Below are 72,089 nucleotides of genomic sequence, written 5' to 3' on the forward strand. Positions count from 1 at the left end.
TGTAAAAGGTGGTTGCATTAAGTCCGGACCAGATACAGACTCAGTACTATCTTGTGACCCTTCTCGTTGCAATACTCTGAGACCACTTGGCTGCACAAGAAAGACGAATAATTAGTAAAGGTCACTGAGGTATACCTGGTAAACTAAAAGTTTATTTTATCATACCTCTTTAATGGGAGCTGTTATAGTCTTCGAAGGGCTACCAATGCTGTCAGAGATTTCAACCACAGGAGTTTTAGTATCTTCCAAGCTGCTTGGACGTGCTTTCACTCTCTTAAAGTTACGATCTCCATTGCTACTCTCGCTCCTTTCTTGGGATAGTCTTTTGGAAGAATAGACGACTTGAGCAGGGCACTCTTCTCCTAAAACATTTGAAGGCAATTGAGCCTCCTTTCCTTGGTGCTGCCCAGACAACTTAGCATTTGAAGCACAAGGGATGTTAGTATTGGGGACTTCATTTGTACATACTTCATCGGATTCTTCCAAGAGTGCGGTAGCAATTGGCCCAACAATATTCATTAAAGTCTGCAGGTGTTTGTCAAGGAAATCCCCGTGCGTCTTCTTCCACCAGGTCTGGTAGTCAGCTGAAGAGAGTTTCTTTACATTGGAAGTGATTGAAGGAAAAACTGCTCGTGACATAGATCGATCCATCGTGCAAATCCTCCAAAACATGAGCCCTTCGTCTAAAGATACATCGCGGACATCATTCCCCAAAATACCAGGCTTGTTTTGATAAAACCCAAATTGACGACTAAAGCGATGTGGACTATATGGCTCAATGATGAATGAATTATCGCACCTCAGAGGGAGATAGTTAAAACGGATATTCATAAAATAACTTGACTCCAGCTCTGGCGCTCTACTACCATCTACATAATAGTAAGGGTGAGAATTATTTAGCATGGTTGATGTCCAAATCGCGCTTTCCCCAATATGAATGCGTCTTCTCACATCACTTTTGTCAAAATACTTTGCACCACCTTCCCCTGAGTAGGCCACCATCTTGGGAATAGATGGTCCATGGGTAAGTGGATAATGAGTTTTAAAATAATGGGCAAGCCAGCCATAAACATAATGAATAGGAAAGCAAACTTTAATTTGATCAAGTTGCGAGGAAGATGAAATCTTATTCAAGCCATTGTAGATACTTGCCAAAACTGGAATAACAAGGCCGACCTTCCGTCCACTCGCCATCCTGCTTGCCATCTTGAAAGTCCCTGGACGAATGAAATCACTTTTCTTATTTGGGAAGACGAAAGCGCACAACCAACAGGACAAGAAAGCTGCCAAATATGTATCGTCTCTTTTGTCATAAGTCACCCCAAGCTTGGAAAATACCGCGTCTTCCGTGTTTGACCATGTTGTCGTATCGGGTAAAGTCCCCGTAGGATTATGCGTCGATTTGAGACGAGCAGATTTCTTTTCCTTCCTTGGTGGAGCAGGTTCATACCTTAAAGGTTTCTGGCACCAAAATTTTATCCACTTGCTCAATGAGACTTCTTGGTCGACACCCCGGAGATGATGGAAGGCTGCGAATAAATATTCACAAGATCGAGAAACATATCTTGTTCTTCTTTGGTCTAATCCTGTAAGTTCCTTGACCTCAGGAACCACTTCTTCATAAAGAGAACCCCAAATAGGTAAGCCTCCAAGAACATGTAAGTCCCAAAGGGAAATGGATAATTCGCCAACAGATGTAAGGGGTGTATTCGTCTTGGGGCACCAAGCTTCACAAAATGCTTGCAGAATATCTGAATTGCGATCGTAAGTGAAAAGTGAAGCGTAAACCGCGTCATAAATCTGAGCCGTACCCAAGATTTCTTGACTCCTCCCAAGTATATCTTCAGCCCATTCCCAATACCCTGGAATGTGACGATACTCTCCCTCAATCATTACGGTATCTCCCCAACGTATCTCTCTTTGAATTATACGACGAGCTAAGCACGGTAGCGCAGACGCAATGTTGGCATGATGATGGTTTGGTGCCTGGAGTGACCACATCTTGGATGATCGATTAGAATTTTGGGTTTTCTCCGACGTCCAATTTGCCATATGAAGCGGATTCCTCAAAGAAGGCCACGGACTCGCATATCGCCCAGCTAGTATGGTATGAATCAAGAATCTAGTTTGGTCCGCGCCATCTTCAGTCTCAACTACGAGATACCTTAGTTTAGTGGATGGGGAAGTGTAGTGTCTAAAATAAACCATCTCTTCAAGCTGCAAAGGACAAAGAGAAGTTATTAGTAGCAGACTTGGACGTATATCCATAGGTACAAAGACCTTGACAAATGAACTCCTTAAATTCTTAAGGCGGGGACGAGTATCCATCCCTTTGCGCCGTAATATTACCTTACCGTTCTTAGGGCGGGGATGAGTGTCCATCCCTTTGCGCCGTAAGATTACCTTACCGTTCTTAGGGCGGGGACGAGTAACCATCCCTTTGCGCCGTAAGATTATCTTACCATTCTTAGGGCGGGGACGAGTAACCATCCCTTTGCGCCGTAAGATTACCTTACCGTTCTTAGGGCCGGGACGAGTAACCATCCTTATGCGCCGTAAGATTACCTTACCGTTCTTAAGGCGGGGACGAGAATCCATCCCTTTGCGCCTCAATATTACCTTCTTCATGCATGGGTCATTCCCTTGAACAAGAACTCATCATCGTCGTTTGGACAAAAAAAAAAGGGGGGGGGGGGGGGGGAAAGAATGACAAAAGAAAAAAAAAACGCAAGACGAACAAAATTACCTGGAACGTTGAAGCATGCAAATTCGGGTTCCAAACTTCTTGCAGGAGTGCTCACGGATTTTTTTTTATATGCTAAAATAATGAGGAGCACACAAGTATTTATAGAGCTCACAGAGGCGGGTACATGTTCCCCAATCTCAGTTAAATTCGGAGGATATCCAGATGAGTTTTAATAGAACAAGGAAGGGCCAACGTTCACGTTGAACGAAGAAGTCGGCTACTTCTCCAACTCGAGGTATAATTTCAATTTACCTGGGTCATCATTGTGTCGGTCTACGTGGAAGCAATTTGATTAGTACGGATGGAATTAAATCAAATAAAAGAGGGGACAAGCTCACTTGATGTACCGGTTCTGCCCTAAGCATCAAGATTCAAGAAGCAACAATTAATTAATTGTTCTCTTTCATATTGCTATCTAAGACAATCAAAGTCCTTTGTTAGCAAATATATTTGGTCCTACCTAAGTTGTAGTAACTAAATTTCAAATTTCGAAAAAGGCATTACATTTACTTCAAGCCTTGCCTCTAATAGGACACGACAAGTCTTGTAGTAGGGGGCATTTGTGGACAATGATATTTTATTAAATTTAAATCCGCAAGAAATTTGAATTATATTAAATTCAAAATATATTAGTCCAAATAAATATTATGGGCTAATATGATTGACTTAATTACTTAAGTCCATTAAATATGAATTTGACTAATGATCCAATTTCGTTGGGCTAATCCATTAATTTGGGCTATAAATAATGAGCCCACATTGCTGAGCCCAAGATGTCATCTTCCTAGAGGCCCACTTTGGTGCCACGTGTCAAATGACGTGGCACGCCAAGTCAAACGAAGGAGCCAATAGGATCATGCCATGTGTCAAAATGATGCAGCATGCCTAGTCAAATCAAAGGCCATTGAAGATACGCCACGTGTACAAATGACATGTTCCGGCCAATCAAATATCGACATGTCAGCTTAAATCTGATTGGTCGAAAGAAGTCTGTCCTTATCACAACTCCTCCATCCTACAACTATAAATAGGGGTCTCATAATTCAGAAAAAGGACAGAAATTCTAACAAGAAGCAAGAAAGAGCTCGTGGATCAAACGCTGCGGATTTCTCTACAAGCTTAAAGCATTCAAGTATTTCTCTAGAAGTTCTAGAGATCTAGACGAAGATTCAAGATCAAGCTTCAAGCCCTTGAATCCAAGTACAAGTTCAAGATCAAGACCACCAGATTCAAGGTCAAGCTCAAAAGCCCTTGAATTCAAGTATAAGTCAAGATCAAATCCATCAAGTTCAAGATCAAGCTCAAAAGCCCTTGAAATTATTGTTGAAAAGACGAATCAGAGGAATAATAGAGATTGTAACACTCATATTCTGAAATCAAATACAAAGATTGTTGCGACATCTTCCTGTCTTGATTATTATTTTCTCGACGCGAATTTTATTGTCTACAAGGGAGTTTGGTTAATGGAGAAAATGTCTGAGGTTTTACGGCTTATTTGAGGTTAATGTCTATAAATAAAGGAGATGACGTATTTTATGTGGTTAATTTAACTATCTAATAGACTAAGGAAAACATATGCAATTTTTATTTTCTAAAATTGAACCGAAAGTATCCAATTGGAATGCTTTATTAGGAGCTGAAGTGTTCAATTGGAATATGACTTAGTTCAAATGTATTGAAATATTCTGACAAATTTAAGGGGCTACCTATGTATTAAGCCAAAGTTGTATTATCCGATGCTAGGCATGAGATCTGCTGCATGGTGTCCGAAAATAACTACCAGAGCATTTTAGTAGTTATTTGACAAAATAGAAAATTGAATTAGGAAATTTCTGTTGTAGTGATGAATAGTGCCCTACATTCTACCTCATTATATACAATCAAAATGGGATCAAATGTAACAAACTATGCCAAGTAGCTATTTTCTATTTGATAAATTATCACTATCTCTATTTACAATTATTGCCTATACACAACTGATTTTGTCACTTATCATAATAGGCCAATTATCATTTTGGGCATTTCATTTGACACAATCAGCTGAAGCCCAAATGTAATTTTCAGCCCATGTCTTCTATCTTAGCCCAATGCTAATAAGAGCTTCTAGAATGCCAACACTTCCAAAGCTTTGAGTCAAACACTTCCATTTCAAACTCTCTTGTGTTCTTGACCGGATAAAATGGTGGAAACTTCTCCAACACCCCTCCTCAAGGTGGAGGGGACGAAAGTACACCCAACTTGCCCAAAACATTATGATGAATAGGTCCGCGGAGTGATTTGGTGAAGAGATCAGCAAGATGTGATGAAGAAGGAACAAACGAGAGAGAGATCAATCCTTCAAGAAATTGCTGTCGCACAAAGTGACAGTCAATTTCAACATGCTTCATGCATTTGTGGAAGACCGGGTTCTTCACTATATGAATAGCCGCTTGGCTATTAGAGTGAAGATGCACCGGTAAAGAGATCGGAATCGACAAATCATGGAATAAACGCACAAGCCATGTTAGTTCCGCCACAACACTCCTCATGGAAAGATACTCAGCCTTCGCTGAGCTAAGGGAAATTAAAGTCTGCTTCTTTGACTTCCACGAAATATGAGACCCTTCAAGAGGTGCCTATTGCCATCCTAGATAGGCAAGTGTGAAAGCTTCGAAACAAAGAGGTAGCTTCAGTTAAGGTCCTGTGGCGGAACAACAATCGGGAAGAAATGACTAGGGAAGCGGAAGAGAGTATGAAGTCTAAGTATCCGCACTTATTCCAACCCCCAGGAGAAATCCAAGACAAAACGCCAATGAGGTAAGGTACGTATACTTTAATTTTTATGTTTTTGGTCGTGTGTGGCCATAGATATGTTGCTATTGTTATGTAGCCCTGTGAGGCGATGATATTATGGGTTGTTGTGACAGGTTAGTAGTGCCATATTACAGGAAAAACTCTGGTGAAATTTTCGTAGAATCCCGAGTAGTTTAACATTCGAGGACGAATGTTTCCAAGGGGGGAAGAATGTTACACCTCGGAAAATTTTTCGTTCATGCACAGTGAATTGACTGACGAAGGGAAAGAATTACGAGTATCAAATTAATGATGTCTTAATGACATTTTGGAGAAGCATTATAATGTCCCTTATATTGGTAATGAAGTGTCAAGTAATTTTCAAGAAGGACCCATAAGCTAAATATGGGCATAAGCTATCCAAAAGGCCGAGTTAAGGAAAACATTTTCGGATGATCTGGTTTGGAGGGGCCAAAACGCTATTATAAAGTTGGAATTTGGGAAAACACCAAGAACGAACGTTGTAGATGATTGAAAGATATTTCCAACTATAGGTCGTGGGCCCTCACATCATATCGGGATCAAAAGTTATGGCCATTCTACGAGAGAGAGTTCGGGGGCAGAATACCACATTCTGGCGCACTTTGCGGCCGGCAAACACGACATGCGGCCACGCAATTCCACCGCAAAGTGTGCCAATGAGAGTTGGTCAGCTGGCAATCTTTGAGACACAACATGCGGCTCGCAGAGTATGCTTTGCATCTCGCAAAGCGTGCCGCATGTTGTGTCGGTCCAGAATGTTCTGGACCACTTTAAATATATACCCAACTCGACTAAAATCACATTTTTCATCATTTTTGGCCAAGAAAACCTCTAGAACTTTCTCTAAAATTCATCCACAAAAGAACTCAAGGGAAATCCATGATCAATAACACCAAATCCATGAACGCAAGTGTATGAAACCTAGCCAAATTAATCTAATTCAAGAAAACCCAAAAGAGAGGAGATAGGGTTTTGGTGCTAGAAAGGAAACTCCACTCAAGGCTTGTTCAACCATCATACAAGGTAAGTTTCATGACCATTACATGTTGTTTAAGGTATTGGAAGGTTAAGGTACCCGACTTGTAGAGAAGCATAGCAAATGGGTCATTCAAGAATGAATAGTTTCATGTTTGAATGGTAGTTGAATTGAATCATGAATGTTAGGGTGTTGTGAGTATGAATACGTTATAAATGATATGTAGACCATGAGATAAGTGTGATACATGGGAAAATACGATAGCGAACCTATAACCATAAATGTGAAGAAATTGGAGAGAAATGGTGGATTTTGCCTAAAGTATATAAATGATGATTGTTGCTTGCGATATTGTGAGTTATGTTGTAGATGTTTGGGAGTTGATATGAAATACGGGAAAATTAGTATAAATAAAGGAATTGCTGCCCGATTTTCTCTAGAATTAGTAGTGCGTTCTTATGGTTGAAGAAGAATAAGCGAATGCTAGATTGCTTAAACGAGAAAGGTATGTGAGGCTTAACTCTTCTTTCAAAAGGCATGAATCTTTCAAGTTTTCCATAATTCTTCTATAAGATGAAGCTCATGAGTCCTTCCATATATAGAATCACCTATGAGCATTATAATGATGATAACGAGCTAGAGGATAGAGGTTCGAGAAATTGTGACACGATGTGTCACGCCCCGAACCATGGTCTGGGCGAAACACGGCACTCGGTGCCATACTGCATGTGACCGAGCGAACCACATGGCTTGCTTGTCAACATGGGCATCAAAACAATATACTCTATATATGATGCAATTTAAATGAGTCATGAAAATGTAATTTGCGGAATAAAGTCTTGAAATTATCTCATAGCATGAAATATCATGAAAACATAATAGTCTGCAAACATGAATGCACAACTGACTCTGAGAACTAACATCTGTCTATGAAACCTCTAAAAACATGTCTGAATACTAACTATCAGGACATGGCCCTGGACTACCATAAACTGAATATTAATGCAGACTCCATGTTGAACCCCGAGAGAAGTGGGGCTCACCAATAAGCTGATAACTGAAGTGATCCTACTACGCAGGTGTATGCTCCTGAAAATCGGTATCTGCACCGTGAAGTGCAGGCCCCGGGCAAAAGGGACGTTAGTACATCGTGAATAGTACTAGTATGTAAAACCTGCTGAAATGAAGAACAAGGCACAACATAGGTATAGGACATGAACTGAAACTGAATGTAACTTGAATATGAGCATGAAACGTGAGTAAAGTCTGAAAACAGTAAATCAATGGGAATACATGTATGTAAGAACTGCTTGTAACGTGGGGAATGCTATAGTATAACCGATAACATGGTCTGGTACTTGCGTCCTACCAGCAGAACACTCACAACCTTGACAGGGATATGAGATTTAAGTAATAATAAGCACGTAAGGATCCAAACTGCATAATGAAGGTGTTGCCTCCTTGCTGACAACCTTTATCCTACGGTGGCTACGTAGTTTCAGGCTATCTGAGCCTTCTCGGTTAACTAAGCAATTCCCAAAACATGAACATGATATAGTTGGCTAAGAAGCCCATGATTTTCGTGAAATAACTTGTAAATAACTTGTAATCATGATTTCATGAAATAACTTGTAAACATGATTTCATGAAATATCTTGTAATATGGTTTCATGAGATAACTTGTCATAGTTTTGCAAACATGTTCTTGATTCATGAGTAATAACAATAGTTCATAATTATATATATATATAATTGACTTGAAAACATGCTTGTAACTTGCTACATAAAATCATAAAGTTTCATATACACATAATGTGAATACATGAGGAAGAATTCATGATTCATGGATTAAGCTAGGGTTCCCAATAACCGTAATGGAAGATTAGGAATACAATAACGAATATAGATACAAAATTCATGTACATAAATACATAAATACGGGCTACCAATATGTTGGGTTTAATGCCCTAGGGTTTGAACTTCATGGATATCAAGAAACGGAGCATGGGGAAGAACGTAGAGATTCCCACATGTGGATGGAAGTTCTACATACCTTAATTGCTCCAAAACTTGAATTAAAGACGTGAGCTTTGAAGAAGATTTCCAAAGTCTTGAATTCTTGAACCTTGAGATAGGTTTTCTTGAAAACCCTAGTCTTGGAATGATGATTTCTTGTTTAGATTACAAGGATAGGTATTAGAATTGATTTGGAATAATTAGAGTAGGCTTACCTTGGTGTTCTTGATGATGGAAGAGGGTAGGAAGTCGTTCTAGGGCTTGAAGGAATGAAAAATAATGATTTGAACTGATATGGATGAATATATACTGTTCTGGAAAAATTAGATTTTCGGCCCAGTTAAATACTGGCCGTATTTTGAAATACGGGCCGTATTTTGAAATACGGTCCGTATTTTGACATATGGACTGCACTGCGTCTCTTTAGTAAAATGGCCATAACTCTTTGGAAAGATGTCCGTTTGACGCCCATAATATACCGTTGGAAAGGTATTTCAAAGATATACAACTTTCATGAAGGAAGTTTTCCCAAATTCCAAATACATTTTGAAATACGGGCCGTATTTTTAAATATGGTCCGTATTTAACCATTTGACATCAAATTGCCAAATTCCAGAATGCTCAGAAATCCTTGGTTTCAGTTTACGATTTGAAATACGGGCCGTATTGTGAAATACGGTCCGTATTGTGAAATACGGTCCGTATTTAACCATATGACATTCAACTACCAGTTTACGATTTGATTTACGGCCCGTAAACTGAAATACGGTCACTGTTCATGGCCGTAAACCACCATCTTACAACTGAAGAGGAAATTTCCAATTCCCACATTCTTTATATGGTTTTCTAAGTCTAGGATCATGGTCAAAGCTTAGGTTAAAGGTACGGGGTGTTACACGATGTTCCTACAATGCTAATGATGTCATTATTGTTAATACTCGCCTTATGTTTTACTTCCTTCAAGGCGAGGCATGATACTCATAAAGGTCCATAATACACTCGGGGGTTCACGACCTTACGTCACCCCGCCATAGTGTGGTTTCCCTTAAGGCTTAATGTATGTTCTTAATGATAATGTATGAGATGTCTAAAGGATGATTAACAATGCTAGTTGTAATATGATGACGATGTGAAATAGTGATATGTTATGATTGATTCTGTGATGATACGATTCCACCGCGCCTATTTGGCCGGGCATGTCACCGCGATTGCGGGCTGCGTATGATTCCACCGCGCCTATATGGCCGGGCATGTCACCGCTAATGCGGGCTGCGATGTTACACCGATCCTAAAGGGCCGGGCATGATCACCACTAGTGGGCGGCATATATGGGTTACCCGGACGCGGGTGACAATACAGATTATGATGTGATGATGTATATGGTGATGTACGCGATGATGTATGGGATGAGATAACATGTATACTATGATTGTATAAAATGTGATATAAGTAATTAATACATTTGCATATGACACTTGTGCAGGTTATGTCCTTGTCTCATGACGTATGATCTTTCCATTATGTTTGTTTATTTCATTCTTGCCTTACATACTCAGTACAATATTCGTACTGACGTCCTTTTTCTTTGGACGCTGTGTTCATGCCCACAGGTAGACAGGGAGGAGACCTTGCTCGGGATTCTTAGAGGCCGTTAGCTGACTGAAGGCACTCCATTGTCCCGGAGGTGCCTATGATGATTATTTTGTGTACAATTGTAGATATCATCTCTTAGAGGCTCGTTGATACTCAATGTGGGTCATGTGGTTTCACGACGTGGATTTTGTGTAAATATATCGATATATGTTGTTGTATAAAAGCACTATGTTTTGAAACGGAAAGCAGTTTCTTTTGTAAAATAAGCGTGAAATCAATAAATGATTGTTAAATGAGTCTAAGAGGTTACGAGCGGTGCTCGGTGGTTAGTCCCGGGTACCCGTCGCGGCCCCTAGCTTGGTCATGACAGCAGCCTAAATGAGATGGGCTTTCACAGGCATAACTCAGTGAAGACTTCCCATCCCTACAATTGGATACCACTATATGGCAAATATCATAGTAACTGAACAAAACATTTTCAAGCAGTACTAAATCGTTCAAAGAAGGAAAGAATATTGCGTCATTGAAGAAGGAATCCCATTGAGTGTAACAATCTTGTTGATTGATAATGCGGCCTCATCGCACAAGGAAAGAAGCAACAACTCCAGCCTTATTCTTGGAAATAGGATCTCTAATTCCTTTTTCCAAGGATCAAATCTCTTGGGTTGATTTCTCTGCGTGAAGAGCCTAAACAACTATAAAAGGGATGCTTCACAAAACAAGAAGACTATACTTAGTATCATCTCTCAGTGCTCTGCTTTACTTTTCATAAACATTGTATGTCTGAGTGATTTATAGTGTAAGGAAAAAAGAAAGGAGAGTTATAATATAGCTTGTGAGGCTTTGTATCAAAAAGATTAAGAGTGATTTGAGTGTAGATGTAGGAGCTCCATTCAAACCTCCATTGTACCAAACCTTATAACAAAGAGCTGCAGAGAACACTCTTGCAACCCAAGGGGACTGGACTAGGATTCACATTGAATCTGAACCAGTATAAGAATTTTGGTGTTATTTATTTTCTGCACTTTACTTTAGCATTCTCTGAGCAAACAATCAACTACTGATTCAACCTACTCGACTAACAGATCGAAAAATTTATAATTCACTCCCCCTCTTGCACTTTCAATTGGTATCAGAGCCAGGTCTCACCTTCAGTTGATTAACCGCACATGAGAAAAGATCAAATGGCTGGATATCAAATTCCTGGAGCAATATTACAAGATGAGCACTCCACAACAAGACCACCATACTTCAATGGTGAACACTATCGCCATTGGAAGGAAAGTTTTAAAATCTTTGTGAAGTCAACAGATTGTCAAGCTTGGATTGTGATCAAGAAAGGGCCTAAACCTATTCCAAAAGCCAGCACTGAAAACACGAAAGACGCAGATACCTCAACAATTGATCTGGAATCACATGATATTACCAAAGAATAACAAGAGACACTGCAAATAATGCCAGGGCAATAGCTTTGCTCTACTGTGCAGTAAGTAGAGAAGAGTATGCAAAAATATCAAATTATGACACTGCCAAAGAAATGTGGGATAAACTTGAGGTCTCCTATGAAGGAACATCAAAAGTAAGGGAAAAAAATTTGATGCTCTAAGACACGATGATGAAGTCGTTATAATGAAAGATGATGAGAACATTGAATCAATGTTCACAAGATTCAGCAAAATCATTGGAGAACTCAAATCCCGTGGAGTAACTTACACCAACTCTCAACAAGTTAGAAAGCTTGTTAGAAGTCTACCAAAGACTTGGGAAACCAAAGCAATTGTCCTGGAAGATGGAAATCTGGATAAGTTCACTTATGATGAATTAAAAGGAAATCTGATAACATTTGAGAAGAATCATATTCAAAGATATCAGAAGGATGAAAAAGAAGAAAATGGTTGATTTCAAGGCTCAAGTTGATGAATCTGATGATGACTTTAATGAAGAAGAAGTTGCCATGATTTCTAGGCATATGATAGAAGACATACGAAGATTAAGAAATAATAGAAAAGGAAGCTCAAACTTTAGAAAAAGTAAGACTTCCACTGGGCAGCCAAAGAATGATGGAAAGTGTTATGAATGTGAAAAATATGGCCAAATCGCATCTGAATGTCCCGAGACAACAAAAAACCAACTAGAAGTTATCAAAAACAAAGGGCCTTCAGCAGTTGGAGTGAAGATGAAATTTCAGATGAAGAATCGGAAGAGATTGAAAATGTGTGTTTCATGGCTCTCGAAGGAAGCAGTAAGGTAAGTTCCCATCCCTGCTCTAAATGTAAAGAAACTCGAGAATTATTAGATCAAACTCTTATAGACTTGAATACTGTCTTTGATGAATATAGGAAATTGAAGAGAGAGAAAAAAGAATGGGAAACAAAATTAGAAATTTGCGAAAAAGAAAAGAATTCCTTTCAAAATGAAGTTTAGAATTTACAATCTAAAATAGATACTTTACTGCAACCCTCTAGTCATAGTTATGCCAAGTCAAACCAGTCAACTTACACAAATAAGTCTACTGGGAAAAAGGTCATACCAATTACTAAAATTTTTGAAGGGAAGACAACTATTTTTGTTAAGACAGATCAGTCAACTAGAACCTCTACGTCGACTGAAAGGAAGTCTGCTATAAATAGGTCAACAAATCCTTGTAAAGTTGAAGGAAAACTCCTTCAAACATGTTTTTGTTGTGGAAAACTTGGCCATGACTATCATAAGATAGATTTTATTTTTCAACTGCACCTGGTTGGGTATGGAAACCTAAGAAAAGTAAGTGTTTCGAAACTAACCATCAAGGACCCAGGAACTCTTGGGTACCTAAACAAAAGTAAAAAATCTGTTTGCAGGAACACTACAAGATAAGGAAAAAAGGAAAATGGTATCTAGATAGTGCGTGTTCAAGACATATGATAAGCGACAAAAGTCTATTCAAATTACTCGCTGACTTTGATGGAGGATTAGTAAACTTTGGAGACAACTCAACTGGAACGGTAATTGGTATTGGTACTATTACTTTTGATAATTCTTGTGACATTGCTAATAGTTGGTTGGTAAAAGGACTTAAGTACAACCTTTTAAGTGTAGGTCAGCTGTGGGACTCTGATCTTGAGGTAAGCTTTAGTAAAACAGGTTGTATCATAGAAGACTCTTCTGGGATAAAAATTCTTCCTGGAAGCAGAAACAAAAATGTGTATACGTTGGACTCTATAAAAAATCCTACAGGTCATATATGCCTGGCCTCAATGGGAGAAGACCTGTGGATGTGGCACAAGAAGATTGGCCATGCTAGTATGCGCTTAATTGAAAAACTGGCAAGACATGATCTATTAATAGGATTGCCAAAACTCAATTACACCAAAGATCATATATGCGATTCATGTCAAAAAGGTAAACAAACTAGAAACTCTTTTAATTCAAAATATATCGTGTCTACATCTAAGCCCTTGCAGCTACTTCATATGGATCTTGTTGGTCCTACTAGAACTTCTAGCATTGGAGGAAGGTATGCATTTGTTATAATAGATGACTTCTATCGCTTTACCTGGGTAATATTTCTTGCTCATAAAGATGATACTCTAAAGAATTTTAAGTTTTTTTTGTGAGGAAGTTTAGCGTGAGAAAGGATATTACATCACTTCCATTAGAAGTGATCATGGAGGAGAATTTGAAAACAAAGCTTTTGAAGAATTCTGCAGTGACCAAGGATACACACATAATTTCTCCTCACCTCGATCTGCGCAAAAAAATGGTGTGGTTGAATGAAAGAACTGTTATACCCTATTTTAACCGGAGTCAAAATAGTTTACAACATCCCGGTAATTCCGAGGTTATTTAAAGTAAGGGAGTTGCCACCTAATTATTTATGGTGAATTAGGGCATCTAAGGTTAATTAAAGTCATTATCTAAAGTCGATTTTATTTTAAAGTCTACGAAATAAAAAAGATTCTAGATACGAGTTCAACTAATATAGAGGGAAGGTATTAGGCATCCTTCTGAATTCCATTAATAATGGTTAACCGACCGGACTTACAATTAATTAGGCTAAGCGTAAAATGTGAACATTTTATGAAAGAAAGTATGTTGAAGAGTGATTAAAATATAAATGTCTACTGACTATATTCCAATTGTCTCTTTTAAAATGGGACGTTGACAGCACTACGTAAAGCTTGCAATGTTGCGTTTACTTCTGAAAAATATTACTAACTGACAAAGGATATAAATATAGTGGACAGTCTGCAATTAAAACAAAAAGGATTAAGTACTTTGAAAATCTCTGAGTGAAAAAGATATGAGACATGTCATGTATGTAAATAAGGTAGAATTTTGTTTAAGAAATGGTACCGTATAAACAAATTCACCAACATATGTAAAATTCTAAATTTTAGAGTATAGTAAAATGAGAGCCGTCAAAGAGTTTGTCAGAGCATGTACAAGTCATTCCGCCCTTGTTTTCAAAAGTAAAGTAATGCAACGTTGAGCACTAAACATTTTGATGATTTGAAGTCGAAGGTTACTAAAAATAAAAGCCATTTGTTTTACTAAAGTATTTGCTCAATTAACGATTGATATTACGACTAAGACATCCTGGCTATTATCTCCTAAAGTTAATCTCTCGGGGTTAACTCTTACGGAGTCAAGCTTCTGGTAAAACATCCTTACCACAAGATCTAAAATTATAGTCAAACAATCATCCAAACAGAACAAAAAAAAAAACACATGAATAGAGTATGATAATTAGAGGAATAAAAACAAAATGTTAACGTGATGTTCACTGTTCGTCTCGTCCTTCTTTAGTTTTCTGTTTCGAGGGAGAGAGTGAGAGACGTCGGGGATAGAAGATGGTAGAGACAAGCTCTTGGTTTGGCAAAGATACGAAATCCTGTACTAAGATTTCTTGTGACGTTGGCGTCGTTGAGTCTCAAGAGAAACTCTCTTTCGAACTCAGTGAACTAGCGCGCGGGGCCTCGAATCTAATTCTTCCGTTACGAACAGATTCGAACCTCACACAAATGAGTTCGAAGATCTCCGTCGTGGCTAAAGTCCACCAAGACAGAGTGAATTTCTAAACCGTCTTAAAGTTTAGAATGGTAATCCAAAAATGGGAAATTGTAAAAACATGCTAAAGATTTCGGATTAAAATGTTCAAGAGCAGATTTAAAAAAAAAAAAGAAAAAAAAACTCATGAATTTTTGGGAGAGAAAGTGTTCGTGTATCCCTCAATCAGTGTGTTCATCCCCCTTTCGGCTATGGACTTAACGATGTATTTATAGGTGAAGTGACTAGGGTTTCAAGGTTTTTTGAATTCACGATTTTTGGCTTCAAACAAAACTAAAGAGCCGTTTGAATCACCCCGTGAAGGAATCTCATGCTCAGATCACTGAAAAGTTGCTCTTTTTTTTTTTAGAATTTCAGGAGTGTTTTTTGGCCATTTATGTTGACCAAATAGTTGCAGATGAGAGAGGAAATATTTGCATACGAATGGCAAGACCAAATCTTCCATGGTTGAAAGCTAATTCATTTGTTGCTTGGAAGAGGAAAGAAGAGGAAGAAGACAAGAGAGGGGGAAAGGAAAGAGAAGGGCTACGGCGTGAAAAAGGAGAAAGAAATGAAATGGGTTTAGGTTTTCAACTGATGAAATAAACGGGCCGGTGGGGTCAAAATAAGTGGGCTGGTCTGTTGGGCCAATCTGTTTAAGTGGATAATGGATGGCCTATTGGGTAAGAAACGGGTATGGGAATTGGGCTATTAGGTAAGTGATAGATTTAAAGTGGGCTAGTTAGTGAATTACCGAGTGGGCCGTTTATTTGGCTAAAAAATATTGATCCTTCCTCCTCTATTTTAATTATTCTTGGGCTTTTAACTTAATAACTAGTACAATATATATTATGTGAAGACAAATAGTAATTAGTATGTATAAAGTAAAATTAATTTAACGAGTACAAATCCTAAAATGCAACGATGACAAACTATTTAAAATTTGTGATAAAGTAATACTAATAATGTTGATAGTAGAATAGTGAAAATGAAAGTAATGATATTAATAGTAGTAGAAATAGAAAATAGTAGCGAAAACAAAGTATCTAGCTCGTTAATAAATTTAGAAACCCAAGGAAATAAATTTGGAATAAAGGAGGGACGAAATTGGGTGTCAACAAGAACAGAGCCCGTCAAGATATGGCAAGAACAATGATCGTAGAAATAAACTTACCACATCACCTTTGGGCTGAAGCAATAAGTACAGCTTGTCATATTTTGAATAGATGCTTGATCAGACCAATTCTCAAGAAAAATCCTTATGAGCTATGGACTGGTAAGAAATAAAATATTAGCTACTTTCATTCTTTTGGATGTAAGTGTTTCATTCACAATAATGGAAAGGAAAATCTTGGTAAGTTTGATCCTCGCAGTGATGAAGATATATTTCTTGGTTATTCTCCGACTAGTAGATCCTATAGAATCTTTAACAAACATACTTTATCTATTGAAGAGTCTATTCATGTTGTATTTGATGATACTAATCACATGGCCGAGAAAAGAAAAATTGCAGATGAAGAAGAAAGTCAAATACCTACTGCTGTGGTTACAAGACCCATTGAAGAAAACGTATCCTGTGAGTCGACTTCTGATACACCTCAGTCGACTAATGTTACTATTGGGACAGTTCCAAATGAATGGAGAAGGGAACCTGACTATCCAAAGAAATTTACTATTGGAGACATCAATGAAGGGATGAAAACCAGAGCATCTAGTAAAAATAATGTAAACCTAGCTCTTATTTCTCAATATGAACCAAAGAAAGTTGGTGTTATAGCCCGTATTTTGTACGTTCGGATAATTCAAGACAATTGTGAGGAGTTAAGGCGAGACTATATTTTGATCTTGTTTAATACACAAGTTATTTATGAATATTATGGGCATGGAAATATTGAGGAGGCCAAGGGCAAATTTGGAATTGGGAAAAATAATTTTTTTCATGAATTCCAAAAAAAAAAAAAAAAGAGAGAGAAAGCCCATGTGGCTGTGCACTATGGGTGGGCCTTGGCCCAAATAAGTAAATTATATATGTGTATAATTAGAGGACCAATTAGTCACATTTTCATTTTCATCTTTTAGAAGCTTGTAGAAGAAAAAAAAAAGAAAGAAGAAGAAGAAGAAAGAGAGAGAAGAGTAGTCGGCCATGGCTTCCAAAAATTGAAGCCATGGAAATTGATCAAGAAAAATATTTTTCTTCTAGCATTCCAAGCAATTGGAAGGTCCTCTTTAACATGGAAGGGTTGTTGGAGCAATAAAATCATTTAATTGTGCAAGTTCACAACCTTAGTCAAGCCAAGAAGTTGAGTGAAAAAGGTATGTGTTCAATCTTCCCTTTCATATATTATGGATGAATTGTGCATGTTGTGGTATGTGGAAATGAATGAAATTCATGAAACTATGGTGTGGAAGTTGTAGCCGTGCCTATGTTGTGTTGTGTAGGAGTGGAGAACTAATTTTATTTAGTATGTTTGGATTGTTGTGTTGTGGATTCCATAATGAAAATGAAGGTTTGATAACTTGAAATGAAGTTGTGATGATTGTGGGATTATGGAAGAAATGAATGTGACATTAGTATGGTTTCTCATATTTGTATGAATAAATTTGCTAATGTGCGGGTTGTTGGAGTAGTTTGTGAATTTGAAAGAAAAGAATGTGTCAATGTTGTTCCTATGGAGTTGGAAGATTTCGGATGGTGTTGCATATTGTTTGGGCCGTTTTGAATATTGCGCGGATTGTTAAAGTGTTTTTGAGTCTTGTTTGGAAGCTCTCGGACTAGTATGTGTAAGTATTAATGTTGGCTTGATTGTATGTGATTGAATTGAATATAAATGAAATGTCGTCGAACTATGTAAAAGGAATTATTAATGTTAGAATGCATTTGGAATTAATTGTTGAAGTTGGAGATACAATTGTTGATATTTTTGTTGATACTTTGGCCGAGTTGAATTCTCGGATTGTTGTTGATAATTAGCCGAGTTGTATTCTCGGGGATGGTTGTATTTACAGGGGAAATGCTGCTTAAATTTCAGCAGATTATAAATGGATTTGTTTGAAAGACTAAGATAAGTATGTGATGATGAATCTAATGATTATGTAAATCTTCTTGAATGTAGACTAGCAAGTTTGGACGAATAAGCGTAACTAATAGGATGTGGGTCAGGTATGTAAGGCTTACCCTTTCTTTCTTTGGCATGTCCTAGAGCCAAACAAGGTATGATAAGCATCTTGGGGTTACTCTATTCTGTGATTCCGAGTTTGTCTATGATTCGTATCCACCTTTTTGATATGTATCTATGATTCTGAAGCTCTATTTGATATGTTTCCGAGTTTGTCTATGATTCTGATTCACTTCTGATATAAGTATGTCTGATATGATCGAGCTCATTATATGATTGAATAATGAGATGAGTATAAAGAGTTTTGTTTCTGAAAGAGTTCCGTAAGTTTTAATGTCCCTAACTTTCGAGAAAGATCTCGGATTTGCTTTGAAACGTTTGTAAAAGTTCTGTATGTTTCCGAATGACAATCGAACGAAAATTGATATGACTGAAGTTTTGATCTTCAAATGCTAGCACGTCTGACTATTCCGTTAAGCCTTTGATACATTTTGATATGTACATATGATTATTGCTTCAATTTTCAAGAAAAGGCTTCTGAAATGTTCGTAGAAGGTTCTGTACTTCAAACTCTCATAACTTTCTTATACTAAATCGGATTGACCCGAAATTTATTTCTGAGCGTTCAGATGTCGGTAAGTGTATGGATCTATCGAGTCTGGATTTGTGTGCATATGGTTTCACAATACTCTGCTCGTGCAAGCCTCAGTATGTATTTCACTGCGCCCCGGGCCAGGTTCTGTTATCGTGCGCCTTCCTCTGCATTGTTCACCGCGTACCTCTCCCTTGCGGGCCGGGTTCTGTTATATGTATATCTGTATACGATGATATGGGGATGGGGGCCAGGATAGCATATGATGATTCTGTTCACCGCGTTCCGCAATAGAGGGTCGGGATCTGTTATCTGCATATATGGTATATGATTCTGTTCACCGCGTCCCTTACTAGAGGGTCGGGATCTGTTATATGATTCTGTTCACCGCGTCCCTCACGAGAGGGCCGGGATCTATTATATGCATATATACGATATATGATTCTGACATGCATGATTTGTGTTTGGAAAGTAAGCATTTTGGCATTCTGCACCTTCTGTACTTCTTCTGACATATGATTTTACTTCGGCATATATGATCTGTGTTTGGGAAACAATCATTCTAATATTCTGGATCTGCACTTTTCTGACACATGACATCTGCATATACGATTTGTGACTGGAAAATAAGCGCTTTGGTAATCTGGATAATGTACTCACTCTTATACTGTTTATGTCGATTATGGTTCTGTTTTCTATATTCCATGCTTTACATACTCAGTACACATTCCGTACTAACCCCCTTTCTTCGGGGGCTGCGTTTCATGCCGCGCAGGTACGCCCAGATGAGTAGAAGTCATTTTAGAAGATGTTCCAGCGGCGTTGGCAAGCTCCCTTTGCTCCTGGAGTGCTGCCGAGTCAGAGTACACGTGTTATGATTTATGATTGGAGTTAGAGACTTTGCAGACAGAGTCGTGGGTATAAAATGTCAGTCTTGTAAGCGGCTCCATCAGCCGATGAGTCATTTTGTGTTATGTGATAAATTCCATATGATTACAGATTTTGTTGATTTGGGAACAACGAAAAAGAATATTTCTGAAAGTTGTACTAAGTATTTTATCTTTATTTGATTTAAAAGTTTAAAAAGATTATGTGTGCACTAAGGGTCAGAGGGTTCGCTCGGCCCTAAGTAAGGGTCGGGTGCCCATCACACCCTAGGGAGATTAGGGTGTGACAGTTGGTGATGCCTTAAAAGATGAATTCTAGGTAAAAGCTATGGAAGAGGAACTTGATCAGTTTGAAAAGAACAAGGTGTGGAATGTAGTTCCCAAACTTGAAAAAGTTTCAATCTTTGGCACAAAATGGGTATACAAAAACAAGATAAATGAGGCTGGAGAAGTAGTCAGAAACAAAGTCCGGTTGGTTGCTCAAAGATACTCACAACAGGAAGGAGTTGACTGTGATGAAACTTTTGAGCCTGTTGCCAGGTTGGAATCCATTAGAATTTTGCTTGCATATGCCTCTTTTAAAAAATTCAAACTGTTTCAAATGGATGTCAAAAGTGCTTTTCTAAATGGGTTCATTGAAGAAGAAGTGTATGTCAAACAGCCGCCAGGTTTTGAAAATCCAAAATTTCCCTATCATGTTTTTAAATTAACTAAAGCTCTATATGGCCTTAAACAAGTACCTAGGACATGGTATGATCGTTTAAGCTCATTCTTGGTAAGTCACAGTTTCTCCCGAGGAAAGATTGATACAACTCTTTTTATTACGATCCTCCATAGGAAATCTCATTATACAGATATATGTTGACGATATTATTTTTAGAAGTTCTAACCCCTCTATGTGCAAGGAATTCTCTGATCTTATGCAAAGCGAGTTCGAAATGAGTATGATGGGAGAATTAAAATTCTTCTTGGGACTACAAATTCATCAAACTGACAGTGGAATATTTATATGTCTAGCAAAGTATGCCAAGGCACTCGTTCAAAAATTTGGGATGTCTGACTCAAAAGCTATGGGAAATCCAGTGAGTCCTACTTGTACTCTTGATAAGGATGAGGCAGGAAAACCTGTTGATGAAACTAAGTATAGCAGCATGATTGGATCATTGCTTTACCTAGCTGCTAGTCAACCAGATATCATGTTTAGTGTGTGCAGGTGTGCTAGATTCCAAGCTGCTCTAAAGGAATCTTATCTTACTGTTTTCAAGCGTATTATTAGATACCTTAATGGAACAACTAATTACGGTTTATGGTATCCTAACACTAACGATTTTACACTTGAAGGTTTTTCAGATGCAGAATTTGTAGCTGATAAAGATGATATAAAAAGTACCAGTGGTACTTGTCAGCTTCTAGGAAAATCTCTTTTTTCCTGGAATAACAAAAAATAGGGATCAGTCTCTCTCTCTACTAATGAGGCTAAATATATTGTTGTTGGTCAATTCTGCACACAGCTAATTTGGATGTCTTATCAGCTAAGCGATTATGACTTGTTTTTTAAACCTATAAAATTTTTTTGTGACAATTCGAGTGCTATCTGCCTGTCCAAAAATCTTGTGCATCATTCTAGGGCCAAGCATATAGATATTAAACATCATTTTATCAGAAATTATGTTACTGAGGGAGATTTTAAAATAGTCTTTATTAACACTAAAAATCAGCTTGCTGATATTTTTACTAAACCTCTTCTCGAAGAACGTTTCTGCATGCTGAGAAGATCTTTGGGAATTATTGATAAATCTGTCTATTTTTTTAACGTGTAGAAATCTGTGCCATAATTTTCGATTATTCAAAATTTTGCCATAAATTGCTTTGCCATCCCATTTATGACCGTCCCATCTTCCTATGTTTTACTCCCTCTTTTTACTTTTCCCATAAAAGCTTTTCCCTTTTTCATCCATATCCCTATAAAACCTTTCCCCTTTTCTTCTCCTCTTCATCTTTACCCTTCCCCGCCAAACCCTCCTGTTTGCATCTCGTCTCTTCAATGGCGAAAAATCAAAAAACCCAACTTCACTCCACATGCCAAAGCTCTAGGCTAAAGGGAACTGGTAAAAGCCTCTGTTCTTCTCCTCATGACTCTATAGACTCCGGCAACTCCTCTTCCTCTGACGCCACCGACTCTGTTCCTATTTGCAATCTTGGCAAGAGATCTTTTGTTGATGTTGCATGTTCAAATTTCTCAAAGAAACTCAAAACCTCCACTGATAAACCTCTTGATCTGCGCAAAAAAATTTGGGATGACCATCATCAAGAACTCTTCTCGTCTCTTGAAGACAAAACCATTGTCTGGTAGGATTGTTGATCTTGACCATACGTTTTCTCTGTGTTGCAAGGTAAAACATTTATTTGTCTATCAAGGTTGGGAATATTTTTTCAAAACCCCTGCTCATATGTATGAAACCCCTGTTCGTATGTTTTATGCCAATCTCCGGTCCTCTAAGGTTAATGAACTCGAAACCATGGTCCTTGGTACTCACATTGTATTAAATTGCTCTGTCCTTGACTCTATTCTTAGTTGCACCTGTTCTGGCTTTTCCAAACTTCCCAAAAATTCCTGGCCTGAATCTCTTGAAGTCTCTCTTGATGATGTTAAGAAAACTCTTTCCAATTCCACCTCTGTCCCTGCTCAATTTGGTCCGTCTAACATCTCTTTTGAGGCTCGTTTATTGGCTCATATGGTTGTGACTACTATTGTTCCTCGTGCTGGGTCTTACTTTACTACTTCACAACGTGATGCCATCTTTGCCTTTTGCCTTCTCTCCAAAAAGATAATCAATTTGTCCTCCATATTTATCAACTACATGATTGAGTGTGCTTCAAATCCTTCTAGCCTACCATATTTGAAGTCCACAAAATTGACTTAGTCGACTATCCCATCACTCTTGTTAAGCAGTGTTACAACTCTAGAGCGTTTGGTAGCATGGGTTATGTCTTGAGCAATGAATCTTGGGTGCTAAAGGAAGTCTATGATGAATCTCAACCTGGTCCTTCCACTAAAGTGAAAAAATCCGATCCTTCTATTGTTTCTGCTGAATGTTATGCTGAACTTCTCTCCAAACTTTCCTCTATGGATGCAAAGATTGAGTCCATGAAAGACTTAATGGCATCCACATTGTTTCAAGTAGAGAAGATTCATGATACGACTAAGGAAACGGGTGCTGATGTCTCTAGGTTGCGAGTTAAACTGGATGTTGTGATAAAGGAAGCAGTCAGATTGTCCACCAAGCTTCAAGCTAGTGTTGGCGCCATGCCTAATCGTCTCACTACTCTATTGACTGAAATGAAGGATGCTATTGTGAATACCTTGGCTTATTTCCTTCATCGTCTAGTGTTCCAGCGCCAGGAGTATTTCTTTTATATCTGGTTGTTTTTGGTTTGTTTAAATAATGTTGTTGTGGGACCTCAGCCCACTTGTTTTTGTGTTGCACTTTGGTTTGATCTTTTTGTGCTGACTGGTTCAGCATCCTACTAATGTTATAAGTCTATATCTCTATTTGCTGTTTTTTTTTGGTCTGTTTTTTTGAGTGATGCTAAAGGGGGAGAAATAGGCAGTCAACTGTTCAGACAGAGCCTACAAGGACAAGTCAACTTATCAAGAGGAGCCTCCACCCAGTCAGGGGGAGCATCCGCCACAGGGAAGTTGACTACATCTCATTTAAAATTGTCATCCTCAAAAAGGGGGAGATTGTTAGTGTCAAGTTTTTATGATGACAATTTTATTTATGCAGGTACAATAATTGAATCGCACAAGGAATAAAAGAGCCCACAAGGCAGCCCAAGCGAGATGGGCTTTTACAAGCATAACTCAGTGAAGACTTCCCAGCCCTACAATTGGATACCACTATATGGCAAATATCGTAGTAGATGAACAAGAGATTTTCAAGCAGTACTAAATCGTTCAAAGAAGGAAAGAATATCTGCGCCATTGAAGAAGGAATCTGTCACACCACGACGAGGAGTATGACAGGCTCCGACCCGTAAGCCGAAGTCACATGGCTTATCTGTTACTTGGACATCACATACTAACATTCAAGAACGTCTGCTCGCGGGAAAGGAGCTAACATGAAGGTATTCAGTAAATCAACACATATATACACATGCGGACCGACAAGGTCGCTACAACATCAAGTATATCTCAAAGCCGACAAGGAAATCAAAACATATCAAGAAACCAAAACAAGGCCGACAAGGCCATACATAATATTTACATATCCCACAATGTCCATGAGCCTCTAAGAGTATACATATGAACATATGTTACACCAAAAGAAAATACCAAAAGATAGCAAGCCCGGAGTAGAGGTACTTGCTAGCACCGCTGAAGCAGGGAAGTCCTACTGCGGTTGCTCTTCAACAAATCTGTCAGGACCTACAGCACGAAATACAGCGTCCCAAGCAAAGGGACGTCAGTACCGATAAAAGTACTGAGTATGTAAGGCAGGAGGGCAACAACACAATTGAGATAAAATGGGACATTAGTATAGGCAAAAGAAAAATCGAACATCTAGAAGTAGCACAAATATGTAATGCATCATAAAGTCATTTGTATAATCACATGTACATATATATATATAATAAATAGTATCCATGCCTGGCCATAAGGCTCGGTGTCATATATGTAAAATCATGCCCGACCATTAAGGCTCGGTGTTATCTTCATTAGCCCGCGTCCAGGCCTCCCGCGTCCGGGGAAATATCATAAAATGCCCAATGCAGTGGTGTGCGCATCTACGCGCCATACCCGGCCGACTATAGTGTGACACGGTGTAGTAAAATAGTGCAATAGATGTATATATATATGTATATAACATTATTGGCTGGACTGGAAAAAAAAACTGAGCAGAGTTCCGCTTTCCTTCCACATCGCGGAAGGAAAGCACAGAGTCCTGAGGGCTTCCGATTTTCTTCCGCGGATCTGAAGAAAAGTGCAAATGCTTGAAGCTTTCTGCGCAGAACTCTGTTTTCCTTCCGTTGCACCGTTCTGAGGCTGGTTTTGAATGCGAAATCAAGGGTTTGATTCTTGGCCTTTCGGGATGACATAAGGTCGTTAACCCCCGAATATTTTATGGAATTCATCTCGAGCCCAAAGGAATAATCGATGACGATGTGTGAAATAATGTCTTAAAACCAACCAAACAACAAGACCTTAAGATTGGAAATACAAGCATAGGAATGAAGTGACATTTGTTATGAAACGCTCGTGTTTATGTACTAATTGGATTCGTGCCAAAGAAAGAGGGAACGAACACCTTACATACCTTATCCGTATAGCCACCACTTAAGAATTCCTTATATCGACGCTTGCCCTTCACCCGAGCCTATATATATATCGAGAAAGATATCATTAATCATACCTTCATCATAAATCCATCAACTTATAAGTATTAATTGTGGAAGACTAATTTTCCTATTTCCCTCAACTCATGAGCACCCATTTATGGAAGTCCAATTTGGGGTTACAAAAATTTGGGCAGCATTTCCCCTATATCATCGGCTTCCTCCAAATATCAAAACAACTCCAAACAATACCAACAACATCAACAACAACATCCTAAACATTCTACGAGACAATTATATGTATTTTCATCCAAAATCCTCTTCCAACCTCAATCCATAAGCCAACAACATCAATATAACAAATTACCACTTTTATTCTTAAACTACTCCTTAATCAATGTTAATAAGGAAAAGATTCAATGATTCATACCTTATTTTTCACTGAAGTGGCAAGATCTTCAATACCCACTTGTTTCCAATCTAGCTTCAACACAAAATGATATGATAATCGCGACTACAAGTTGTCTGGTCTTCGATTAATACTCCGGAGCTTGAATTTTACTCAAGATTCTTACTTTTAGATGATATTTGAGAGCCGTTTTGGAGTGGAATTCTCTGGAAATTTTTGGAGAGTGTTGGATGAAAAAAAATGAGGGTTTGACCCTTTTTATATGGGCTGGTCGCAGTACTGTAGCTACAGTACTGTTTCTGCGCGTCGGCTCAGTTTGTAACGTCTATAATTCTCTACTCCGATATTCAATCGTTGGGAGGTTTGTTGCATTATAAACTAGACTCGACGTACTTCATCTTAGAATTTTGAAACACCTTAAAACTCCTAATATTCATGGAGATATACCCCTCCAAATTTGACTAAAAGTCCTGTTTCAAATTTTTTGACACATTTAATTTCCTTGATTTGCTTGGTCCCCGAGTCTTCCATAGATTATTATATGAACTCAAACCCTCATAACCATGAGATGAATGCGCCACGTCTAGACTTAACCAACTAATTCCTAATAGATTCCACGTACGCGACTACGAGGTGTAACAGAATCCCATCGAGTGTAACAATCTTGTTGATTGATAATGCGGCCTCATCGCATAAGGAAAGAAGCAACAACTCCAGCCTTATTCTTGGAAATAGGATCTCTAATTCCTTTTTCCAAGGATCAAATACCTTGGGTTGATTTCTCTGCGTGAAGAGCCTAAACAACTATAAAAGGGCTGCTTCACAAAATAAGAAGACTATACTTAGTCTCATTCTCTCAGTGCTCTACTTTACTTTTCATAAACATTGTATGTCTGAGTGATTTATAGTGTAAGGAAAAAAGAAAGGAGAGTTATAATATAGCTTGTGAGGCTTTGTATCAAAAAGATTAAGAGTGATTTGAGTGTAGACGTAGGAGCTCCATTCAAACCTCCATTGTACCAAACCTTATAACAAAGAGCTGCAGAGAACACCCTTACAACCCAAGGGGACTGGACTAGGATTCACATTGAATCTGAACCAGTATAAAATATTTGGTGTAATTTATTTTCTGCACTTTACTTTAGCATTCTCTGAGCAAACAATCAACTATTGATTCAACCTAGTCGACTAACAGATCGAAAAATTTACAATTCACCCCCCTCTTGCACTTTCACTCCTGACTTAGAGACTGTGTTGTGTTCATTCCTCCTTCCTCAATCCCATTGTTTGCTTGAGCTGATGCCTGAAACTTCCTGGGCTTTGTAAATTTAAAATTTAAGGGAAATTCATGCAGTCTGTAACATTTGTCAATGTTATGTCCAGGTTTCTTGCAATAACCACAAATTAGAGTGTTTCTTTTAGAATCAAAGGTGGATTTCTGTACTCTATTGTCCTTAAATCTCCTACCATTATGTTGATTAGTGGCTGTGAATGAAGATTCACCATGCTAAATAGGAGTAGCATGTATTTCTTTTTGCTTTTCATGCTGCACCACTAGTGAGTGAGATTGTCCAATAGATGGTAAGGGTGAACTTAACAGAATGTTGCTTCTTACACCAATAAAAACATCATTTAAACCCATTAGAAATTCCAGAATCCTTTCATCTTGATGTGCTTTGTGCCCTTTTTCTTTGGCATCACAAACACAAGTATTAACACAAGCTGAAAAGGTATTCAATGCATCTAACTCGTCCCATAAACCCTTCATTTTTGTGAAATAAGTAGAAACACTTGTATTTCCTTGAGTTGTGGCATTTAATTCTTTTTGCAATTGAAAGAGTTTTGCACCATTTGCCTGACCAAATCTATCTTCCAGGGTTTTCCATAAATCCTTGGCACTGACTGAGTACAATACACTCTCGACTATCTCCTTGGAAAGAGAAGTGAGCAACCAAGAAAGTACCATGTCATTACACCGGATCCATGCCTTTATTAACACTGGATTTGAGGTGGGTACTGCTATAGATCCATTAGTAAGCCCAAGTTTGTTTTTAGCCGAGAGAGCAATAATCACTCCTCACTTCCATCCACCATAACTTATTTCATCAAACACGGTAGAGACAAGGCTCATACCTGGATAATCAGAAGGGTGTAGGTTGGAATGGATGACTAGCATCAACTACATTACTTGTAGTGACACCAGCAGATAGAGAAGCATCACCAATATTCGTGGTTTCTGCGGTTCCATCAGAGAGCTGTGAAGCAGTAGTAGACATGAAAAATTAAACAAAGAGAGATGACTATTGTAAATAAGATGATTTGAAACTGAAAATAGAACAGAAAAAAAAATTAGGATCGTAATGAGCGTCACTGCTCTGATACCATGACAAAATAGAAAATGAATTAGGAAATTTTTGTTGTATTGATGTAAAAACTGATGAATAGTGCCCTACATTCTACCTCATTATATACAAGAAAAATGGAATCAAATGTAACAAACTATGCCATGTGGCTATTTTCTATTTGCTAAACTATCACTATCTCTATTTACAATTATTGCCTATACACAACTGATTTTGTCACTTATCATAATGGGCCAATCATCATTCTGGGCCTTTCATTTGACACAATCAGCTGAAACGCAAATGCAATTTTCAACCCATTTCTTCTATCTTAGCTCAATGCTAATGGAAGCTTCTAGAATGCCAGCACTTCCAAAGCTTTGAGTCAAACACTTCCATTTCAAACTCTCTTGTGTTCTTGATCGGATAAATGGTGGAAACTTCTCCAACAATTCACACAGTCAATTTAGCATATGAAGATGCTACAAATTTCATTATAACAAGAGAATCGAAATTCATGTATAGACAACAAACCAGCTAAAGAACATTGAGGAAGGTTTCTGATACACAGGCTAAGATGAAAAAGAACACCAAAAGCATTATTTGTGAGTCCTGCTTTCTCTGATAGGTCACAGTCTCAACTTATAGTAATTATTACAGAAAGTCACCTTTCTTTGTGATTCCAATTTTCTTTAACAAAGAAAATCACTTTCTGAGATAATACTAGTTATTAGTTGAGTGACCATATAAGAAATCAACTCTGCGAGGTACCTAAGGCACCAATATCAGCACAACCTGCTTGAACTACACACAATTGCAAAAACATATTTCAAAAATCAAACTGGAAGTCTTTCCTTCTCCAACACAAGTAAAACATTAGCCTATACTAAATTAAATCACGACACTAGAAAATCCTATTCATACTTAAAAGGCTATCTTTATAAGGTATAAAAGATACTACGTTCTTCATGTTAATGCTTGCTTTCTTCATCACCCTAGTCCTTGTATCATACACGTATATATTCGAGTTTGTATGCTTCAGAATCAATACTCTACCATTTCTAACTCCAGCAAAAGGAATAAGTTTCCCAAGATTTGGCATTGATGAATTCAGATTCTTCGGACAGATATAATCTATCGATTCTGCCACAATAGTATGTTTCTTGGACCAAACCTGCCCTTCAAAATCTTCCAAAATAAAAACATCCATTTGCATATCAGAATCACAGTAGACAACAGAAAGAAATCCACCCAACTCTACCAATGAATATTTGCGACTTTTAATTGGAAGATACGTTCTACTGAATATTCCCTCTTTTACTTCCATTGAAATTAAATATTCACTTGAATCAACATACCAATGTAGAATCCTTCCATTTATTGACACTGCATTCTTCCAGGTAAAATCAAGTTGATTAAACGGCCGATCATCTAGATCTTCTGCCCACGGACCAGAAACTCGTTCCCAATGTTCATCAACACCGCTCAGATTAGATATCTCGAAACCATAAGAATCTGTAACAACATGCACTACTTTATACTGTTTGGTCGAAGAGTCATATCCAAGTGCTGCGCTACAAGCTTCATGTTTGCAACCTGTCTTATAGAATCGAAGAAATTAGGAGAAAATCAGAGATAATGAATGAAAACTATTTGTATTGATTCTTGCATTGTTTTTCTTACATTAAAAATAAAATGACATCACTATTTATAGAGAACTAAAGGGAATAAAATAAAAGAAAACTAAATATTCTGTAAGTTATGTAGATTCTAGACTTAGAAAAAAAAAATTCTAGAATGTTCATAGACTAAAATATTTAAATATTCTACACGTTAATATAAATCATAAAGCAAAAGGAAAGTATAGTTTAACAACCTGAAGGGCATTTAGGGATAGTGAAGTAGAACTTTGTTGTTAGATTTATCACTTGTAGCTCACCATTGTCCTTCGGTTTGTTAATCAATAGAAATCCATCGCAACTGGATCGAACTTGACCTAATCGATTTATTCCAAGATCACACGATTCACATTCAAGTTGATTTCCAATCTCTATCAGCTTTGTTTTCATATGCCTTCCTGATGCTGCTTGTATCAGTAGCAATTCTGTTTTCGATTCTATGAAATTTAGCTCGGCAAAAGATCTTTTGGAGAACATTTCTTTCCAGGATTTACAGACAGGCATGAAATTCTTGTAAATGTATCTTGGTGGAACCCTTACTAGGAAGTTAAATATAATACTTTCTGGAAACTTAGAAAGAGTAATTATATTCCGACTCTTTTCTACTTGTTTCATTCCTCTGCTTTTATTTTCTCCATCCTTGTTGTTTTCTTTTAAGCTAAGCATCTCTTGTGCGAATTCAATGTTATAAATATCAGCATTCTCATCCCACATTTTTGTAGTGCGTACACCTGAAAAAGAGCTCTATATAGGTTTCTGAAGGAAATCAAATGTAGAAAAATCAGAGAAATAACAACAGTAACAGGGTCTGAGGGTAGGATGTACGCAGACCTTATTTCTATCTTTGTGGGAGTAGAGAGACTGTTTCCGATATACACTCGGCTCAAAAGCAACGTAGTCGATGCAGGATTGCAAGGAAAATAAGACAGCAAAATAACAAATTATCTGTCGTGGTTTCTAAAAATAGTTGTCTCAAATTATTTGTCGTTTTTACAGTTCAAGACAAAATTAATCATTTTTTTTCCAATTTTACCCTTAGTAAAAATTGTTGTTGAAGACTACAAACACCTAAATTATAGGGTAATATTATGATTGTTCGAATACCAATGAAGGGTAAAATAGTTAAAAACTCTCTCCTAATTAATGTTTCTTAAGAGCTGTGTTAAAGATTATTTCCTATGTCCTTGCGAAGAAGTTAGTGGCCAAGGGGTGTTTGGCTTATTTAGCCCATGTTCGCAAATCACGACATATCAGTGATATCCCAATATGTTATTGTATCTCTTCCTCCTTCCAGAATGGGATGATTATACGTAATTACAAGGTTAGTTATGCATCCAGGCCATTGATAGCTAAACAGAAGAAAAAACGATACTCCCTCCGTCTTAATTTATGTGACACCATTTGACTTGGTACGGAGTTTAAGAAAGAAAGGACGATTTTTGAAATGTGTGGTCCAAAAGAAGCCTTATATAAATGTGTAAATGTAAATCATCTCGTAAAGTTAAATTGTTTCTAAATATAAAAATGTGACATTCTTTTTGGGACAGACCAAAAAGGAAATGGTGCCACATAAATTCAGAGAAAGGGAGGACTTTTTTTTACATACAAGACATAACATGATTTACAAAATCTTCAATTCTAAATTATTAATGCTATTTTTATTTAGTTGAATTCTCTGAATAATTGGGTTTTACTTATATCATAGAGAAACTAGCAACCAAGATTAGAAATTCCAACCGATTTGTTAGGACCGGGAGTCTTGGATAGTGCGGGATTAGACAGAGCAGTCAATTAAAGACAATAACAAAGATAACAGGGAGATAGAGATTTAACGTGGTTTGGTCAACTTGACCTATATCCACAATCAAAAGAAGAGCAAATTTACTAACACCAACGGATACAAAAGAGAGTACAAAATTAGAGTAATTAAATAATCTAATATCCCAAAATAACCCAAGAGAATAACCTTACAAGATCACTCCAAGAAAGAATTTACACAAGTGTTTCCCAACACAACTCTCTTACAAATACTCAACTAAGTTCTCAAATTGGTGTATTCTTGAAATGAAGAAATAGCGCTCCTTTTATAGGAGCAAAACTTGAAGCCCAAGTTCTATAATAAAGAAAATAATAAATGATCAAATTTTCTCTACCACATAACCATGCTTTGGCTCCAAGAAATATTTGTGACCAACTAACTTGGCACATGCTAAAGAAGGCCGCATCTTACACGATTGAACATTGATTTTCATGAAACATGTGTTGGGCTAAAACGGCCCAAAGATACTCTTAACATGATGTGATATTGTCCACTTTGGGCCAAGCCCGCACGGTTTTCTCCAAAAGGCCTCACATCATTAAGAGTATCCAACTCCTTATAAGTAGCTCCTTTTTCTTTTCAGCTACCAATGTGGTACTTTGTTTGCACACCCAACAATCTCCCCCTCAAACTAAGTTCCACATGACCCATTACGGGTCAAAGATTCAACGTGTCAATGTGCCACCCACATCGTCAGAGTATTTACGGTCACCGAAGCCCAAAGGCTGTGAATGCGTCTTCAAAGCTATGGGTAAAGGTCGTAAACCGGCCCATAGACGGCCAAAGGCACTAAGCCGGGCCCCACGCCACACTCCGCCATCTTCATACTCGTCCCGCCAAACCATTGACTCTGATACCAGTTGTTGGGCTATAACGGCCCAAAGATACTCTTAACATGATGTGATATTGTCCGCTTTGGGACAAACCCGCACGGTTTTCTCCAAAAGGCCTCACATCATTAAGAGTATCCAACTCCTTATAAGTAGCTCCTTTTTCTTTTCAGCTACCAATGCGGTACTTTGTTTGCACACCCAACAACATGAACTATCACATCAACTCCATAAAGTGACGCAAAGAAGTACTCCCTCTGTCCCAATTTATGTGGCATTGTTCGGATTTCACACTACTAGAAAAAGATGTTTTTCCCACCGACATTCAGTGAAAAATTTGTGCTATAATACATGATTTTTCCACCTCATTCCCACTGAATCAGCTCAATGAGAAAACGCATTGTGGGAATGAAGTGACACAAAGAAGTACTCCCACTGAAACGCTGAGAAACCTCCTACTTTTTCTGTGTGAAAACTCTACTATTAAGTTTTTTCCACCGACATTTAGTAGGAAATAACCACTGAGATTAGTGTAAAATAGAGATTTTTTAGTAGTGTCAAGAATCAAACCTGTTAAATTTGACCGTGAATTTTAACATATAATCTTTATTGAAAATAAAATTTACATATTTGAAAACTACGTAAAAAATACAAGTCAAAACAAAAAACTTTACTTGAATCTTGATTTTCGCAAGGCGCTACATAAATTGGGACAGAGGGAGTACTTGGTCTATATTTCACTTAACCTTACCTTAGCAACAAGTAAACAAAATAAGAATTGGATCATAAGCTAGTAATTACTTTATTAAAAAAATTTGAAAAAAGGTTAATGCCATTGAAGCCTAAGAAATTGAACGATCATAACAAACATAACGCTAAGGAATCACAAACTTCTAGCTACTCATAATTGAATTAGCAAATAAGAACATGCATAAAATTGTAAAACAACATTCATATTGGAATTGATAACGTATTGGCTTGGTGAAGGGAAGAAAACCTCAGAAATTTGACTTTCCGACAGAGAAAGAGAAAAGAGTTTGACGGTGAATTATAATTTGATAAAAAAACTATTTGATTTCGGTTTGGCTTTGACTTGCTAGTTTTATTTATAGAAGTTCTCTCTCGGAAAAAAAGAAAAAGAAAAAAGAGACCTTCCTTGAGTGATTAGGAATACAACTGAAAAACAAATAGTACTACTTACTCCCTATATGCCCCAAGAGTTAGTTTAACTAGACACAAATATAACAAAGATTTTTTTTTTTTGAATCTTGTCGTCTTAAATTAAAGATGTATATAGCGTACTAAAATGTCTTTTGAATCTTGTGGTTATAAATTTATCATATATGATATTGCATTGTCAACTTACTAAATAGAAAGAGGCATGTGACAAAAAAAAAAGTAAGAAACTTAAATGTGACGAAGGGGTATTACATATTTTAAAGGTAAACCCGTGTTCTCCTAGAATTCTTTTGAATATTGTGAGTGCTCTTTAGGTTTTCACTCTTATTGTTTCGTTTTTAGTCATGTTTCATCATAGGAACATTTCAATAGCTACTAAAATCAACAAACTTTCCTTTGGTTCAGTATGTACGCGAAGACCAAGGGTAAATTTTACCGATGGTCATTAAATACTTTACCAACCAAGTGGGTTAATCCGTCTTTCATCAAAGAGTTCAAATTTGGTGCACTGTGTCACTGTATCAAACTTTTTACTTGAATCCTACTTGTACTTTTTACTTGAATCCTACTTGTACTCTATTCAAAACTATTCCCTAATTTTACTGATAATTAACCAAATTATTTCCTTCTCCAACATTGTTTACCGTTTTGGTTTTTTATCATCATTGCTTTTCTGAAGTACATAGTTAAACTCTTCAGACATTATGAACTGTGTAACAAGTAAATCTTCAACACATCAAAGAATTTAAGTTTGGTGTACCGTCAGTGTATCAAACTTTTTACACCATCGGATATTATTAACCTGATATAGTAGGTTACTAATTTTTCCCTAATTCTTTGGTTGAACCAGAATTCACTAAGTTCACTTGGAGATGTTGTCCTAATTCTTGGGCGTCCAGGAAACATAAAAGGGGAGGGTGACTGTATATCCCACATCATTCGTAGTCTTATCTCGCTGTCTTCATATGTTGCCACCACCGAAAGGCGCTCAGTTGGATACAACTAAGGTGGCTTTGCGAGTTAGTCAGAATGCTTCTATTGTCACAACTACAAATCATCGTGCTGGAAAGTTTGAGGCCGAATTCTATGACAAGATGATTTTGGAAGGTACGCTTCTATTGTCACAACTACGGATCATCGTGCTGGAAAGTTTGAGGACAAATTCTATGACAAGATTCTTGAAGAAGAAATAGGAGGTGTTAGAGGGCATTTTGGAACAACAAAGGCTTTGGTTTCCAATCTTGATGAGAAAAGTTTCACAAGTGGCGGTGAAATTGCTTCCTTTTGACCATGATGATTACTTCATCCTCAAGATTTAAATTTTGATAAGATCGTGTTAGGGCAGTTGGGGCTTCTATTTGGTGTCCAGTAGAACAGAATGGTGTTTATCTGGAAACGTCCTTCCCATCATGTTCAATGAATTTACTGTATGCTTTTATTGTTGTAAGCTAACAATGTTTTGTTTATGGATAGGTTAAGCAAACATATTTATTACAGTCAATTTTACGGCTAAATTTTGATGCTAAATTGAATTAGATCAACTCAATATTTTAATATTAAAATTTATATATTGAAAAATTATATGAAAAGTACTATAAGTTGCAACTTTTATCATATCAATTTGATGAAAATATACATCCTAAAATGTTGGCTAAATGTACTGCAGTTTGAATCTCGGGAAGCGAAAAATATCGCATAAATTGGGAGAGAAGGAGTAGGTTATGTTAAGCTGCTAGTTTCCAAAAAGAGAAAAACAACTAAGGCAAATGCACCATACACCATACAACAACTCTAAATCATATAATGCTACCAAGTATGAAGGCATATACCATCCAATAACTCACTAAGGCAAAATTGAAAAGCTCTGGCAGAGCGAGTAAAGTTAAAAATCAAAAGATGGAATATAAGCATCCAATTAAAGAGATATATTTAGTTAAACATAAAAGTGTATAGGCTGCAAATTTAAAAGTGCTCACGTGCATGATATATGATTAAATCAATCTCAAACATTCAATCCATAGAAAGGTTCAAGCAGAAGTGTAGAACTATGATGTAAGCTATGCGCGTCCACTAAACAGTATATGAGGGACCGTGAAAAACTCCTTGCTCAAGGGATTAAAAACCATGACCTACCACGTAGGATTTCAACTCCGTTACACCAAGCAACTTCAGATTACAACCTCTTGCAATATAGGAATTAAACCCTTAATCCCTCACCCTTACAACAATCCTATTGTAAGCAACACTTGACTAACTCTAGTCAAAGACACTCCAATAAAAGTAGACTAACTCTAGCCAAAGACACTCCAATACAAGTAGACTAACTCTAGCCTATTGTACCACTCAAAAGCTTGTGAAGATAACTTCCTACAAGCATCTTTGAGAATTCAAAATACCTACAAATAGCTTCTTATCATAGAAGAGTAGGTTTACAATTTAAAGATCAAACAAACAAAGACTCAGTACAACCAAAAGAACATAGACATAATCTGGTGTCTGGATCAGGTCCTTCGGTTTGTGAGCGACTTTGTTCTAGAGCACTTGAGAACTCGTGGCGGCAAGGTTTGCACAAGATAATTTATGTTTTCAACTGATACACAATATGTGAGAACATATTGTATATATATTGGGGAGCATGTGGGTGTGATAGACACCACTCATCCCATATTTGACTTAAAGCATGGGCCACAACACAGCTGTACAGTTGTGCAGTGCAGCTTTACAACTATTACAAAGAGAGCAGATCGCGAACTAGGTCTCTCTTTATTTCTCCAGCAGTTTGATAATCATCAAAACGTAGAATACACTTTGTCTTATCAAATTAATACATCATCAAGACACAAAAAAGGTAGCATCATCAGTCACAAAGAATTCAGCAGTTCTGAACACTTAAAGCAACACAAATATGTCCTAAAATCCAGGTCCAAATAGAAAACATTAGCAGTCACAAACTAAGTCTTAAATCCATAATCAAACACTACACTAGTCATCACAAATTAAGTCTAAAATTCACCAAATTCATAACATAAACTTAAAACGCGATGCCTCTCTTTCTTTAGATGAAGCTCACGACATCTCTCAATATGCCTCCTTAAATTAAATGCCTTTTTTCCAATATACGCAACGATCCTACCACATGTCATGCACTTTGCTCTAGATGGAAAAGGCAACATCTTAGCCCCAAGAGCAAGGATTTCTTCCTCTACGTCTCCTGCTATGGATGTGTCTAATCCCATTGACTCTTTTTGAGTAAGATGCACTTCTTCATCTTCATTGTCTTTAACTACCTTAAAATGTTCCCAAACATATGAGCGAGTTTTAGGAGCACGAGGCATGGCTAAACTTGAACCTAATGAAAAGTAAGATAAAACCCAAAGTTAGAATATAATTTTCAAGATAAAAGAACAAAATTACAAAAGAATATCACCAATCAAATAGAGTATTAAACTCACCACTAGAGCAAAATTTCAGAGACAAAGGCCAGGATTACATGACACATCACATTTGGAATGCTCAAAAGTTATACACTACTCTTCCAGGTCAAGTTGCTTTACACATTATGTCCATAAGTATTGGTTGTGAAGATATAAAAGACTATGCTATATGGAATGAGACTGACGATGGGAAATTTTCAAATGGTTCTGCTTGGGATTTGATCAGAAAACACAGGAACAACAATGATTTCATGGGCAAATTATGTCACAATGCCATTCCATTCAAGATGTCCTTCATCTGTTGGAGAATGTTTCTCAATAAACTGCCATTTCCTAGAGCTTGATGCATAACAATACTCAAGAAGTAGTGAATTGTGTATGCTGTTATGTGTCTCAACATGATGATGTACAGCATGTTTTCATAAAAGGGCAGGCTGCTGATTGTATATGGAAGGCTATGGGAGCACCTCTTAGGATTAATCATCAGCATGGGCCAATAAGAACTATTTTTGGTAACTGGTGGAACACTAGAACTTATAACAGAGTCCATAAGTTGGTGATCCAAGCTCTTCCAATCTTGATCTATTGGGAAATATGGAAGTCTTGGTCAGCTTGTAGATATGGAGACAAGAATAGGTTCTACCACTACAGAATGGCTACTCAATCCACAAGGAACATCAAAGCAGTGATTATATTCAAAATGCCTTTCCATCCATTTCAACTGAAGAAAACTGGAACAATTTATGCAGCAAGCTGGAAAGGATCAGACCAAGGGTGAAATATACTGTTCTGTCCTAGAAGAAACCTAGCATTGGAATGATCAAGTTAAACACAGATGATAGTTTCTTCAAAGAATCTAACAAAGCTGGTATAGGTGGTGTGGTGAGGAAGGATGAGGCGAATATGATTATGGCTTTTTCCATCCATGTTGACTGCAATAGCAATAATCAGGCAGAAGCTATAGCAGTTCAATATGAGGTAAATTGGTGCATACAACAAGGATTAGACAGTCTGCACATTGAACTTGATTCTCTTGTAATTCGTGAGATGCTCAACAAAAAGGATACCAACAATTTGAAGCTCAAGCACATTATCAAGAAGACTATCAAATCACTCAATCAGACTCCTCATGAGATTACTCATTGTTTTAGGAAAACAAATCAAGTGGCTAATTTTTTAGCTAAATAGGCTAGAACCAGTGGAAATAGGACCTTATATCACTCTCTTCATGAACTTCCAAGAGAGGTAAAGGGATTAATTCAACTGGAAAGATGGCAAATCCCAACCTTTAGGAGGAGATATGAAAAATGTAACTTCTTTGTTAGTTAATTATGCTTGTAGTATAGGGAAAGGAATTTATGTAGGCTATCCTTTTCCCAGATTGTTTCACAATCTCTTTTGTAGGATTGAGGCTAGGTTTCCATGTCCCTCTCTTTCCATTGTAAGTTATTTTAACTTAAATATAATATGGTAGGGGTCAAACCAAACCTCCTATACCATAGGCCCACAACCTAATGGTGACGGCTTAATATAAAACAAGAAGAAGAAAAAACTCACCACTAATTGCAAGTTGCTATACATCAAAAATGCAAAGTCCTCAAATTCTAAATTACTGATAGCTAATCAGGAAAAAAATAAAATACTATTTTACATATAAGTTAACATGATCTACGAAGTCCTCAATTCTAAATTATTGCTCGTATTTTGAACATCGACCCAAAGAACACTTGCATCAAGTGACACAAAGAAGTACTTGGTCTATAATCTGTATTTCACTTACCTTAGCACACTACCAACAGAAATTGCAATAAGCTACGAACTTTATCGCTAATCCGTTGCTAAATTGCTCGTATCTAAATGAATTTTCTAATAATAATCCGTACGAATTTTGTTGTTTAACTATAAAATTTGTCTGTCGCTAATTCCTAATTTTTACTAGTGGCAACAAGTAAACAAAATAAAAATTAGATCACAAGTTTTAATCGCACAGAAAACTAACTCTTACTAAAACATAAACAAGCAAATAATTAGAAGGTGCATAAAATTGTAAATCAACAGTGATATTGGAATTGAGAACGTACAACTTGGTTTTGGCGTCGGAGAAAGAGAAAAGAGTGCCACAGCGAATAATTTGATAAACCTGATTTTCTTTGGATTTGGTTTTGATTTACTAGTTTTGTTTATGGAAGTTCTCTTCTCTCAGAAAAGTAAAAAAACATCCTTGAGTGATTAGGAGTACACTGAATAACAAATAAGTACTAGTAGTGTTAAGACGTAGTAATTATTTTTCTACATATTTTAAAGGTAGAAACCCGTGTTCTCCAAGCATTCTTCAGAATTAAAAAGGAAATAAATTTTGGTTAATAACACAACTGGGAATTAACTGTAATTAGAGCACAGAGAGGACTCAACTTGCCTTTACTGTTATTTGCTGTAATCATAATTATAATAAGGTATAGTGTTTAATTACTTAAGAAAATTACCATGTTTATATTTAAGATTAATGGTGTAAAAAATCTTATACATCGCGGTGCACAAAACTTAAACTCCATCAGAAACCCTAGGAGAAGAAGAGAAACTCTAGTACTACAGAAAGATGTCACAAAAGAAAAAGAAGAAGTTAATATCCTCCTATAGCCATGGAAATACAGAGATACAAAAGAAGAATAAGAAGAAATCCATTGTAAATAGAAAAAAAGCTAATCTTATCAATCAAATTATTATTAGCAATGGAGAAGAATGTAAGATTAACTTAATTCACACAGGATCTTTAACACAATAATCTTACATAGAGATAATACGGAAAACATACCTGATGCGGAAGACATTATCACGAAAGCGGAAGCGTTAATTGTAGAAACTAGTTTCTACCTCCTTACCCTAGCCTTACGTTACCACAGCCGTCAATGATGGAAAAAGTATATAGAATAAGTGGTAACCCTAGTGGGTGGAGGGAGGACCAATTTATAGCAGTTGAGACTTAATCCGGTACGTCCATCAAGTAACCGATCTAACAGATGAGATTTATTCTTCATTAAATATTAGTTATGAGCTTTACATTAATTGGGCCACACAAAAGAATGATAAAAATTCTTACATTCTCCCACTTGGCCCAATGACCACATAACACTAATATTAAATGACATAAAACATTAGTAGTGCATAAAATAAATCTCTTCTATAATGTCCATCATACATACCTTAATATGACAAACCACTAATGCGAGTTATGACGGTTATACATAATTTTGTGCTACATACTCCCTTCCATATACTACAACATTAGCAACTAATCATACTAGGTTCATAAGTTATAAAACATTTAACATTATGGTCCACAATAATGTCTCATGGAGACTTATTGTTGACACCCAATTTTGTCCCACCTTTCCTCCGAAAATACCTATTTTTTTCGCTTCCAATATTTTGGCAACTTTAAAAAATAATTATTTGCATTTTTTCACTATAATTATTAGCTTTTATTAATACCGGCATTTCACTATCCTGTCATTATCTTTTACTACCGTCACTACTACCATTATTATTATTATTATTATTATTATTATTATTATTATTATTATTATTATTATTATTATTATTTGTTATTATTATTATTACCAGTATTATCATAATCTGCGTTTCATCATTTTTACCACCTTATGCATACGCATCGCATTTATTTCGCACAATTAAATGATAGCGTTTATTTGTTTTCAAAATATTATTGCACGGCTATTACAACGTCATATGATTTTATTACCTGAGCACTAATAATTACATATTTTATATTTTAGCACACTTAGTATATAATTAATTAAAATGGGTCTTTTATTTAAATTTAGAATCCAAGTTATTTCTTTCATTCAGCCCATATTTTTAATTCATCTAACCCAAATCCAAGCCCATAAACATTTTCGGACCAATCTAGTCCACCATTCATTTAAATAAAATCACCCAGCCCACAACAACCAGCCCATACCCACCTAAACCTACCCGAACCCATAACCCGACCCGGTTGTTTCAAAATATGAAACAACTAGGGTTCATTTTACCCTTTGACCTGCGGCGCCTCCCTCTCCATTTTTTCCTCATCGCCGCCTCCCTTCCCCGTTCTCTCTCTTCCCTTCCTCTCTCCCACGCTCACTCTGTCCCCCCCCCCCCCCACTTCGCCCTGCTCCCCACGCTTCTGCCACCTCCACTTCCCTTTGTCCCCCGCTCTTCTCTCTCTCCCGCTCCTCCCTCTTTCTTCAACGCCAAAAAGAGAAAAAACCCTATAAATAGTGGTTAGTTGAATCGTAAATGGGGGTTTTTGGGGGAAAGCCCGAGAATCGCAAAAACCCCTTGCAAAATCAGAGCTTGAATCGCAAAATCCCCCCTGAAAATTAAGTTCTGAAACAAGTTTTTTTTTTTTGAAATCCCGAAAATCTCTAAAATATAAGTTTTCCATTGGCGAAATCCCCTGAAAATAGCAAATTTTCCGGTGGTGGAAATCCCCTGAAAATATTGAGTTTGCCAACCGCCTTTGTTTTCCCCTAAAATATTAGCCCACTGTTTTCTTAATATTCAAAGTGTCGAGCCATTTTTTTTCCCGCATTTTTGCCTTGTTATTGTTTCGCATCCGAGTCTACGCAAACTCGGAGATTTGAAGTGTTCGAGCGTAGATCGAAGGCCTCGTACCCATTTCGCTGCACCCGAAGAAGGTAATCCCTCTCACGTTTATTTTAATATTTGTATGATCTATCAATTGCTTTTCTTTTGTGTTAAGTGTTTATGTCAAGTGTTACATACTTATTTTGATTTAAGTAAAGTTTGGCAAATTCCGTTCCTTCAACATTCTTTTTTCAGTAGTTTGTTTGGTATGCTGAAATGGTTAATATAGTTGTGTTGTTTGTTAGTTTAAACCAGGATTGTATGCGTTAAATTTAGTTAGGTTTAGTTGTGTTTTTATCATTTGCAAAGTTTAATCATGTTTAAGAGCATTTAACTCCTGCCTGTTTATTAGCTGGGGTCCTGTTTAGCCAGTTCGATCTATGTTACGCCTACTTCAGCTTCTGACAACATGTTTAATTAGTTTAAGATCATGTATCTTTGTGTATTAGTTGGAAATGATGCTCCTTTGTATGTGAATAAATTTGAGAAACTGTTAAACCTCCAATCCACTTGTCGAAACTGGTCTTCACTTAACTTAAGTACAGAACTGTAGAAAGTTATTGATACTGAGTAAATGTGTTTCCATTCTTCAATAAATACTCTCATGCCGTTTCTCTGTGTTATTGGAATGGTTCATGGTCTACAATACACTAGAGGTACTTTAAGGGGCTTAGCTCATTTCCATGTACTGATTGAGGTTACTTCTATACATGTCTGGATGATTCATGGTACATTTGAAATAAAACATGCCTTCATATGTGAAGAATGGTCATTTATGCCCTTGTGTGCCTCTCTTTCTGCACAATACCAGTTGGTGTGCCAACATGTATAAGTATGCGATTTAGATTGCTTTACTTTAAAGTAAATGGCACTGTTGGTTTGCGTACTTGTTTGAAAGTCCAGAATGGCTTGAATCCCCTTTCTGTGAAGTAGGCATAGCATGCTTTAGCCTTGTTTTTTACCATTGTGTGAATCGAACATGTATGGAGCTTAGAGATTACTTTAGATTGCAACATTATCATGAGTATATCAAGAATGTATGCATGTTTGATTAAATGTTCAATCCTATACTTAGCATAATTTGATGAATGCACTGCTGAATGGTTTGATCTGTTTAAACTACCTATATGGTCCTGTGTTTGAATTTGAACATAGATAAGGCTCTTTCACGTCCAGTCTTGTCCTGTCCCTATGCCTATACATGTCTTTCTTTTCTCTGAAACACCTATATGATTGTCCTAAATGCATTGTATGATACTGAAAAGATGTTGTCTTCACTGAAGGTTATTTAAGGCTTATAAAACATGATACTTAGTCTTGTCTTGTTTAGTTTCCCTGCTTATACATATCCAATTGATTATACTAAATGCTCATGATCTCATTATTAAGCATTTGTTATAATGTCACTTCTCTGTTTTAACTTGCCCGCTGCTCTAGTGGTTATCTTTCCTTTTCCGAGCTTGTATGTGTTTGGTCTATCTTTGTTGGCTACCTAAGTGTCGATATGTTTGGGTTATATGCCCTTATGTCTCTTTCTGTGAATCTGAATCTATTCAACATTTTGGCATATAGTTGTTACCCTTAAAGTGCTACATGAACATGCTAAATACATTTTTTTTTCAATTTGTTTTTCAGCTGTTTTTGTTCAAAATCTAAAATTTTGGTATTTGTTAGTCCATTATTTAAAATCCTCTCTCTTTGCTTTGTATGATCTCTGGAATATGCTATGTGCTCTAAGTGAGATGATGCTGTCCAAAACTGCCCCCCTAAGATTAGGGTAATTATCATAGTATGACTGGTCCATCTTCATGCTTCGCCATCCCCTTTCCCATTAGTCTAATCCGCATAACCAAAGGCTGATTTGTTAGACTGAATTTTGGCACACCCTGTTGTAATTTTCCAAATGTCCACACCCTTTAGCAGTGAATAATTTGAGTCAATTGGCTCTAACAGAACCCAGTTTGATGTTTGCTTTCTGCCCATGTTGTGCGTACGTGTATCTCCTTTTGAAGTTTGAAAAAAAAAAGAGGGTTCAACACAATGTTTGCTTTATTGTCATGAATTGGGTTAAACTATGCTGAGGATAAAATTTGAGAAAATATAGGGGGATTGCTATTCAGTTCGTATTTTCTTTGTGTGGTGCCAGCGTCTTAAGATGCAGGCAGTGGGGGTAGTTGCTGTAGTTTCGAAGTATCTTGAAGTCGTTCGGAATGAATGTTGTGACTATGCTCTGTCCAGTATGCTCCCCTCGTTGTGTTTTTTTTTATTTGGCCCAGTTTGGCTTTTGGAATTCGATACTCCCTCTGTTCTTGTCTCCTTGGAGTCTTTTCGAATGAATGAGTGAAATATGTGTTAGTTAAGTCTTGCGTATATTCTAGTACCAGCACGCATCTCTGTTAGAATTCTGCATATTTTGCAAAGTATATCTCGTTGAAGTATGTATATGAATGTGTATACGCGAAATATACTCGGATATACATAATACATATATAAGTTATTCATTCTGGGAAACTGGAGCTGCCCTATTGTTTTGGGCCTACTTCACTGTTTTCTTTTGTATTTCCGACGTGTTTTTGGGCCTGTCTCATTCTCGTGACTGTTATCATTTTAATTGGCCTGCCCCCCCTATTTTTAATTATTATTTTATTTTATTTGACTGTTTTGCTTGGTATCTAGGTTATTCAGTAATATGAAACAAACCACATGAGCTTCAGTTGTTTCTTTATCATTGTCTCATTAGGGCTTGAACATTTTTCTCTAATTATCCTATTGTTGTGTTATGTGCTAATTCAAATTGTGTACTTAGTTTCTTTATTTGTGTCTTAGTCCTTTATCGTATGCTAATCCTTTTCCTTTCGTTTTTTATGCATGACTACCGCATATGAGTCTGAGAGACTCGTTCTTCTCCCGCATTAGGAGTTGGGCCAAAGCCCAACGTATTATTATTGAGTCATTCCCGTGCCAACCCATATAGCAGCAATAACCCACAGCAATACAATGAAATTATTGGGCTAAAAGCCCAACAGCAGCAGCAGTCCCTCAAAAGTGGGCTGGCCCATTTGATATCATTTTCCCTTTCATTTTATTTTTGTGCACATTAATTTGTATTATGCAACTAACTATTTTTTTTTTTTAGTTTAGATAAATCCTGATGAATTAGTAGGTTTAGTTTAGGAATGGGTAGTTAGTTTAAGGAAAAGAACTAAAGAATATTTTGTAAAGATCTTTTAAGGTCATCCAAATTATGCATACTTTTAGCCGAATGTAGTTAATAAAAACATAATTTTGTTTATACTTCCAAAAATGCAAAGTCAATTAGTACCTCATCGTTAGTTTGTTTCAAGTATTTATTAAAACACTGCACAAACCCGCGTTTTCTTCTACTTATATATTTTATGCAAATCTTATTTTAAATAGCATTATTATCTAAAGTCTTTGCAACATTTATAAGTTTATTCTAAATGGCATTTGAAGTTTCCTTTTATGCAAATTATTATATTTTCTACAAATCTCATTCTAAATAGCATTTTTATTTAAAGCCTTAGCAACTTTTATAAGTTTTATTTTAAATGGCATTTAAAAATCTTCTCTTATGCAAATTATTATATTTTCTCTAAATCCTATCTTAAGCAACATTCTTATATTTTTCTTAAAAACCTTAGCAACATTTCTTAGCCCCCCCTTTCTTAAAATTTCAGGCATCTTATTTAGCATTAATTAATTAACCTAAGTTTGGTCGGATAACCGTAGTTAACGGATTCTAAAGGATGCCTAATCCCTTCCCTTTGGAATAATATAGAACCCTTACCTAGAATTACACTGATTAAGCAGACTGTTAACGAAGGTTTAGTTAGCTTTACCTTAGTTAATAAATTAGGTGCCCTAATTCACCTTAAAATCAATTAGGTGGCGACTCCTTAAAATAAAGCAATTTAGGAATCTCCAATATGTTGTACTCCGCTTCAACCCGTTTAAAATGGGGTATAACAGCTTGGCGACTCCGCTGGGGACTTTAGGTTCTAACCATAACAGACTTAGGTTAATTAATATTTTGTTGGGTGTTTTGTTTATTTGTTTTCTTTATTTTTGCCTTATATGCTTTTAAATGTCTTTATTATTGTTTTATGCATTATTTGCCTTTGCTATGTAATATATATGTTTTTTCTTTTATTAAATTGGCATTCCGTTCATATTTCTTCCACTCCTGGAAAACTCACACATATTCACACACTTAAAGCGGCTTCACGGTTCGCGCCCGTGCACTACTAAATTACCCCTTTAGTTGGATTGGTCTAGTGGATTTAGTCGATCGGCGGTGTAGTCGACGGCCATGGACTTTCCACTCCCAAGTTGTCCGCTTGGGGGGGAGCCTCGTGTCATAGGAAAACAACTCCTAGTCAGCCTAAGATAGAGCTAACCCAAAACCCTTTTAAGGACATGCACGAACCTAGGAGGCTTAATACCCAAGGTGTATTAAGTCCATTAGTCAACCTCTTCCAAATGTCCGAGTGGGTCTACGACCCCAAGCGACGATTATCACGTTATGTGCATTGATTTGAAGGATAAACATGTGTATTATGTGGACCATGTGCTATTTAAGTAAAACTAACCATTTGTGAACGCACGCAGCCATGAGTCAGTACACTACGAGCAGCAGACACTTAGTTACGAGCAAAGCATGCAAGAATTAGATACACTTCTAGCCCAGAAAGAAGAAACTGGTATCAAAGAAGGCATCAAAATAGGATGACTTCCTGCTATGTCATACCTTGTCCAGAATCGCCAAAAGATTGGTCAATCAATCCAGAAGTTCAGGAGCGACGAAGGACCTTCCTCATTTTAATTAGCTTATGAAAGTCAAGTAGCAATTGTAATAATTTCTTTTGCATCGGAATTTAAACATTGTATGTTTTGGGGCCTTCAATTAATAGCACATTGGGATGACATATAATTGCATATTTTATCCTTCAAATCTGCGTTAGGCCTACCTCTGGCGCAAAAGAGGTCCCTCGCATAATAGGTCGCGCTGTGTTTGCTATATCTCCTTTTTGCTATGTGATTTGTTTGCTATGCAATACGTGCTTTGTTTGCTATGCAATATGTGTTTCTTTCAACGTTGTTTGCTCAATGTCCGCATTATTTTAATCAGCAATCATTCGCACTATACTAACGCAGTTTTCTTCATCTTTGAAAGGTTTTATTTTCTTTTGATTATTCCCCCAAAAGTTGATTCGTGTTGACTGCGAACTAGCAGACCATCCGTACTACACAAGATCAAAAGCACGAGCATCCAGCGATATGAATGATTCAGGGGCAAAAAGTTTTGAAATACGCGGGAGTTAGCAAAGGATAAAAATCAAGTTAGAGCCAATCTTTAGTGTTCGAATAAGTCAGCTTTTTTGCTCAAGCGTTAGAGCCTACTAGCTAATAAGTCGTTCTCCTCCGCTCGTGCTACGACTTAGTTTTCTTGCATTCTTTAGAGGTTGCCTAGCATTGAACATTGTTTTGGCTGCGCATCTGCATTAAGAACGGGACTAAAATGGCAAAGAGATTTGAATCATTCAACACTGGCATGGGGTTGGTGCGAGAACAAAATGATGATAGCAAAAAGAATGTGGTTCAAAGAAGCATTTTGGTCAATTTAGGTAATACCTTCAGCCTTCTTCCTAACACAACTTCAGCTTCCAGCTCAACCCAGAACATTTCCTTCACTATTTCTCCTCACCCAGCTCCTACATATATACCGCCAAGATACTCTATTAAACCAGAAGCTTTGCAAGTCACGTTGATGCCTAATGTCCAAAAGCCTGCACTTGCAGCACCCTTCAAAGAAAACCAGCAAAATCAGCTAGCGGTATGCCCATACAAGAGATTGAGAAATGAAACGAATGCAATCAATTGGGATGACTCGGATAGAGAGCTTCACAATTTAAGGATAATTGTCGAAGAAGAGATGCGGGCAAGAAATGTCCAAAGTTTAAGATATGAAAGCTTGTGTATGCTTCCAAATGTTGAGTTGCCGCCAGGATTCAAAGTGACAAAATTCAACACCTTCAATGGCAGAGGAAATCCTGTTGCGCACTTGAAGGACTATTGTAGCAGATTAATGGGAATTGGACAAAATGAAGCCATACGAACGAAATTGTTCATTCAGAGCCTATCAGGGTTAGCATTAGATTGGTACACAGAACAAGATTTTCGCAAATGGCACACATGGGAGGACATGGCCCGCGACTTTGTAGAACAATTCAAGTTTAACATCGGGGTTAGTCCAAATCTTTATGATATGCGTGAGATAGAAAGAATGCCACATGAGTCTTTTCAGGAATATGCCATCCGATGGAGATTGGAAGCTTCAAAAATACGCCCTCCATTGCCCGAGAATGAATTGATTTCAACTTTCATCTAAATGCAAAAGGGCATATATTATGAAAAGTTGTTATGTGCGCGGTTACGTGACTTTTTCGATCTAATTCAAGTTGGAAAGCAAGTAGAAGCGGGCGTTCGAACAGGAAGAATTGTTGACACTTCATCAGTACAAGCAACTTTTCAAGCTGAGACATTCAACAACTTGCAAGGCAAAAACAGAGAAACCGACTCAGCTGTCAGGTCTACATATCAGCCGCAATCACGACAGAACTATCAAGTTTCGCGTGATCATATATCTCTTCATCAAAGAGGTTTTCAATATCAACCTGATCAAGCACAGTCTAGCTTACGACAGTCAGAACACGTAAAATTTCGCACTTTTACTCCTCTTGGAGAGTCATTAACTAGCATATTTGAGAGAATGAAAGCCAAGGGACTCCTGAAGCCAAAGAAAGGATGGATCCCTAAAAGCCTACCGCCAGATTTTGATTGGTCCAAGAGTTGTGCTTACCACTCTAATTTTCCAGGTCATGACACAGAAAATTGCCCAGCACTTAAGCATAAGATCCAGAACATGATTGAAAAGGATAAGATAAGCGTGCAACAAAATAAATTGTGCGACAATGATGGCCCTCCAGTTGCAAATGCAATTATTGTTGCCGGTGATCCATCAAGATTGGCACCGAGACATTTGAAAAGGAAGCATGGAACTAAATAGGATGGTTAAAAGGATCTACTGTCATTAGCATTCTCCATCCACCCGCCCTATGATCAACTTTCTTTCTCGTAATTTTGCTAAAGCTCATGAACTACGCCTGACCTGATTCCCATGGTGGGATACGTAGGCGGCCCGCATAGGCCTCGGTCACATTATTAGAAAATCTCAACCTTACTTCGCCTGTAACATGAACTACGCCTGACCTGATTCCCGCTGTGGGATACGTAGGCAGCCTACATGGGCCTCGGTCGCATTATTAGAAAATCTCAATTTTATTTCTGCTTGTAATTATGAACTACTTTTGACCTGATTCCTTCGGAATAAGTAGGCAGTCCATTCTTGGACACGGTCTTAATATAGTGAAAAAATCTGTTTTCCCCATAAAGCAACATTGGGTCAGCTTTGCAAATTGCTTATCATTATTCGACAAGAGCATGAATCGAAATCCCGAGCAATATATTAGCGTCACCAGATTGTTGAAATGCCGTCACCACGAGAAATGCAGATTCAATGCCAAAGCTTCAGTATCAATGCAAGGCAACCATTTTATTTTACACTAACAAATTTTCTTTGAGTAACGCAGGGGCATATTTTAGCTATTCTTGAAATATATCGCATAGTGTCAAGTCGGCAATTGCAAGATTCAGATAAAGCAAAGGGCAAAGACAACTTAATACGGATTAAATTTGAAAATCACAAACCTCTTTGAGTGCAGGAACCTTTTCAGATGTAAATTTTGGCAGGTTAAAAGGTCCCTAATCATTGGCACAGCATTATGATTATTTATTGTCGCAAGCTCGTCTCACCACATATGAATGCTCGCTACTACAAATCAAGCATCACATCAAGCTTTTCGCTTCGCACCAATTTTAGTAATCATAAAGCAAACACCGCATTTAGGCTAGTCCGCCTTTAATAGGACATTTTAGGCTCGTCCGCCTTTAATAGGACATTTTAGGCTAGTCCGCCTTTAATAGAACATTTTAGGCTCGTCCGCCTTTAATAGGACATTTTAGGCTCGTCCGCCTTTAATAAGACATATTAGGCTCGTCCGCCTTTAATAGGACATTATAGGCTCGTCCGCCTTTAATTGGACATATTAGGCTTAATTGAACATTTTAGGCTAGTCCGCCTTTAATAGGACATTTTGGGCTCGTCTGCCTTTTATATGTTGCATGGGCTGAGCACCGCCCTCTTGAAGTCTCGTCATAAGGCATGGGCTGAGCACCGCCCTCTTGAAATTCTTGCATAAGGCTGAGCACCGCCTTTTATATGTTGCATGGGCTGTGCACCGCCCCTTTGGAATTTCTGCAAAAGGCTGAGCACCGCCTTTCTATCTGTGGTATGGGCTGAGCACCGCCCTCTTGATGTTTCCGCATAAGGCTGAGCACCGCCTTCTATTTGTTGCATGGGCTGAGCACCGCCCTCTTGATGTTGCTGCATAAGGCTGAGCACCGCCTTCTATCTGTTGCATGGGCTGAGCACCGCCCTCTTGATGCTTCTGCATAAGGCTGAGCACTGCCTTCTATATGTTGCATGGGCTGAGCACCGCCCTCTTGATGTTTCTGCATGAGGCTGAGCACCGCCTTCTATATTTTGCATGGGCTGAGCACCGCCCTCTTGATGTTCTGCATAAGGCTGAGCACCGCCTTCTATATGTTGCATGGGCTGAGCACCGCCCTCTTGATGTTTCCGCATAAGGCTGAGCATCGCCTTCTATCTGTTGCAATGGGCTGAGCACCGCCCTCTTGATGTTTCTGCATAAGGCTGAGCACCGCCTTCTATCTGTTGCATGGGCTGAGCACCACCCTCTTGATGCCTCTGCATAAGGCCGAGCACCGTCTTCTATCTCAATCTTATTCTGCTTTGTAATTTGAACTACGCTTGACCTGATTCCCAGGCGGCCTATATAAGGCTCGGTCTCGTCATTTTAAAAGTTCCACATCTTTCTGTGCCAGAAACTGGGACAAATTTTAAGGGGCATCATCACAAAATGTCACCCTCCTATGCCAGTAACTGGGACAATTTTTAAGGGCATCATCGCAAGCGACATCGAGAAACATGAAAGAGTATATGGCCAACAGAGTCATCAGGAAAAAGGAAGACTTTGGAGAAAGGACGCTCGCTTTGTTTCACAATATATCACAGCCCCAGTTAGCCAAGACTTAGAAATAGACGGAGTTTACAAGTCCAAACAAAGTTGGAAGCATGAAGCGCCAAGAGCCAGATCTTCAAAGTCAACGCGAATCAACCTCCCCCCAAAAATTACAAATTTTCTTTGGATGCAGATTTCTAAATTGCGGAAGCTCAGATATGTAATGTTTACATCCTCGCAAGGATTGCGCGTCGAACGGTTTGAGTTTTCTTATAACAATTATGCCTCTCGGGTATCAATAATTTTCGAGATTTGCAACAAATTAATGCTGGAAGTCTTACAAATGATTATTGCTTTCAAATGCTTTGCATAAGTGCTCTCAAACGCACTGCATATGCACTATTGCTTTAAATACCCCGCACTGCATATGCACTATTGCTTTGAATACCCCGCACTGCATATGCACTATTTCTTTAAATACCCCGCACTGCATATGCACTATCGCTTTAAATTCCTCGTACTGCACATTCGTTATTGCTTTCAAATGCCTCGCATCACATATGCATTGCATTATTACTGTCAAATGCCTTGCGAATGCTCGCAGACGCACCGCACCGCACCTACATTGCTTTATTGTTTTTAAATGCCCTGCGTATGCTCGCAGACGCACTGCACCGCACCTGCATTGCTTTATTACCTTCAAATGCCTTGTGAATGCTCGCAAATGCACCGCACCTCCATTGCTTTATTATTTTTCAAATGTCCTGCGTATGCTCACAGACACACCGCACATCCATTACGTTATTATTTTCAAATGCCCTGCAAACACACCGCATTATGCCGACTTAGAAAGCCTCATTTCTCATAAATCATTCGGGCTTAAATAGCCCATCCGGTTTAAGGCCTCATTAATCATCGCCAAATAGGCATCATTCTCATGAATCATCGGCCTAGAACCTCATTTTCATTAGCCTCAGCAAAGGCTGTCATTTTAATCATTGCAGTTTTTATGGGTATTTTACATCGCTTTATTTCGATATTTATTTTTACTGACTATTTTTATCTAGTTTAAAGTTTCGCAGGAGCTTTGGCGCAACGTGGAACTATTTCTTCGGCAGCGAACTGGGGCAATGTGTTGGGAAGGATAAGTAGACTTCCCGACAAGGGTCAAAGATCTCCCTCGAACACTCGGCTCCAACTCCAAATATCCCGCTCGCATTCCAGCAGAATTTTCGAGTTCTACCATAATACCCAGTGTCATCATAATTCGACACTGGAACAATATTTTGCAAATATTCGCACCAATCGGGATTTGTTATTCATAGGGGTCGTAGTCATCCCAGAACTACACACGGCCTGATTCTCATGCAGCCCGAGATATGTCGGCAACTCGAAGACCGGAGTTCGGCCGTAATCCTCTAAATATTTTCTTTACCCGTAGTCCTCCAAAATCCTTTAGCCGGGACAAAATAGGCTACTAAGTCAACGTCTTTGCCCGAAAATTCTTTCATCATTACCGGGCAAAGAGGGACAAGTTGTTGACACCCAATTTTGTCCCACCTTTCCTCCGAAAATACCTTTTTTTTTCGCTTCCAATATTTTGGCAACTTTAAAAAATAATTATTTGCATTTTTTCACTATAATTATTAGCTTTTATTAATACCGGCATTTCACTATCCTGTCATTATCTTTTACTACCGTCACTACTACCATTATTATTATTATTATTATTATTATTATTATTATTTGTTATTATTATTATTACCAGTATTATCATAATCTGCGTTTCATCATTTTTACCACCTTATGCATACGCATCGCATTTATTTCGCACAATTAAATGATAGCGTTTATTTGTTTTCAAAATATTATTGCACGGCTATTACAACGTCATATGATTTTATTACCTGAGCACTAATAATTACATATTTTATATAAAATTAACAATTACAAGAAATTACGAGTTATTTGCTTTTACAAATTTAATTTAAAAAAGAACATTCACATTCCGTTCCGTCTAGCTCGGGAAAATTGTTAATTTAAACAACGTATGAATTACGACACTCTTGACCGCATTTTTAAATATTGCTCGGAACTATGTCAATATTGGGCTCATATCGAAGCTCGTAGTTTAAAACAACGTATTATAAACTTCATTTTTTTTATATATATACGAACTTACGTGTTAGTTTTATGCCAATACATAGTTTCTTGAAATTGTGTATTTTTATTTAACGTGTGCACAAGGGGGATTTTTTAAACTTGTTTAAAAATTTAAAAGCGAGGGGTGGGGGGAGGGTAGGGGTGGGGTGGGGTGGGTATATATTTGATAAGGGACCAAAGTTGCAAATGAGCAACTTCGGTCCCATTTTTCTCGTCTGCTTATTCCTCTCCAACTCTAACCCCTTCAATGGCGATTTAGGGATTGAGGTTTTGCGATCTTCGTCGTGGCCATTTCATAGCTTCTTTCGAGCAAATTCTTGAGGGGTTTTTCTCCCCTTGTCTTCCTAACACTAATGGCAGGTTTATTTCTAAGTTTTAATCACGTTTTCATGTTCAATTCGAAATCCTAATTTGGGAATTTACTCTTATTTTCTCCGTGTCATGGGGGCCATGGACAGGGGCCTTTGAGCCTGCTGTTATCTTGGCACCATGACACACAAATGGAGATAATTAAAGGGGGAAATCCCAAAATACTCGAATCGGTTAGGGAATTTTGCGGGGATTTTATCTTTTAATGTACTATGTGAACGTTGCTTTGTACTAATTTTGGTTGCTTGTATGACTCACTGCACTATCCTAGTATTTGGGGATTTATTGAATATTTTTGTGTGTAAATTTTAGTACTACCCGTTGGATTATCTGATTTTTGTTGAATATAGGATAAGGTAGTACAATGCTGAAGGAAGAATCTAGTCCTTTAAGGGAATTTCGATTTTTTTTTTTTTGAATATGGGGAAGATTTGGGGGGAATTTGGGTTTGGATAATTGTTTGTCTCCCATTTTTACCCCTAAACCCTATTTGATTACTATATATAGCAGGCCATATGACTGCTGGAAAGGGGTGATCTCTCTTTTTTCTGAAAAAATTCCTAAGTTGAAAACAACTAAGTGTTCTAGCCTACAAAATACAATACATATATACGAACATACCATTGATGTACTAGATATACCTTTTACTGAAAACCCATAATATATATATATATATATATATATATATATTACAATACATATATACAAACATACCATTGATATACTAGATATACCTTTTACTGAAAAACCACAATATATATACTACTATCTACTTTATGTATGGAGAATACATAAATTTTGAAGAAGAAAGGGCTTGTCATTAAGGTGTTAAGTGTTGGTGTTTGAAGTTTTGATTCCAATTCCGCACTTTGATCTTTGGGTTGTCCTCTAAAAAGGTATTCTCTTGTTTCTTTACCTTCATTTGCTCTATTATTACTTTGTTATGCATTTGTTTACTGTTTTATTGAAGTATAATGGTTTTTAATCTTGTTTAAATTCTGTCCTTTGCATAACTAATGTTTAAATGGTTATATGATGTAGTGTTATGCTTGTTTAGATTGTTTAAATGTAACTTAGACTCTTAAAACTCTGTGTAAAGATCTTTTTCCTAAATATGCATAAGTCAAGGTTGATTATGTGTCTAGAATCTTGCTCTAACCAGTAATGACCTAAAAATGCATTTGAACCTAAGATCCTGCTATTTCTTTGTATTTTCTGTGACTTATGGTTTGGTTTGAGACTATTACTACTCATTATATTGATCTAAGTGTTGCTTTACCTTTAAGACTAATGTACAGTTACACTTTTCTCTTGTTAAGACTAAAACTAAATAAAAATTGGCATGTTCAATCTCTGAAAGTGTAAAACAAAACCTTTGTTTGGTTTTAAAGGTTTGAAGAGTAGGCTACAAATCCTTTGTAGTTAACTCTGTGCCTTTGAAAAATGCTTTAAGTGTGATGTCTATGTCTTTGTGATTACTGGTTTCACCTGAATCTATGTAACTCTAAACAATGTGAAATGCTTTAAGTGTGATGTCTATGTCTTTGTGATTACTGGTTTCACCTGAATCTATGTAACTCTAAACAATGTGAAAGTGGTTTTTTCTAAATCTCTTTGACTGCAATAAATTAATGATAGTTGAGATGCTTTAAAATTGATTTTTATGAGAATCATAACCTGCTCACTAGTTGACTTGTAATCTAGAAGCATTATATGTGTTGTTTTCTCCTAGAAATTGGCTGTGAAAGGGTAAAAGTGAAGGTTTATAGGAAAATTATGTCTTTTGTTTAAGATTGGGAATGAGAGGGATAGGAAGAAGATTAGTGTCTTGTGATTCCTGAATGTCATTGCCTTCTATGATTGACATGTTGCTCTCTCTGCTAAGTGACTAAGCTAATTACCCTATGTGTTTCAAACTCTCATTGTGTCATGATCAACTATAGCCATGTTGTCCCTTCTTGTTGGTGTAATCACTTGAAGACTAAAAAATGGATTTTAGAAGCTGAAACATACTTAGGTGATCCTGTTTGCACTTAACCTCCTTGTTATATTAGCAACTTGGCCTTTGTTGATTTGTTGGAATTAAGTTTTGTTTGCTGAATTATCTCCTGCACCTAGGAAAGTGCTATGAACCCTTTTTGTCTCAGTTTTCTTTGAATTTTTTTAAACCAGTCACTATTTCTACCTGAAGTTTTCCTTTCACTTCTGATTTTCTTGTGATTTACAGATCATTGGTCTTGTCTCATGTTGGTTACTTGTCTGCAATGTTCATGACTGGTTTATCACTTATGATTTGTATTCACACTTGGAATTGTTATAGCTTACTTGGTTCTCTTTACCTAATATGATCATGTAGTAGACTAGGTGTAAATAACCTAAACAAGGATTAAAAGCTGTTCTAAAAGATTAAGGGTGATACTTGCTTTTGTGATATACTTCCCTTTGTCCTTTGCTTGTAAGATCTGAGGTTGCCGCCCTATGTATTTTGCTCTTATTTGGTTGTTTGAAACTGAGCTATGTCGAATGTATGGAACTGGATCTAGGATAGTATCAGGCCTTTTTTTTGTCCCTGTTGTGATTTGCTGAATCCTATTTAAGTTTCTATCTGTGCTTTTGTTTATTTTTGTAGTTCTGGGGATGAATTTGCTAAACCTAAACCATTTTTTGGGACCACACTCAGACCTTTAAGCCAAAAGTAGCCTAAAAAATGACTTTGGACCTCTACTGCTTCTGAGATGGTCTGTTAATAGTGAATGAATCTAAAGAATGGTTTCTAGCACTATTTTTACTTTTGTTGGCTTTTAAAAATGAACTCCTAATCTGTCCAATCCTCAGTCCATCTCTTGGATCATTAATTTCACCTGAGACTTGAATTTGAAGACTCATTTGATTTGCATTAGTAGAATTAGAGGACTTTTGATTGCATTTGAACACTATGATCTGTCATTATGATTTGTGCTCTTCTAGTTGGTTCTTGGTCATAGTTTTTGGATACCTTGTACAATGTAAATTACATAGAGGCCGAGCATAAGACAAAGACTAAAAGATGTACTGAACTGGAAAAAAAAAAGCCTAAGTGTAGAGTTTGTTCCTTGCTTGTTTACCTTCCACTTGGTTAATTCTGTGATCCAAATACTTGCCCTCTACTCTGCTCCTACCTTATCACATCTTGATGTAATATTCTGAACCTAACTTGAATATCATGCACCTCATAGCCTTCAACAGGACTTAATACCAGTATTTAACCTCAAACTCCCTTTGTAGTGACTTATATGATCATATTGACCAATATTTTGGACCTAAGAGACTATCATGTACCGTGTGCATCCTATTTATCCCTTGGCTGGGCATTTCTTTGTCTCTATTTGGATGTGCTACCCCAGCTTGTCCATGCCATTTTTGAATTGCTATCCTGCTCAGGTTTGGTGTTTGTTTCAGCCTTAGTTGACAGTTATAGCACCTTATTCTGCTTGCCTATGCATGACTGGACATTAGCTTCACATTACTTTACTTATCCTTGCATTGCTTGACATTTCTTTAGACTCTGTTTGCCTTTGTAGTTAAACCTCCAGGATGAAGCTAATACAATCCTATATGATTTACTTTGACTAGCTATGTGATTAATACCCTAGATTCAAGACTTGCATAAGATATTAAAATTGAGTGGAGATCCTAGCTTTTGGTTTGAGAAGTTGAGTTAAGACCTTGGCTATCCCTGATTTGTTTTCTAGGAATTTCTGGGTGGGATATAACTCGTATATGACCTGAATATAATGTTTTAGAGTTAAGGTTAATGGAATATTTAGTGTATACCAAGTATATGTGGAGGGTATGCCCTTTTGAAAGGTTTTGCTTTTCACATCTAATGGTATATTGGTGCGTATCATGTATATCCCAATTCTGATACTAAGAAAAATTTGAGGAAAGTCAGCTTGTATATTTGTGGTATACTATGTATACCAAGCCTTGACGCTTAGAAAATAAAAAGAGGGGAGAGCAGTTTGGGCTTTTACCATTTGGGCCTGATTATACACGGTCCCATGACTGAGCTGTTTGGGTCGGTGTTGTGTCTGGCCATTATCAGTTATTTGTTGTTTGCTGGGTTTGGCCCAATAAAAATTGTACTTCATCTCTGGCATTTTAATAATTATTATAGCCTTTTAATTTTGTACTTAGTTTAATGTGTGGGCGTATACTAATATTGTGCATACCAGTTTGTATCTTTGTCCGCCCAAACCCGTTTGTGGGCCCCACGGGGCCAGCTAACGCATCTGGATTGAGTCGAACCAATTCGGAGCAAAATGGAGCATACGTATGCACTTAGGGACAAACTTGCATAGTACCTTCGTTTGGGCTGGGTCGGCCCAAAATCCTTACTCTTTACTTCATGCAATTTAAATTCATATTTGCGCTTTTAAAGTCAATTTATTGGAACCCTTATATGATTGTCACATAATTTAGAGTTGCCAAGTTGATTTTTTTAACTAAATTCGAACTTGTGTAAAATTGGATAAAAAATGCGACTGAGACTGTTTCGGACTTAAGACACTGTATTTGGGAAGATTGCTGGACTAAATTGACATTATTGAAACTTTGGGGACTGAGACTGCCCGGGACTGTTTTGGACTGTTTAAAACTTATGGACTGATTCTGGACATTTGAAACTTGTGTAAATATGTATAAAACTCGTGTAAACATGGATTAAAATTTGGCTAAATATAGCATATAGTTGATAGTTTAAAAAAAACTAGTATAATCAATTACGGTATATATATAGTATAATATGTCTAAAACTATTTTCATAAACTTAAAATACTTCTTTTTTCAAAATCTTTTCGGGTGGACTTACGTGGAGTCCTACTTAGGCTAAGAGCCTTCGGATAATAGCTTAGGTGTTCAAGTCCGACACCCACGCTCAATTTTGAGCAGAATTATTCTTCGACGATTCCTTAAAAAAATGTATTTCTTGCATGTAAATGACACTCTTTTATTGCGAAAATCTAGACTTAAGCAATTTTTGTCTAAAACAATTTATAATCATAAGGTAAACTATTAGAACTCATAGATAAACGACAATTGAGCAGATCCTTAATACCAGGGTGCCTAACACCTTCCCCGGGGGATCACCAGAACCCTTATCGAGACTTTGGTAGATTAGGTTTCTTTTAAATAATAGGTTAAATGAACCCTTTTCGAACTGATTTTCCTAATTTTCTAAAAATTAGGTGGCGACTCTAAAATGTATCATTTAGAGCATCATTAAGTGGTTGGCGGGTTTTTCCCACTTTCCCAGTACGATTCACAATCGTACTTCCTCGGGACACCACCCTCCTTTTATGAGGTATGTGCGAGTCGGTTAAACTTAGAATTCCCAACGCCCGCTACAATTATATTGTCGTTTCATTTAGTATTTCAAATGATGTGTATGGAGAGATACCGTTGTTAGAGCGAATGTGCAATATATCCCAAATAGAGATCATTGACCATGGTGTTTTTTTTTTAAGTAAAGCAATCAGCATTGTGCTGGTTGTATTTTATTAATAAACAAAATCTGTACAGAAAAAGCAAACAAATCCAAGGCCAAAATTGCATTTAATGTGAAAAAACAGAATAAACAGCAAAAGACTAGCCTAAACTACATCATCACATGTCCAAGTTGTGGCTTGATTTCACCCAAGCAACCTCCAAGCTCTCACCAGGTGTTATAAAATTAGTAATCAACAGAAGACTTCTTCTAACTTGAAGTTGGCAAGTTCAGGTTTTGCCAGCTCTTTATCTATCATTAAAGTATGAAATCCTTCCTCCAGTGTGGCGTTCAACAATCCTTATTAATTTCCAACACTATACAACCTCTTCCAACAGCCTAAACATCAAGTTAATACCACACATTAGATAGAGTTTGCATAGTATCAGATTTACAGATTGCCAAAATGTGTTGTTGAACCTTCAAATCCTGTTTGCATTCAGCTTTCTCCTCCTTTGTCAGATTACATTACCTGCTTTGTGTTTTATATCCTCCTTATTTTGCAACTTCATTGCTGCATTCTCTTCAGTTCTCTTGTACACTCAATCTGGTTCCCTTGTATATGTAATTTTGAATCTGAAACAAGGCAGATGCATCTTATCTATATTAGCTATTCTTCTTGCTGCTATTGGTAATTCAATGAATGAATTAAAAGATATATTCCCTGCAAAATCAAAAGAATGGTTAGTTAAAAAATCTGTCAACTGGTTCCCTCCCCTCATAACATGGCCTATCTGTATAGATCCTTTTCTTCTCCATTCTCTTATATTATGCACCTCCATACAAATACTCCAAGGAACATCCCATTCTCCTTCTACAAACTTCAAAAGTCCAAGAGAATTAGTCTCTAAAAACAAAGGAAGAAGCTGCTTCTGTACACAATATCTAATGCCATCATACATAGCTTTAGCTTCAACCACCAAGCAAGTGGTATCATTAATTCTCCTCGCCGCTGCATGAATAAGATTACGTTCATGATTCCTTACACAAAATGCAGAAGCACTAGGACCAGGATATCCTTTTGAGGCCCCATCACTATTACATTTATACCATCCATGATCACGACTACACCATTGCACCATGGTCTATTTGATGTGTAGCCTGTAGCTTTCCATCTGTTGCACCAACTGAGGCTAGGAGTTGGCCAAATTATTTATTTATGGATACCTTGTCTTTGTAAACTAAATTAGATTCCTATTAATCTCATACAGAACTTCGTGTATTGACATTTTCTCTCCATGAATCACTGCATTTCTTCTCTTCCATAGTTTCCACATAATGAATGCTGGAGCTTCTTGATATAAAGGCTTCAACTTAGTAGAACATTCAACATCCCACCATTTCTTGACAGTTTGTTTAATCCAAACAAAAGGACCTTGTACCCCAGCTGCATCTGCAAACACTTTCCACACTCCACTTGCATATTCACTTATGAGGAACACATGTTCCATTGTTTCTTGTTATGCCTGAGAACAACACCTACATATTGAAATAATAGAGATCCCTACGCTAGCCAATACATCATCCATAGGTAGTTTCTGTTTCCATACTCTCTATAGAAAGAAAGCAATTTTGAATTGTAACCCTTTTTGTCACGACCCAGTTAGGGGCCGCGACGGGTACCCGGAGCTAGTTACAGAGCACCGCTCACTCTACTACTATACCACTTCTGTCACGACCCAGTTAGGGGCCGCGACGGGTACCCGGAGCTAGTTACCGAGCACCGCTCACTCTACTACTTATCTTGCTCATTTAATATTCTTTTATCAATTTACATACCAGTTGTAGGAAAATCATAATTAAACAAACATAAATACTTTATATACAATTGCCTTTCGGCCATCAAAATAATATACACGCATATGAAAACGTCTTGTGAGACCATCTAACCCACACTGCGTATCTACGAGCCTCTACTAATATACTGTATATACATGGACGGAACAAGACTCCGTCGTGCCCAAAATATACATATATACCAAAAGGATAATCCTAAGCACCTCTGGACAATGGAGTGCTTTCAACTAGCTGACTGCTACTGAGGATCTGGGCCAAGCTCTCCTCTCTGTCTACCTGTGGGCATGAACACAGCGTCCGAAGAAAGGACGTCAGTACGAATGTTGTACTGAGTATGAGAAGCATAAACAATGAAAGAAAACATCAACAATATAATGATAACATCAACATGAAATATCTGGATCTGTCTGATAATCATAAGGATATCATGCGTGCCATCTTACTCGTACTCATCCTCATAACATATATGCATCATATGCAAGCTGCCCGTCCATGTCGGAACGGTGTGATAATCAATAATATTAGCCCGCGTCCAGGCCTCCCGCGTCCGGGGTACCATCTCATGCCGCCCACTAGTGGTGTCTGCCCATGCCCGAAGGTCATAGTGTATCCGTATAGCTGCCGCCTTGGCGGTGACTGCCCGACCAACTAGGGACGGTGTGAAATGCTCATGTCATGCTTATCATAAAATTCTCATAATAATAATATAATCATCATAAAATACTTATCTCATTGTAATACATGCATAAGGCTCAAGATCAACTTTATTCTATCGGGGTGACGTAAGGTCGTGATCCCCCGATTCCATTATGGAACAACTATTGATACTCTGCCTCACCTTGAAGGAACTAGTACATAAGGTGAGTGTAAGTGATAATTAACATCATCATTATACTAGCATCATCATATCGTATTCCTCATCTTATATAGACATTAAGGAGTTAGACTCTTAGTCTTTCGGACTATAAGAACTCATGAAGAGAATAGGAATTTCGTGCTACAAGATTCATGCCATCAGGAAGAAGGGACTAGCCTCACATACCTTGGTCGTTTAGCTAAGATATCGCTCACTTGTTCTCCTTCAATATCGCGTCGTTACCTTCATAAAGAATTCATATCAACATTAGCATACTAACTACAAGAACGCGTCGCTGATTCTAAGAGAAGTCGGACAGCGCTTCTCTTGTTTATACTATTTTTCCCACGTTTTATATTAACTCCCAACATTCATAGCATTACTCACAATATCGAAATCAACAATCGTCGTTTACGTACATTTAGCAAAATCCACCATTTTCCTCCAATTTCCCTCATAATTAGCCTTATGACTCGTCCTTGCATTTTCATGCGTTTAACGCTTGTTTCATGATATAAACATCATTTATAATGTATTTGTATTCACAACACTTCAACATTCATAATTCAATCCCACTATCATTCATTTATGGCACTATTCACTCAATAATGGTCCATTTCTATGTTCTTCTACATTTCAAGTGTCTAAGCTTTTCAATACTTCAAACAACACAGAATGATCATGAAACTTACCTTGGATAGTGGTTGAACAACCCTTGAGTTGAAATTCTTCACTTAGCCAAAACCCTAGTTCACCTTTTTGGGAATTACTTGACTTAGATGATCCCTTGATGTGTTCTTGCACTTGATTTCATAGGTTTTGTGTTGTTGATCTTTAGCTTTCCCTTGATTCTCTTGGATTCTTATGGAGGAAGTATTTGGAGAGTTCTAGAGTGTTCTTGAGTTGTATGAATGAAGAATGAGATAAAATGAGGCCTAAGTTCCTTTTAATAACTCAAAAGCTGATGTTTAATGAATTCTCGTCGGGTGAACAGTGGTCGTAAACTGCAGTTTACGGACCGTATTTTGATTTACGGGTCGTCCACTATGGTCGTATTTAAGTATTCCAAAAACAGAGAGTTTGGCTGGTGGACATGGCAGTTTACGACCTGGTTTACGGTCCGTAAACCAGTTTACGGGCCGTAAACTGGGTCATATTTAACCATATTCAACATTTACAGAATCTTGAGATTTTTGACGCAATGAAAGACGATTGCACTATACGGTCCGTAAATCACTTTACGGGCCGTATAGTGCCGTATACGACCACTGGGTGAAAATTTTTCTGCAACTTTATTATTTCCAAAAATGCAAAATTAGCCATTCTCGACTTAGTAAAACACCATACACTCAAGTCCTTCATTGTTCTACTCATCACACAAGTACGGAAAAATTTCCGAGGTGTAACATTCTTCCCCCCTTTTGGAACATTCGTCCTCGAATGTTCGACACTCGGGGATTCTAGAAAAAATTTTCCAGAGTTCCCTTTGTAATTTGGCACTACCAATTTACCACAACGACCCATAATATCATCGCCTCACAGGGCTATGTCACAATATCAACACATTTATGGCCACACACGACCAAAAACATAAAATTAAAACATTCATACCTCATATCGTCGACGTCTCATTTTGAATCTCTTCTGGGGATTGGAACAAATGGGGGTACATAGATTTCATCTTTTCCTCCGCTTCCCAAGTCATTTCTTCCCGATTATTGTTCCGCCATAGCACTTTGACTGAAGCAACCTTTTTATTCCGAAGCCTTCGCACTTGTCTATCCAAACTAGCAATGGGCACTTCTTCGTATGTCAACTTCTCTGTCACTTGTACATCGTCAATCGGAACAATCCTCGTGGGGTCTCCAATACACTTGCGGAGCATCGAAACATGGAATACTGGGTGTACAGATTCGAGCTCTGAAGGCAATTCCAACTCATAGGCTACTCTTCCCACCATGCGGATGATTCGATAAGGTCCAATGTATCATGGACTCAATTTCCCCTTTTTGCCGAACCTCATTACTCCCTTCATTGGTGAAACTTTCAGGAATACCCAATCATTAGCTTGAAATTCTAAATCCCGTCGGCGGTTGTCCGCATAAGAGTTTTGGCGACTTTGAGCTGTTAACAGTCGGTCTCGAATCACTTTAACCTTTTCAACTGCTTGTTGGACCAAGTCGAGGCCTATCAATTGTACTTCTCCAGTTTCAAACCATCCAATTGGAGATCTGCATTTTCTTCCATATAAGGCTTCATACGGGGCCATTTGGATACTGGAATGATAGCTGTTATTATAGGCAAATTCAATAAGAGGAAAATGCTCATCCCAACTACCACCGAAGTCCAGCACACATGCTCGTAGCATATCTTCTAAGGTTTGAATAGTGCGCTCGGCTTGCCCGTCGGTCTGTGGGTGGAACGTTGTGCTGAGCTTAACTCGAGTACCTAGACCTTCTTGAAAGGAATTCCAGCACTTTGCTGTGAACTGCGCCCCTCTATCCGTGATAATGGCCAAAGGAATACCATGAAGTCGTACAATCTCCTTGAGATACAATTTAGCATAGTCTTCTGCTGAATACGTAGTCCTGACGGGGAGAAAATGAGCTGCTTTTGTGAGCCTGTCCACGATCGCCTATATAGAATCATACTTCCCTCGCGTACGGGGTAATCCTACCACAAAATCCATATTAATTTCTTTCCATTTCCACGTAGGAATTTCCATTGCTTGCAATAAACCTCCTGGCTTTTGATATTCGGCTTCCACTTGCTGACAATTTGGACATTGGGCTACAAACCCTGCTATGTCTCGCTTCATGCCATCCCACCAATATAGCAACTTAAGGTCGTGGTACATCTTGGTTGCACCTGGATGAATAGAATACCGGGAATAATGTGCTTCCTCTAAAATCCGTTGGCGTAAGTTTGCCACATCCGGTACGCATAACCTGCCCCGATATCTAAGGACCCCTTCTATGGAAACTTCGAATGGAGACTTTTATTTTTCGTGAGCTAGATCTCGATAATGGCTTAGCTGGGAATCCTCATATTGCCGTTCCTTCACTTCTAGATTCAATGATGAAACTGTGGGGTCATTGATGCTGATACTTGCATCTCCTGAATCAGTCGCACGTACGCCGAGACTTGCTAGTTGATGGAGCTCACAAACCATTTCTTGCTTTTTCGAAGGAACTCCACATAAACTACCCATCGATCGGCGGCTAAGTGCATCTGCCACTACATTCGCCTTCCCTGGATGATATAGAATGTTCACATCGTAATCCTTTAGTAATTCTAACCATCGCCTTTGCCGCAGGTTCAACTCCTTCTGTTTGAAAATATATTGGAGGCTTTTGTGATTCGTATAGATGTCAACACGTACACCATACAAGTAGTGCCTCCATATTTTTAAGGCATGGATAACCGCGGCCAATTCGAGATCATGAGTCCGATAATTCTGTTCATGCCTTCGCAACTGTGTCGAGGCATATGCAATGACTCTCCCATGCTGCGTCAATACGCATCCTATTCCCACACCGGAGGCATCACAATATACGACATAGCCATCAGACCCTTCTGGAAGTGTTAGCACTGGCACTGAGGTCAACCTGTTTTTCAACTCTTGGAAACTACGCTCACAGGCATCATTCCACTGGAATTTAGCCAACTTCTGAGTTAACTTCGTCAATGGGGATGAAATAGATGAGAAGCCCTCTACAAATCTCCTGTAATACCCTGCTAACCCAAGAAAACTACGAACTTCCGTAGGTGTCGTAGGCCTTGGCCAAGTCTTCACAGCTTCTATTTTCTGAGTGTCGACTCGGATACCATCATCTGAAATAACATGACCTAGAAATGCCACGTATTTTAGCCAAAACTCGCACTTCGAAAACTTTGCATACAATTCCCGATCTCGAAGAACGCCAAGAACAATTCTTAGATGATCTGCATGTTCTGACTCTGTGCGAGAATATACCAGGATATTGTCGATAAACACTATCACAAAAAGATCCAAGAACGACCTGAACACATTATTCATTAAATTCATGAACACCGCCGGGGCGTTTGTCAACCCAAACGACATCACTCGGAACTCGTAATGGCTGTACCTCGTTCTGAAGGCTGTCTTGGGAATGTCTTCTTCTCTGATCCTCACTTGATGATAACCCGATCTTGGGTCTATCTTAGAAAACCACTTAGCACCTTGTAATTGATCGAACAAGTCGTCGATTCTGGGAAGGGGATATCTGTTCTTCACAGTCACCCTGTTCAACTGTCTATAATCGATACACATTCGTAGCGACCCATCTTTCTTTCGCACGAACAAGACCGGTGCTCCCCACGGTGATGAACTGGGTCTAATAAAACCCTTCTCGAGTAAGTCTTTCAACTGTGCCTTTAGCTCTTTCAACTCTGCTGGAGCCATTCGATAGGGAGGAATAGAAATAGGCTCGGTGTTGGGTACTACATCAATAGCAAAATTGATTTCCCTTTCTAGAGGAAGGCCTGGTAACTCGTCGGGAAACACATCTGGGAATTCATTCACTACCGGGACAGACTGGAAAGTTGGCACTTCCACTTCCGTGTCATGAACCCGAACTAGATGACAAATATAACCCTTGGCTATCATCTTTCTCGCCTTAAGGTAGGAAATAAACCTACCCTTTGGGGAAACTGTATTACCCTTCCACTCGAGTATGGGTTCTCCCGGAAATTTGAATCGAACTACCTTTGTCCAGCAACAAACATTAGCATAGCATGACGCCAACCAGTCCATACCCATAATTATGTCAAAATCTATCATCTCAAGTTCAATCAAATTAGCCTTTGTCTGACGATCACGTATAATGACTACACAGTTCTTATATACTTGCCTCGCTATTACAGGATCACCAACCGGAGTGAATACTTCGAAAGGTTTAATTGGCTCGGGTCTCACCCCAACACAATCAGCGATATACAGAGTAATATATGAGAAAGTAGAACCTGGATCAATCAGAGCATATATGTCACGGGAAAATATAGTCAGGGTACCTGTGACAACATCTGGGGAAGACTCGAGATCCTGTCGCCCAGCAAAAGCATACACATGGGGTTGAACAGCACCTGAAGTAGATGCTCCCCCTCTACCTCTGCCTCTATCTGCTGTAGTCTGAGGAGTCTGTGTTGTCGGGCGTGCTGAAGAAGAACCCGCTGCTGAACCTGTAGGCTGAGTCCCAGCTCTATCTCTTGCTGAGGGGCAATCTCTCATCATGTGACCAACTTGCCCACAAGCATAACAAGCATCCGAACCCTGACGACACCGTCCGGAATGTAATTTGCCACACTGGCTACACCGCGGTACTGGAGGTCTCCTCTGACTAACATCTCCCTGATACTGAGAACTTGGGGCCCTCGAACTCTGACCCTGCCCTGACTGGAAAGAGCGATCGAACCTTCCGTCTGAGAATCTGGGAGGCGCACTAGTCGCGGACTGACCTGAGTGCCTGGGATGTGTCTGTCTCGATCCCTCTCTATACTCACTGCTCTCTCCCATAGATCTATCCCTCTTACCTTGTCTTCTGTCACCATCACGATCACTTCTTTGCTGTCGTTGTCCTTCCTTGAAATTCTGAGCATGGGCCTGTATCCGGGAAATATCCATCCCGTCTTGCAAGGAGGCCGTCAAACAATCTCTGTACAAATGTGGCCCCAGACCACTCACAAATCTATAGATCCTGTCTCCCATGTCGGCCACCATAGTCGGAGCATATCGGGCCAATGAGTTGAATTGCATGATATACTCTCGGGCACTCATACCCCTTTGCTTTAAATTCAGGAACTTGTCCGCTCTAACTCGGCGGACTTCGGGTGGCAAGTAGTGACGAATAAAGGCATCTACAAACTCTTGCCACACGGGAGGTGAAACATTTTCTCCTCTTGTTATCACCCAATTCTTATACCATAACACCGCCACATCGCGGAGTCTATAAGAAGCCAACTCCACGGATTCGCTCTCGGAAGCATGGATAATCTCTAAAGCCCTCAACATCTCATCAATAAAATTTTGCGGATCTTCATCTGGCTTTGACTCAAAGAATTCCGGAGGATTTAAGGCCATAAAGTCACGGGCTCTCGTGCTAGCTGAACGATCCCTTGGACCCGCATCCTGTCGTTGTGCCTGAGCGGCAACCAATTGTGTCAATAAATGGATGGCCTCGGACACTTGTTGACCCGAAGCACCCGGTGGAGGAATCGGAGCTGAGGCTCCTCCCTGCTCTTCTACATTGGGCGCGACCTCACTTTGCGATTCGCTTTCCTCTACATTTGCCGAAGGCTCTCTTTCCGTCTGCCTCTTTGTCGTAGCTTTGCCCTTCTGGGCAGCTGTAGCTTTTCCCTTTGGCGGCATTTTCTGAAACCATAACGCACTTTTAGGAGTAACATAATCCTAAGCATGGCTCTATCGCACGATTTCATGAGAAGAAGGATGGTCATTTTCCTAAATGCCCTGTAGCCTCTTGTTTATTAGCGTGGCGCGCAACACACCATAAACAAGACTCTACTAGACACGGCTCGCAGACACTTCCTAGGATGAACTGCTCTGATACCACTTCTGTCACGACCCAGTTAGGGGCCGCGACGGGTACCCGGAGCTAGTTACCGAGCACCGCTCACTCTACTACTATACCACTTCTGTCATGACCCAGTTAGGGGCCGCGACGGGTACCCGGAGCTAGTTACCGAGCACCGCTCACTCTACTACTTATCTTGCTCATTTAATATTCTTTTATCAATTTACATACCAGTTGTAGGAAAATCATAATTAAACAAACATAAATACTTTATATACAATTTCCTTTCGGCCATCAAAATAATATACACGCATATGAAAACGTCTTGTGAGACCATCTAACCCACACTGCGTATCTACGAGCCTCTACGAACAAACTGTATATACATGGACGGAACAAGACTCCGTCGTGCCCAAAATATACATATATACCAAAAGGATAATCCTAAGCACCTCCGGACAATGGAGTGCTTTCAACCAGCTGACTGCTACTGAGAATCTGGGCCAAGCTCTCCTCTCTGTCTACCTGTGGGCATGAACACAGCGTCCGAAGAAAGGACGTCAGTACGAATGTTGTACTGAGTATGAGAGGCATAAACAATGAAAGAAAACATCAACAATATAGTGAAAACATCAACATGAAATATCTGGATCTGTCTGATAATCATCAGGAAATCATGCGTGCCATCTTACTCGTACTCATCCTCATAACATATATCCATCATATGCAAGCTGCCCGTCCATGTCGGAACGGTGTGATAATCAATAATATTAGCCCGCGTCCAGGCCTCCCGCGTCCGGGGTACCATCTCATGCCGCCCACTAGTGGTGTCTGCCCATGCCCGAAGGTCATGGTGTATCCGTATAGCTGCCGCCTTGGCGGTGACTTCCCGACCAACTAGGCACGGTATGAAATGCTCATGTCATGCTTATCATAAAATGCTCATAATAATAATATACTCATCATAAAATACTTATCTCATTGTAATACATGCATAAGGCTCAAGATCAACTTTATTCTATCGGGGTGACGTAAGGTCGTGATCCCCCGATTCCATTATGGAACAACTATTGATACTCTGCCTCACCTTGAAAGAACTAGTACATAAGGTGAGTGTAAGCGATAATTAACATCATCATTATACTAGCATCATCATATCGTATTCCTCATCTTATATAGACATTAAGGAGTTAGACTTTTAGCCTTTCGGACTATAAGAACTCATGAAGAGAATAGGAATTTCGTGCTACAAGATTCATGCCATCAGGAAGAAGGGACTAGCCTCACATACCTTGGTCGTTTAGCTAAGATATCGCTCACTCGTTCTCCTTCAATATCGCGTCGTTACCTTCATAAAGAATTCATATCAACATTAGCATACTAACTACAAGAACGCGTCGCTAATTCTAAGAGAAGTCGGACAACGCTTCTCTTGTTTATACTATTTTTCCCACGTTTTATATTAACTCCCAACATTCATAGCATTACTCACAATATCGAAATCAACAATCGTCGTTTACGTACATTTAGCAAAATCCACCATTTTCCTCCAATTTCCCTCATAATTAGCCTTATGACTCGTCCTTGCATTTTCATGCGTTTAACGCTTGTTTCATGATATAAACATCATTTATAACGTATTTGTATTCACAATACTTCAACATTCATAATTCAATCCCACTATCATTCATTTATAGCACTATTCACTCAATAATGGTCCATTTCTATGTTCTTCTACATTTCAAGTGTCTAAGCTTTTCAATACTTCAAACAACATAGAATGATCATGAAACTTACCTTGGATAGTGGTTGAACAACCCTTAAGTTGAAATTCTTCACTTAGCCAAAACCATAGTTCACCTTCTTGGGAATTACTTGACTTAGATGATCCCTTGATGTGTTCTTGCACTTGATTTCATAGGTTTTGTGTTGTTGATCTTTAGATTTCCCTTGATTCTCTTGGATTCTTATGGAGGAAGTATTTGGAGAGTTCTAGAGTGTTCTTGAGTTGTATGAATGAAGAATGAGATAAAATGAGGCCTAAGTTCCTTTTAATAACTCAAAAGCTGATGTTTAATGAATTCTCGTCGGGTGAACAGTGGTCGTAAACTGCAGTTTACGGACCGTATTTTGATTTACGGGTCGTCCACTGTGGTCGTATTTAAGCATTCCAAAAACAGAGAGTTTGGCTGGTGGACATGGCAGTTTACGACCTAGTTTACGGTCCGTAAACCAGTTTACGGGCCGTAAACTGGGTCGTATTTAACCATATTCAACATTTACAGAATCTTGAGATTTTTGACGCAATGAAAGACGATTGCACTATACGGTCCGTAAATCACTTTACGGGCCGTATAGTGCCATATACGACCACTGGGTGAAAAATTTTCTGCAACTTTATTATTTCCAAAAATGCAAAATTAGCCATTCTCGACTTAGTAAAACACCATACACTCAAGTCCTTCATTGTTCTACTCATCACACAAGTACGAAAAAATTTCCGAGGTGTAACACTTTTATCCACATCTTGTTAAAGAACCAGTTATAATATTTTCTCTGTCTTAATGTCTCCCATACACTCGTTACTGAGAACTAACCACTACTAGTAAGCAACCACCAAACCTTGTCCATGGATCTATAACTTTCATCTCTCTAGCAGTTTCTTGTAATATGCACAACTACATATTCAGTAACAGTTTGTTGATGTTTTCTAAACATTCCATCTGTTATTAATCATCACATCCTTCACCTCTTGAATACTGTTATCTATAGGGAAGGGACAGCATGATATCAGCTAATGGACCTAGCTTAGTCCAATTATCATACCAAAAATTAGCTGATCCATCTCTTGTCTCCCACCATATTTCCTTCTTAACTGTATCCTAGCCTCCAACATGTTCTTCCAAAGCTGAGAACCTCCTTTCCATTGAACCAGAGTTGGAATCTTCCTTTACAGTACTTGTTCCACATAAAAGTGGCCCATATAGTCCTTTATGTTCTAAACCTCCACCACAACTTTGCAAACAAAGCATTAGACACATCAAATAACGATCTGAATCCCAAACCCCCTTCATTTTTAGGAACACATAATTTCAACCAAGCAGACCAATGTTTATTTCTTCCTTCCTCTTTGTTTCTCCAAAAGAATCTAGCAAATATTTTGTGTAACTCATTGAGAGTGTACTTAGTAGGAGCTATAGCAGACAACAAGTACAATAGCATACTTTGTAATACATTGTTAATAAGTACTGCCTTCTCTCTAAAAGACAACAATCTTCCTTTCTAATTATGTAGCTTGTCTTTCACCTTTTTTATGAGATAATTATAATATACCTTCTTTTTCCTTGAATGAAATATGGGACATCCAAGGTACGTGAAAGGGAAATAACCTCTTGATAATCCTGTAATGCTTTTAACCTCCCGAGACAAAGAAACAACTGTCTTCTGATACATATAGAAAGCACTTTTGTCCCTATTAATCAACTGTCCTGGCACCTTCTCATATTCATTCAAAACTGCCATGATCATTTCTAAAGAAATCTTATCAGCAGATGCAAAAATGATGGTATCATCAGCATAAGCCAAGTGATTCAAATTGTCACTCCACTTTGTCATCCCATAACTTCTGTACTGATCCTCCTCAAATAAAGAATTGAGACTTCTTGACAACACTTCAGCAGGTAGCACAAATAAAGCAGGTGATAAAGGATCACCTTGATTCACTCCCCTAGTAGAGTGAAAGAAACCAAAAGATTGACCATTCAGCAATACAAAATACCAATTTTTAGCCAATAATCTCCATATCTGATCCACAAAATCTCCTACAAAGCCCATTTTCTCTAGTACTTTAGTAAAAAATAACCATGACACTCTATCATATACCTTGACCATATCTAACTTTATAATAACATTTGCAGGTTTTCCTCTCTTCCTAATATTAGTCACAATTTCCTGAGTATGCAGTACATTTTCAATAATACTCCTTCCTTTAATAAAGCCTGATTGATTATTGGAAATTAGCTGAGGTAGAATACTATCAAGCCTCCCATGTATTACTCTTGATATGATATTATTGATGAACTTACTCAAGCTGATAAGCCTGAGATCTGAAAAACTTTGGACCATAGATTTCTTTGGAAGAAGGACAAGATTAGTATGTGTTACTAATTTAGAAGTGTGTGTCCTTCATAGAAGGCCTTG

The 72,089-nt window shown here is 38.0% G+C and overlaps 2 protein-coding genes across 3 annotated transcripts; both read right to left on the reverse strand.

Moving 5' to 3' along the window:
• Positions 1–26,745: 26,745 nt before the first annotated feature.
• Positions 26,746–27,480, reverse strand: LOC132630456 (uncharacterized). The gene is made up of 2 exons (XM_060346020.1): positions 27,130–27,480; positions 26,746–27,021 (listed from the first exon to the last, which is right to left on the reverse strand). The coding sequence occupies exons 1-2, from the start codon at positions 27,478–27,480 to the stop codon at positions 26,746–26,748; spliced, it is 627 nt and encodes a 208-aa protein (XP_060202003.1).
• An 8,718-nt stretch (positions 27,481–36,198) lies between these two features.
• On the reverse strand, positions 36,199–39,716 carry LOC132633791 (uncharacterized). 2 transcript variants are annotated; one of them, XR_009579814.1, is made up of 2 exons: positions 38,879–39,108; positions 36,199–36,712 (listed from the first exon to the last, which is right to left on the reverse strand). XR_009579814.1 is itself a non-coding variant. In XM_060350253.1 (2 exons), the coding sequence occupies exons 1-2, from the start codon at positions 39,623–39,625 to the stop codon at positions 36,366–36,368; spliced, it is 363 nt and encodes a 120-aa protein (XP_060206236.1). In that variant the 5' UTR covers positions 39,626–39,716; the 3' UTR covers positions 36,199–36,365. The 2 variants fall into 2 exon arrangements, 1 of the variants encoding a protein (XP_060206236.1); XM_060350253.1 differs by lacking the exon at positions 38,879–39,108 and adding an exon at positions 39,610–39,716.
• Between the last annotated feature and the right edge of the window lie 32,373 nt (positions 39,717–72,089).

The sequence above is a fragment of the Lycium barbarum genome, chromosome 3, assembly GCF_019175385.1.
Source record: "Lycium barbarum isolate Lr01 chromosome 3, ASM1917538v2, whole genome shotgun sequence".
In the NCBI taxonomy this organism is placed as follows: Eukaryota; Viridiplantae; Streptophyta; class Magnoliopsida; order Solanales; family Solanaceae; genus Lycium; species Lycium barbarum.

Bases quoted from the DNA above. Each gene is read 5' to 3' on its own strand.
- LOC132630456 (XM_060346020.1), bottom strand. From the start codon at position 27,480: ATGGTACTTTCTTGGTTGCTCACTTCTCTTTCCAAGGAGATAGTCGAG. The intron at 27,022-27,129 runs GTAAGAAGCAAC...ACTCCTATTTAG, and splicing joins TAAATGATGTTTTTATTGGT to CATGGTGAATCTTCATTCAC.